The sequence below is a fragment of the Aquila chrysaetos genome, chromosome 23 (assembly GCF_900496995.4).
Source record: "Aquila chrysaetos chrysaetos chromosome 23, bAquChr1.4, whole genome shotgun sequence".
NCBI lineage: Eukaryota > Metazoa > Chordata > Aves > Accipitriformes > Accipitridae > Aquila > Aquila chrysaetos.
The window spans coordinates 4,821,267-4,880,115 of record NC_044026.1 but is presented as its reverse complement, the minus strand read 5'-3'; the positions used below and the strand labels follow the sequence as shown (position 1 = coordinate 4,880,115).

The following is a 58,849-nucleotide window of genomic DNA, read 5'->3' as shown; positions in this document are numbered from 1 at the left end:
ATGGAGCCCGATCGCAGCTGCCTGTCTCGTACGGAGAGAAATTCTGGCGTGGCATCTGGCATGGGCTTTCCTTCCAAAAACGCTCCCTCGGGAGTTTTCCAGTTTATCCAGAGGTGGCTGTATCTAATATGCAGCGGATAAGTGGAATATAGTACCCTTCTATCCAGCAGCAGACACCATGCCCATAATCCGTACCTAGGTGGAAGAAAGCATAAAGCAAGAGTTAAAATAGAAATAAGGAGTTTGGAAGAAAAGAAGCTTCTAAGAAAGTAATGAGCTGTACCCATCCAGCTGTGTTATCTGCAGGGAAATGATGTATTTTTGAATTGGAAGGAGATGTGTATGTGTAAGAAGGAGGAAAAAATGATTGAAAACACATGTGAATGGAAAGGATTTTCACCAAACTCTCCCCCAATCTGAAAAGAAAGCTGTCCATTATAATAATTGCAATGTAAGCCCCAGAACTATGCTGCAATGTGAGGCCAGATCCCTCCCTGGAGGGCTTGCAGGCAGAGATGAATATAAAAAGAAGGCACAGGAGTTCAGGGGTAGGTCAATGCAATGATTTCAGTTTTTAAGCAACTAGTACAGGATTTTCTAGAAAGGGCTGAAAATCTATTTCCCTTAAGCGGTTGGAGTTGAACTGTGAAAGCCAAGGGCTCTTAAAACCCCAGCTGCTTTCAAAAATGTTTGTGGTTATCGATATCTAATCCTGTCCTGCTTCCCAACCTTGGGCTGCCTTTGAAGTATCGCTACCGAGAGCTGTTCTGCCCTCCTCCTCTGCCCCAGCCTGCTCCCTAAGCAGGCTCCAAAATGGAAGAAGGGTGAATCACATGCTTACAACAAACCTTTTATTTCTACGTGTTGTTGACCAGTATTAGCAGTACCTTCCTCAAAAGAGCTGGGGATGATAACAAGGTGACGCTTAATTGAGATCCCTCAAATAAGAAGCCACTGGCTTTACGCTCCCTCCCAAAGACCTTTGTCCTTGGGGAGAGCACGTAGACCCAGATGCTCCATTGTAGTGCCTGGGCTTAGATGGGCTGCCAGTGAGTCTGACTTCTCCTGGGGTTAAATGGTTCATCCCTTCAAATACTATTTTACCGGTAATGCCAGTGGGTCATTCATGCAGAGAATCATTAAAAGGGGAACACTTTTTCCTCTCTCCTTCTTTGTGTGGTAACGCTAAGTGTGGTCCCCTGCGGCCCCCCCCAAATCCATTTCTCTTTCTGGAGCATCCGGAGTGCATGACTTCATCTGCTTGATTATCTCGAGCCTTGGGAACGCTGGCTTTGTCTCCGAAACCACCAGAATGTGCTGAGCAAACACCGCTCCTAGTCAGGCTGCATCAGGGCCGGCGGTTAAAGCCTCCTATGCAAGAAAACTTCCTAGGAGCTGCTTTTCGATGAGATCATCTTTAATGATATGGGGTTGTCTTATTTGGTGAACTGGATTGAACACGAGGGCAGCATTACGGCCAAATAAAAGAGCTGTTGTTTCCGAATGTTTTTGTAGCTTTCTAGGATTGCGTTTTTGCACAAAAGTGGGCATTCATTCTTCGTTACGTTGCAGTTTCATCTTTCATACTGACAGCGTGTCTTCTGTCATTAGAAGCGGTTCCAGTAAATTCTGCGACGGAGTTTTAAAACGTTATTGGGGAGGAAGTGTTTTTTCTCCGAGAGGGATGAGGAGCTGCATATCTGATGATGCAAACTTCTCCTTAAGCAGATCTACGTTGTTCACTCAAGTCTGGCTGGCTATAGACTGTTGCTGTTCTTGTGCATCGAGCAGCTAGAGTAAGCTGAAGTAGTGGAAAGGGAAGGATTGCTAACAGGCATTTAATGGTGCCCAGTCCACGAAAACTCCTGGGATGTGAGTGCAGGAGCTCTCCGTGCAACATCTCCAGCTTGTTGAAGGGGATATTTGCTGCCACAGCTGTTCTGACGTGCTGTCTGCTGAAAGAAACAACAGGAAATTAGGATGGGTTAGGTATTACTGGGATACTAAGGAGAGGTATTATGTTTCTGATAATATCTAGGCTATGCAAATGCAATCTTTACGGTCTGCAAATATCTCTTCCTGCACCTCCACAAGGAAGAGAAGTTTTTACACCTTGCTCAAAACTTCACAGAAGGTCAAGCTGCAGCGTTACGTTGTCAGAAGTGATCCAACAGAGAGGGGGGGTGGTGTGTGGAAAAAAACACAGATAACCTGTGTACCCTGACCCCCAGCCTGCGAGAGGGAGGCACATATTAACATCTTGAATTTCCTCCTTAAATATTCCAGAAGCGTGGGCCTGCCACTGTTTGTACACGGCAGAGGCAAATAATGCAGATGGCAATTACAGCTGCTGTTCAAATCTTAGTCAAGCATGTGCTTATTAGTCTGAACAGTGTCAAGGTCCCAGGTTTCTCCCTGTCAGGCAGTCCAACCCCTGCAGGTTTAGGAGCTGCCAGTGCATGGGAGGACATTTGCTGGTTTCTGTCGCTGTTCTTGTGATGTGTGTGAAGTTGCGCGTTACCCTGGTGTTACGGTGATTGCTTCCAGCACGGCTTTTTGGGGGGAATAAATCAGTCTGGTCAAATTAGGAAGTGATCCAAGGTCTTGCTCGTAACCCACGTTAAGTAGAACAAAGCTTTTACTTTATCCTAATTTAGAAGAGGTATAACTCTCCTTGGCATGAAGCCCTCTATACTCCCTCCTAGTCCAATAGGCAAGCGTCAAAGAAGTTGTTATAGCTCAGCCAGAAATGCTTAAACCTGTTCTAGAAGAGAAGTTATTCTCATAGAGCTGAGAGGATGAACTCGTCCCGAGCTGAAACCAGCTTCCAGGATATTTTCAGGTGGAAGCTTTGAATGTTCAGCCTAGAGAGTGGCTGGGTTTTGGTGGTTTCTGTTGGGATTGGTGTTCAAGCCAGTGCTAATGCACGAGTTTTGCATGGCCTAGCAAATGGAAGATGTAGCTCTATCACAGAAGATGAAATTCAAGTATTTTCCATTGAGACAGCAGCTAGAGAAGGTTACACAGGACAGCTGCTGCCTCTGAACATTTTAGAATCATTAAATCCAAGAAATTCGTATCTGAGAATTTTTCAAGAGCTGGAGAGAGGAGCTCTGTTGACCTCTATATGTTGCTTTTTAGTCAGTAAGTGGAAAAAAGCATATTGTTAACATGCTCTGAAAATGGAGTGCTGGTGGTAAGTATAGGTCTGTCAGCTTGACATTGGTCCAAGGCAAAATAATGGAACAACTGAACAGGACTCCTTTAATAACAAATTAAGGGAGGGCTACCTCGTTAATGTCTATCTACCTGAGCCTAAGGAAAACGGACCTTGTCAAATCAGCTTGATGTATTTTACTTTACCAAGATTACAAACTTGCCTGATAAAAGGTGCGGTAGTCTTCTGAGCGGGCCTCCTTCACATCTTGGTCCAGAGACAAAATGAGCAATGTCCAACAGAAAATGGTTTTGACGCTGACAGACCTCCAAATGGAGATGGATGGAGGGAATCATCGCTGAGCCGGTGTGTGCATAGAGGGGTTCCTCGGGGATCGTTTGCTGGCCTTTCGCTATTTAACACTTGTATCAGTAGCTTGCTAGAAAACATATAATCATTACTGATAATGTTTGCAGATGTGCGTGCAGACTGGAGACTGCTGAGGTGATGAATAAGTCAGCTCACTGGCAGAGCCACCTGCATTATTTGATAAACTGGGAGAATGTCAGAAGCGCTCATTTCTTATTTGCCCAGTACAGGGGCTTGTATTTAGAGCTCAGGACAGCAGGTCTTGCGGGGGCCCGGGGTGTCGGTCCTGCGGAGCCGCGACTGAGAGGCCCCGACGGATGGAAAAGGGAGTTTAAATCCTGATGCTCTGCCAGGGTGCGGGGTTTGATGAGGCACCGTTGTGGATGTGGAAGGAAACATCAGAAAACTAATCTCGGTATTGGTAAAAGGAAGCGGGTTGTTTACAAAGGCACTGTACGTTGGATAAAGTCCACTTTTGTGCAGAGGGCTAGCACAGATGATACAAAGGCTTAGAATGAGATTTTCATCTCGGGCTGCCTTTCAGCGCAGCGATGGAGTTTACCCTTTGAGCCTCTGTATGTAATTGTGCTACATAAGGATTTAAATTCTGTATTTACTGTTTTCCTGGCAAACATTTAGGTAAATGTTGCATTAAGTAGACATTTATTTTTAATAACATTGACATTTATCTTGCTTTTCTCCTGACATTTTTAGCATCTTCACAGATATCTGCATAGCTATTTCTGTTCTAAAATTTGCACTAATTAATTGCTTTTCTGTGTATTTATGGGAGCAGCTATCAGCAAAGAGAAAGGGAGGCACTGCAGTTACACATCGTTTGATTAAAGATAAATTGAAATAATTAAAGATGTGGTATTTAACGTAGGAGCTTTAGGGCTGAAAACCAACATCCTGATACCTGCTGAGAAATACCTTACTCCACAAATAATCTCTGTTCTAGTAACTTCTGCCCTGACTAAGGCTAGCATTGGAATGTGGCCCACAGTAATTACTGTTTTGAGACAAAGGGGACGCTTTCTCTTCACCCAGAAATAAATCACTTTGATTGCTCTTCTCCTATGGCAGAGCACTGCATGTATAATTTAAGATGTACAACGCAGCAGTGGAGCCTTTTAGAACTGGATCATCCCAGCAGTCAGCAGCGAGAAAGCTAATGCAAGTGATGGGTGAGCAGATAAACGCCAACAATTTCGGGAGCTGGCTCATGTCAGGGATGCTCCACGGTACTTGCGCAGCTGAGACCGCCGTACATCTTTCAGGCACCGGTATCGATCCTTCCAGAGGTGAGACCCAGCTTGCCCAGGTGTGGCTGAGCTGCAGGAACGTCTCCGGATTGCTCTTTGGGGGATTGCCTGAGCGCTGAGCGGAGCTGCAGTCGTGTCGAGCAAACCAGTCCGTCGTGTCAAGTGCTAATAACGGGAATTAAGTCATTCTGTGAGCACGTATTGGAAGTATAAACAAGCGTAATTAGTTCGGTGTCTCTTAACAGGCCGGTATGTGATGACTCTGGAGAGCTTTGGAAAAGCTTTTGGAGAGAGAGGCAAGGGAGAGCATCCCCTTGGAGAGCGTATTTGCTGGAAGCACGGGGCTTTCTCGTAGCCGTGCGTGGAGCCGCTCCATGCGCAGCTGGCGGTGGCCCCACGAATGCGGGGTGGGTTGTTGAGTTATTACCCAGCCGCTTGGGAAGCGTTTCTAAAACCAGGTCTTTTTTATTACTTGGCGAGCACTCAAAACATACAGTCTAAGGCAGAAATTGCTGATGTGCTTGTATGAATTTCCTTTCGATGGTTGTCTCTTCCTTCTTTAGTCTGGGGTCTGAGATACTTTGGGAAGTCTGGGATCTTCCTCCCTCTCTTCCCTGACTCCAGCTCCCCCCCAGGCTGCACAGTCAGCCTCAGTCTCTCTGTCTCTCATCCTGCTCTGAAGTCTTTAAACCTTTAACCAACACCGCAGCTAAACAGCCCTTTCTCACGGTGCTGCGAAATCACGTCTCGCTCTGCGCGCCCCGAGTTCCAGAACCGGAGGCATGGCAAGAACCGGAGGAACCGGCAGCCACCCGCTTCTTCCAGGGCTTTCCACCCGAGCGGGCGCTTGTCGGCACTCGGTGTCGTCCCTGCTCTGGCTGCGGGGAGAGGAGGACAGTGAGCGCCGAGGTTCTGGTGTCACGGAGCATCTGGTGAGGTGGCATCAGCCAAAGTTGGTGAACCTGGGCTTGATACCGTGTTTTCTCTTCTGGCTCAGCTGAAGGGCTGACTTGGGAAGTTTAGGGAAACGCGTTAAGTAGGCACCCAGCACTTGCCACAGACAAGATTGCTTCGTTGTCTCCCCTGTGTTCGTTTGGAAAAGCAAATATATGTATGTAGTTTGCATGTCTGATGCAACTAGAAGAGCCAGAAAAAGACCAAAAAAGCAGGTGGTTCTGTTTCATTTCTGGAGCCATTCTACTTCTGTGTAAAATCAGCATTGTGATTGAGGCATTCTTATTATAATTTTGCAGATACGTGTTTGTAAGGTGAGGCATTGCCATGTGGCATTCTTACACCACCACCACCCCTTTATTTCCTTCTTCATAAAATTGTATGCTTTCAGCTCTGAAGTAAATTAAAGTTTTGGATTGACAGGTCCAGACGTAGATGCTGTCTGTTCATAAAGCAGGCACTGTACAGTAGCAGAATTAAACTGCCAGTTTAATTTCACTTGAGCACCTCTGATCTGATCCGAAGAAACCTTCATGCCAGCGGAGAAAGTTAGCAATTGTGTTTGCAGTATGAGCATGAACTTTTATGATGCAGAAGTTATGCAGCTGACCGAAGTGAACCGACTGGTGGTATTGCTGCTCTTCCATCCCTGTCCTCACTTACTGGTTATAAACCCCTGCCTCTTTACCCCCGTTCAAAGCAGGTTTCCTGCTTTCTGGATCTGCTGGGCTTCAGTAACATGTTTGCTGAGAAAAATTCCTGTTGCCTAATCTTAAACCTTATGCATTTTTATGCATTTTCTTGTTATTTGCATTTTAAAAAAAAGGGGGGGGGGTAAGCTTGGATCCTAACAGAGAGGCTATTTAAGCGGTGAGTGCAACTTGGAGGCTAAACCAAACCTTTCCCTTTTGAATCACTCCATGGGTGGTGCTGCTTCTGTACAAGTACAAGGTGTCCTTAGTATGTTTGTAATTCAGAATTATTTCCAGCAATATGAGTGCAGATGGAGCCAATAATTGGTGCTTATTTCTAGGCTCTTTCTATCTTCTCATGGGGGGAAAAAGTCTTTCTGATGCCCTTTTGAAGCTGAGCATGATGCAAAAATCAGGCAGACCTTTCATCTTCCTCTCTCCTGATGCTCACCATCTTCTCTGTTGAAACACGGGGACAGTGGCATGTGTGTAGCGTATGGATCGAGACTCCTGCGCGGAGACAGTCCACAGCCATCCCTTCTGTGCAGGACCCCGAGAAGGGGCTCATCCCAGCCCCAGCCTGCGGAAGGAGCAGTTTCCACGCGGGTCTGTGCCCGGCCCTACCGCAGGGCTGGATCCCCATCTCACACCAGTCCCAGACGGGAGCTGGTGCGGGCTCTGCCCCTTCCACGGGGACAACGTGCAGTGCCGGGACGAACAGCCCTCGCCCGCGCCTGTTGCTATCAAAACCCCAGGGAGGTTTCTTTTCCAGAAGCCTAATGCGAGGTGTTTTCAATCTTTTCTAATTGAGTTTTACTCCGAAACTAAATGCCATTTGAAAATCAATGTTCCTCTGTACGCGGCTCTTCTCGCTCAGCTCTTTCACAATGATGGAGGCATGGAGCTGAATTACAAGCCCTGCAACAGCTGGGTAACAACTGGCAACAAGGCATATTCGCAGGGGGCCAAAACTTGGTCTAGCCTAGGGTGGGTAGGGAAAACCATCTCCTGTAAGGAAATCTGGCAGCTCAAACAGACCGGCACGGTTTCTCTGCCCCCCATCCCGACCGCGGTTAGGCACCGGGCCAGCACGCCGGTGGGACTCTCTCCGCACCCATCCTCTCTCTGCCAGGCACAATCTGTCCCTCCGTGTCGGCCGCTGGAAATGCACGTAGGGGTTATTGAACAAAGGTCTGCCTGTGCAGCTGGTGAAGTGAGAAGCGCTTGCTCTCGGATGGAAACGACAACGGCTTTTTTTTTTTTTTTTTTTTTAAACCAAATCCTTTATTTAAGTAGGTTAGATGGTAACTGTGCACTGTCTTCAGTGTCATTTAAAACCAAATTAATGGAGTGCACTTGTAAGCCAAGGCATAGGGAGGCAAGTAAATCCTTCCCAAGTCTCAGGGGAGTTGCTTTTTCCCTGCAGCATGTGAGAAGGACTCACGTGTGCTTAAAATGTCATGTATCAGTTACAGAGCCCACGCTGCTGTTCAGATGACACCGCTGGTAAGCACACAGTTTTCTTCCCTCTCATCATCATCCCCCATTTTATTTTAATAGGAACCGGGCTACACCAGCAGCATAACAATTGGTTTCACAGGGGTTTCTCCTCATCTGAGGATGATTAGAAAAAAGCTGGGGTTGGATTGACACATGGGAAATCACTAGACTGAGGCTGGAGTGCATAGAGAGTCTGGCCTAACCCATCTGCATTCAAAGCTAATGCTACTCTTGCTTTTTAGGATTAATATCTGGCAGAAATTCAGGCTGGGTGCAGCAATGCAGCTGGAGGGGCAGGGAGAGGTTTGCTGCTCCGTTAGGCACCATCGGCGGCTGTCGGGTCGCTGGAGAAGCCGGCGAGTTGCTCCAGATAACCGCCTGGGTGGGGGATTTTTGAGTAACTGCTGCTGGGATTGCCCTCAACCCAAAAGCCTGTTGAAGTCAGTGGTAGTCTGCTGAACAGTGATTTCTGCTCGTTGGCATAAAGTCTAAAAGTCTGGACAGAAAAAGCTATCTGTTTCCAGTTCTCCTTGAGCAGATGTTTCTGCCCAGGATAAGTCCCGTCTAGGGGTGGGGATGAATGGAAAATTAGTTACAGGGAGTTCCAAGGGAAGGCGAAAATAAAAGCAATTTCATTACAAAGTGTTTATGTTGCAGAAATAACTAAAGAGGTTTGAGCAATAGTGATTTTAGGATGTAAAATAGAGAAATGAAATATTTTATGCATGGAAAAGATTTTTGGTAGATTCTGAGTACTGGATTTTATGCTGGAGTAAATTTGTACCATTAGTTCTGTCCAGAAAAATGAGATTTTTGTAATGGAAACAGTAGCCAGACATTGTCTTGTAGAGATGCATGATGAAAGAGGGGCTTTCTCTCACCCTGCATTTACACCCAGAAAATTTTGGGTTTTCCTGTTAGTGCCTCGACCAAAACCCCAAACATTTTTAATGCATACTGTGAATGCTGCTTTGCACTCTACTGCACAGAGTAGGGGCAGCTGACTGAAATAGACTGATGGGGAAAGCATAAAAATTATTGTACAAAGAGAGATTGTTTAGATATCTTTATTTAGCAAGTGAAGTACGTTGCCAATAGGAAGGAGAAAAATGGAGACTCAGCTGTGTTTACAAAGGCAACAGAAATTTTCCTGATGTGAGGCCAAATTTGATATGAGCTATTAAGTTTGCTTGATTTTTGCAGGGCTAATTCTGAATAGGATTTGAATGTCATGTTTCTGAGCAAGGGCATAAACAACTTACTTTCAGTTCATGTTAGCTTTGCATCCATGCTTCTAAAAACTGATGCTTGGTCTGGTACTCTCAGACCTGTAACATGGCTGAGATTGCAGCAGGACCTGAAACGTGTTGTGCCCTGAGCACTCTATGCTTTTGGGAAGAGCTGGGACCCTTGTGGCACCAAAACAGGCTCTTGATTCTAGTGCCAAGTGCATTGTTTTGATCTTGTATTTTTTGTCCTACTCTTCTTCCATCCCGGCAAACGTTTCCCCTGTGGCCCTGATCCAACAAGCCGTTTAACTGCGTGCAGGTGCAAGCACGTGATGGGACCTACTAGCACGTCTCACTGTGTGCTAAACTGCATTTTCAATGAAAAACAAACTGCAAGACAGCCTCTGCCAGCCCCAGCCTTTGTTAGTGCCGAGTACGAACATCTTTCCGGAGCACCAAGCTCAGGGTGGCAAACCAGGAATCACCAAATTAGCTACAAGTCCCAGCATTGCTCTCTCTGACCTCCAAAGATGGGTACAGCTGCTGGGAATTACCTGCGGCACTTTGGCTTTATCCGTGAGAGCGGTTTTGCTGGGTGCTTGATGTGGCGGCTGGGCAGCACGGCAGGCTGTTCTGGGTCTCGTCGCTCCAGGAACGCAGTTGTCTGAGCACAGGTTGGCTGGTCACGCAAGGCCACCCGCAACACTTGCACCATCAGTGATCCACGTTGTGCAAGTTGTCGGTGGCGGGCGCAGGTGGTAGTGTCCTGGAGATTGCCATCCATGAGACGCTAGAGGAGGGTGAACGTTTTTCCACAGGGTTTCCTATAAATCACGTTTTTTCCTGTTACCTAGGCACGGCTGTTAGCTGGTGGCTTCGATACCTGCAAACCTATGTGAGATGTCAAATCTATTTCTGCCTCCATACTGCCTGAGATAAGTGCCAGGCATGAGTGCCAGTACATGAGCGTCCTTTCTCATCCCACTAGGCCACTCATGCTCCTGACCCATCGACCATTAGCTTGAGAGTCTTGCTCCTTGGCCCATTTACTGCTGCCGACGTAGGTGAGAAGTAGCTCTGAAGGGTCTCCTGTATCTCACGCCTGCTCTAATCGCTACCCTTTCCCCTTAACAGGAGCCCTTGGCCTTCTCTTTCCCTACTGATTCCTTTCTTCATAATTTCACCTTTCCTATTATGCCCCCGTTTCTCCTTAATCCAGTTTTTCTGCCAGGAAGAATTTTTTCAACTTCAAATGCTTTTTTTTTGATTCCTTGCTGTACTCAAATTGCAGCACCTCAAAGTGAGCCCTGCCCCTCCCCATCACCTTCTTAGCAGAGCCAGGTTGTAAGAGTGTACCATTACTTTACTTCCTTCCACTCCGTTGTTGAAGAACACATTTAGTAGGTATTGTTCAGGTTTTGGGGCTAGTGAACCCTCCCACTGATTCTGTTGAGCAAAAGAGAAAAATTGAAGGCTAGAAATTTTCTTGACCTGCCCAAGCATGTGTCCTGGGACCCATTTGGCTGAAACTCTTGCATGTATGACTGCCCACTGAAGAGCTCGGTTGTTGTGGCAATACCGTGTTGAATTGGCCATGTCCCAGGAGGGACTTACTTGATGCTACTTAAGTGGAAATGTCAACAAGCTTGCAAGTATGAAGTTATGACCAGAATCTGCTCATAAGCAAGGACTGGTAGACTTCTATCCACCTTAAGAAAATGATGGATTTGTCTGAGTATCATATCTTCTGGTTTGCACAGCCAAGAAGCATCAGTCCCATGGAGTTATTTATGGTGTCTACCTCACATCAATGATATTTTCCTCCTTTGGAGCACTGTGAGCAATCATTGGGTACAGCCAAGTTTGTGAGATTTGGGTGGGAGTTTTATTTCAAAAGACTTCTACATAACATCTAAATAAGGTTTGATTTGAACCCTGAGGAGGAAAATACAACAAATGGACATAATCCAATTCCCACTGACTTAGAGAGAAAAACATCTACTGACATCCCTTGACAAATGGACTTGACTGAGGCTTAACCAAGGACACTAAGCCATGGGCCCAGATGAAGAAGTTCCCAGAGAAGTCTTTTTGCAGCCTGTCCTTTCCTTTGGCAGCCCCAAGCTCATGGCAGCTCTAAGCTTTGTTCCTCTCCCAACCCAAACCCTAACCCTAGGCATGGGCTAAGCCCTTTTACAGGGACCACAAGCTATAGCAGAAATCAAGAAGCTATCAGGGAGAAATATTTTTGCAGCCTCCCTTTTCAGCCACAACCCGGCTGGAGTTTGAGGATTTTCCCTCTCCTAACCCTAACCCTAAACACTGGCCTTGGCTGGACTATCACCAAGCAGCACAAGCCACACCAATGATGAAGTTTTCAGAGGCAAAATCCTAATGAAGCCAGTCCCTCCTTTTGAGGGAGTTCCTTGGCAGCTCCACATCATGTGGGGCTCTAGGCTTCGACATTGTCCCGAACCTAACCCTAAACCCTGTGTGTGAGCTGAGCATTTGCCAAAGAGACCAAGCCATGGCCAAGATAAAGAAGTTGTGAGGGGAGAAAGCTCTTTGCAGCCTCTCCTTTCCTTTGGCAGTGCAGTAACAACCCCATGCCAGCTGCAGCTATAGGACCTGTAAGTGTCCTCGCTGTAACCCTAAACTGAGGTGTGGGCTGCTCTGTAGATAAGAACACTTAGCCATGGCTGAGATGAAAAATTTAGCGTGGGGGTAAGTTTTTTGCTGTTCGTTCCAGCCTTTTCCAAACCCTTTGCAGACTTGTGCCAGCTGGAGCTCTAGGCTTTGTCCCTCTTCCATCTCTAGCCCTAAAGCCTGAGCACAGCTGATCCTTTGCCAGGCACCCAAAGCGATGGTCGAGATGAAAAAGCGATCAGAGGAGAAATCTTTCTGTGGCCCGCACTCCCCTTCAGAAGCCCCTGACCAGTGCCATCCTAACTGGAGCTTTAGGCTTTGCCCCTTTCCCAATGCTAAACCCAACTCTAACACCATGCATGGGATGAACCCTTTGCCGAGGACCCAAAGACCAAATCAAGCAGTTGCCAAAGGAATGATCTTTTAGGAGACTGCTACTTCTCTTGGCAGCCTGTAGGAAACGCAACATCAACTGAAGCTTCAGGGCTTCTTTCCCTCCTAAAGCAAAATCCTGACCTTGAGTTAACTATAGCTAAGGACAACCAGCCATGGTCCCGGTGAAGATGTCAGAGGAACAATCTTTCAGGTAACCCATACCTTAACCCTAAGTGTGGAATGAGCCCTGGGCCAAGACCCCCACCCACCATTTAAATAAAAATGTTGTTGGGGAGAACTATTTTTGCTGCCTCCTCCTTACTTTGGAAGCCCCTTGGCAGCCCCATGCTAAGCGGAGCTCCTCTCCCAACTCTTTCCCTGTTTCTGTCCCAACCCTAACCCTACCCCAGACTCTTACCTTAGCTCATTTACAGCCAAAGGCCTGCAGCCATGGCCCAGAGGAAAAAGTTGTCAGGGGATACATTTTTTTTCAGCCTACACATTGCTTTGGCAGTCTAATGCCAACTGGAGCTTTAGGCTTTGTCCCGTTCCCAACCATTAATGTTACTGTAACCTGAATTTTAACTTTAACCCTATCCCTAAACCAGACTATTCAAGGGATAACTGGGCTGTTCCAGTGCTGAGATGTTGACAATCTCTAGCCTTCCTTCTAGCTGTAGTGACTCACTTTTACTCTCTAAGGCCTGTGTTCCTTTTGACTCTTTTTTTAGTGCCACAGCTAGGCACAGCACAATTAAAGATTATTAACAGTGCCATGTGTTGCTAGTGTTCTTGTGAGCACTGTTAAGGGTTCTTCCTCTCTAATTAAAAAAAAAAAAAATCCTCTGCCAAGTAGCACTGTTGTATCTGTGATTAATTAGGGGGGGGATGGAAGACCAGATTACGTCCTTGTGAAATGGGTGCATTTGTCCACTAACCTACATGGACTGGGACGGCGGTGTGATGAAGTGGTGATAATATGGACTCTGGTCACCAAGTATCTTCCTGCCTGTTCTGGTGCAGATGAAGCACCGTTCCTCCCCTCCCAAAGACTCTCCCCTGGCACCCAGCTGGGCAGAACAGAAGGATCAAACCGGTTCCTTGTTCTTTTGCATCCAGCTCTTGCTGTTCCTGCCAACGGAGTTGAGAGGAAGACCGTGTGTTTATTTTCAGGTAGTGTCTCCCACCCGTCAGCTGGAGCAAGCCATGGATCCCCACCATCTGAATCCTGCAAGCAATTTCCCTTTCCTCCTCTTCAACTTTGTGCGCCCATGCTGGAAAGTAACTTCGTAATAATAATAATAAAATAAAAGGCTTCCCATATTAGGAGAGATTATTTTCTGTAGCTCCTGGTACAACGTATTCCAGTATTCTTGAGTCACAGGAGTCCAACTGGGGTGTCTAGATCTCCTCTGTTGTGCTTTAATGCTGGGAAGTCTGGGGCATCCACCCCCAGGGCACGTACAGAAACCTCAGCACCCATCTGCCCCAGAACTATAGCCACCGTGTCCACATGGGAGAGCTCACAGCATGGGACACTAGCGGGTCATTCTTACACACACCAAAATCACCCCCGTGCCCATAGGTAACTGGGTTGTGGAGGAGTTTGGGCCTTTTTGAGGTGGAGCGTGCTGGTAGGCAGGTACTGTCAGCCCCAGCAGGTCTGCTTAGGAGTTGTCATCCCTGCCAGCTCGTGAGACTTCTGCTTTCCTCCACGCTGTCCTCTGCAACCAGAGAGCTCCTCTCCCATGCAAGCAAATCACAAAATCTTATGCTGCAAGCATAATATGCAAGCAATGTCATAAATTCCCAGGCTCAAGCTCTGGGGTCGTGAGGGGATACCTATCCTCCTGAATAAAAAGACCCAGGGAGATGGTGTTGGGCAGTCAGATGGAGAAAGCAAGCAGTAAGAGAAATATTTTCCATCAGGAAAAAGAACGAGCCATGCGCCTGAAAAATGGAACAGTGGATGTTAACGGATCCTCACCCTGTGGTGTGCCCGCTGGTGATTAGTATTTCAGATGGCCCCAAATAAGGGTTATCTGCTGTAGCTTCTCAGATCTGTAGCAAAGCAAGGAAACCTGCTTTTCGAGATAGCCCAGCTGTACCTAAAGTTGTGAGTCCCTAATCTGAACCACAACTCAAAAGTTTTAGGATCGAATTTAGATAAGTGCAATGGAAATCAAGGTAAACCTGTGGCACGTGCAATTGCTTTTTCAGAAGCTTGAGGGTGTGAGGCCAGGAAGGGGGAGGATGACTCTGAAAGTTGGAGGGAAAATGGAAAGAGTCACTGATAGGAAAGAAAATTGCTGTATTAAGGATTTGCATAGGTGAATACCAGGTCAAGTGCTGATGAATGGTAACTGCCCAAGCCTCACTCATGGGTTATTGTGGGGTGGAAAGTAATAGACTACACTGAGCATCCTCATTCAGCAGGGAGAGCCCTGCTGTGCTTTCACGTGATGCACAAGGGCTTACTTAAATGGTTCTGGCAGTGCTTTCACTCCATCTGTAACAATTAAATCAGGACAGCCCTCTGGCATGGATGTGGCTACACCGATGGGACCTGATTCCCACACGTCTAGCAGAGAAGGCCACATGGATGTGAACAACTCCAAGCCGATACAGCCACGACCCGCACAGGAGTTTGTACTTTTGTGATGACGCTGGCAGTAAATCACAACTCTCGACCCAAAGGTAGAGTAAATCACTAAAAAAACCCAAACCAATCCACGTGTCATAATTTAAAAAAGAAAAGACAAGCTTTGTCTCATTGCATGTTCATCATTCCAGCTCCTTGAAGCCAAGAGCCAGAGGGACACGTGGATCCGCAGGTAGCAGAAGAGGGAAAAGGCAGGGTGAGCTAAGGCTGGAAGAGCTGCCCTCGGCACAGCACCCCGAAGCCGTCCCGTGCCGTGCCCACCGCGGGGCTGTTGCCGCACGGTTTAACAGGCAGCGCAAAAGGAGCAGGGTCTAAGGGAGGGTTTGACGAGGCTGGAGTTGCCGAAGGGCTCTCCAGCTGTAGGAGACGGTGCTGAGGGGAGGAATGAATGGTGGAGCGGGCGCAAGGGTAAAGCAGTTGGCAAGGTACTGGAAAGCAGTAAATCTTCAGCCCTGGCACATATCTGACCATTTCATTTGCTCGCTAGGTCAATGACGGAAGGCTTATTCATCAAACTGTTGTATCCTGAAATGTGCTGCATTTTAGTAGAAATAACACTTTGGAGCAAGATATATTATTTATTCCCAATCATTTCACCACAGCCAGAACACTTTTTCATGTGATTTAAGTGAATTAACAAGTAGGCTGTGATCTGATGAAGCACTGAATTCTGCAGCGGTGCTACAGGACGGAGTTCCCCTGTCCCTGGGGATGGGGCTGTGCCACCAGATCAGAGCTTGAAAGAAGCAGCTAGGGGAAAAAAAAAAAATAAAAAGAGCTAAAAAGAGCATTTTTTTAATGGGTGTTGAGGTGGTATGAATGGGCAGGCTGGGGTGAGGGCTTCAGCTGGTCTTGCCACGATGTCGTCAAACCTGAGTCAACGGTCATGCAGAGCAGAGAGGAAAAAATGAGGAAGCAGCAGAAATAACAGTTTGCCAACAGTTGTTGTGATGTATTTTGGTTAACAGCATTCGCAAAAACTTGCGAAAGATCACAACCTGCTCACAGGACCAAATTAAGCTGAGGAACATTTTTTCTAGAACAGAAAAGAGGCTGAGTATATTGGATTATGTATCCACCCCAAGCAACGTGCCCATTCTCAGTACAGAAATCAGGTGCATGTCCAGAGGTCCTGTTGTCCTGCTGCATTACATTTAATTGTTAGGAAGCTTCTGAAGTGCGGTTTCAGCAGGAGGCATGAAGGATTTTATGACCACCGCTCACGCAACAAGCTGAAAACGTGCTTTTACATGATGGTCCTCTCTGGTCATAGTGTTTGGGGTGACATTCAGAAGCCCAAGGAAATCTCGTGAGCCTGGGAAAAGGCTGGCTGCATGGAGGTAGATTTTATTCTTCCAGCCGTAAGTGACCATCGCTTCCCATGGTTTCTCTGAGTGGGGTTTGCGTTCGGTGTCGGGGCAGAGCCTTGTTGCACGCCCTGTTCCCCAGCTCGAGGTCCCTTTGCGATGCCTGAGGGGGATGCATGGGATGAAATGCATTTACTAAGTGTTATAAACGCTCGTGACAAATTGGAGGAGCCAATTTGTATTAAATAAAAGATCAAATTTATTAGCAAGCGATAAAAGAGCAAAACAGCGCTGGGCGGCCGGGGAGACAGTGCTCCGCCACAAGCTCGCACCCAAACAGGGGAAGAGCCTCTTTATTTATACAGTCTTTTTAGTCCCTGATACGTGAAGGCTGGCTGGTATCTTCGGTATCTTGTGCCATCAGGTGTTAAGTGGTCGTAATTTGCCTTTAGGTGGTTGTTGGGATGAAGGCCGAAGTCTTCCTCAGCTGTTCTTTAGGTGACTCAAGTCCCATTCATGCTCTGTAAACGTCTCTCTACATATGCTAATCATCGGTACTCATGGTCTTAGATAAGTGAAGAATATTCCTTCCTCCATATGCGATTTCATGAACAAAGTTAACCCGTTCATTACACTAAGCCTTTCTCGAAAAGTACAGCGGGAGGAAGAAGAGGGCCCCCTCCCCTCAGAAAGCACCAGCATTAACGCAGGATGTGGTAGATACGGGTTAGCCTCCTCCTCTCTCCCTCGGTGCGTCTCACACACCTTCCTGTTGAAGCTGCTCCACTTCGCTTCAGTAGTCACTTGGCGAGAGAAAAAAAGAGCAAACATAAGGCAATTGCAATAATAATAATAATGGTGATGATGATTATGATGATGATGATTATGATGATGATTTACTGTTGACAGCTGCATGGATCACGTTGGGATCTGACCACTTTTCTGATCAGTTTTGCCTCTTGCACCTCTGAGAGGGCAGGAGATTTGCTGGCCCTGCTCTCCCCAGGTGAGGCAGAAGGACACCGAGGAAGCGAATCTGGATCAGCGGAGGTGCAGCCTGCTGTCCCTGCAGGACCCTTCTTCTTCCTCTCCATCAGAACTGGGGACGAAGGGTTACAGCCTGTTCAGCTCTGCCTGGGAGAGACCGCAGCTGATGCTCAGAAATCGGGGTGAATAATTCCTTTTGCACAAAATAAATTTCAAATGCAGGGAAATGACCAGAAGGAAAGAATATGCAAAGGTGTTCAAAATTATTAGTATTTGCAGATGCAGAATTTGCCTAAGCAGGAAGGTAAATGGCTGGGGCAAGGCGGAGGCTGAGCTGGGAAAGCGAATGTTTTTCCAGCTTTGCACATTGCCACTCTGGATTTAAGGAGGCAGGAGATGGGGAAGAACTGGCAGTAGTGACTGTCATGTCCAAAAAGGAAAACCAAAAGAAACCTCCTACAAAAGCTAAATCTTGATCCCCGTCTCCCCTTCACCCCTGCTCTCAGATCACTAACCGTCAGTCGCAGCTACTCCAGGCTCAAAGCGGAAAATGCTGAACTAGGGCAATTCTTCCTCCTCCGGGAGATTTATTAAACTAACGCCTTTATTATTCAAAATATTTGAACAAGTGGTAGCACGGTTACCTCCCTCTTTTGGAGGTCTGCTGACGCTGGCCGTAACACAGAAGAACAAAGCGGAGACTTTTGCTCAGCACACCATTTCTCCTCTCTGCCGTTCCCCCCCCGCGCGAAGTGACCCCTGATGAAGGGCAGGCGGAGGCCTGAGCTTTAGAACAGATTATTTTGTTCACCCTTGGAATTGAAAGCAAACACTCCTGAGTCTCCTTTGATGCCAGCTGACCTGAATCAAAGCTCGCAGACCCCTAGCTGATAATGTTTACCAGATGCGGCAGCGAAGAAGAGTTTCCAATCTAACTTCTCGCTTGCTAGGCATCCATACCGAAAATTAAGTGCATGGGTAGGAGTATGGCATCTGACTGCTGTGACGGAAAGCTTGCAGAAAAGAAAAAAGCAAATAGAAGATGAAGCTATGATCTTTCTGCATAGCCCAATACATTCAGATGCTTGACTAACAGCTTGTAATAGTCCGGGTAAGTGCAAAAGACCCCGTTACAGGTTCTGCACCTCTGGGGTTTGCTTGCAGCTGGCTCTGTACTAACATAGTTTGCCATTTGGGGGAGCGGGGGGAGTCCTGTGCGGCACATTAGCAGAAAGGCAGAGCCGAGTGAAGGGAAAGAGCAGCAAAAGCAACGTTCGTGGGTTTTGCTGACAGAAGCAGAAGAAAATGGAAAGTGTCACCTGAGGGACTCTCAGTGGTGGATAAAGGCACAGGCAGGGCTTGAAAGCGCTGGGGACACAGATACCTCTGTCATCTGCCGCAGACAGAGCGAGAGAGACGGTGACAGCTACCCGATCACCCCGTGTCGAATAAAATAATGATGCGATGCAGATATTACTTCATAACCTGCAATCATTGTCTCGGAGAGTCCAGTTCTGCCTGCAGCTCTGTGATGACAAAGCAGAGGTGCCTCGGTACGGAGGGGGAGGACTGAAGTTGTCTTAGGAGAAAAGCAAAGGCACACGAACGCCCGACTTCCAGAAGCGCAGTCTGTTACGCGAGCACTTCAGCTGAGCCTATTGAGAAGGGGAGAAGGAAGGGGGGGTAAAATATATGCATTCATATTTCAGAGGCCCAGCTGCCCAAAGCAAACCCAGACAAAAGGCACTGTTGTCCCTTTGCTGGAAATAGCAGCAAGATCAGGCATTTGGGGCAGCAGGAGAGAGCTAAGCATCGCACAGTGAGACACATCCACCCTTGCAAGGGCCGTAATGCTGTACGTACAGCTTCATATAAGATACGGAAAAATACTAAACAAAAGAAAAAAAATCCAGACCCCACAACTCGCCATGTGTCTTTGCACCGTGGGGTTGTGCCCATACCCCCAGGACGCGGCAGCTTGCCAGCCAAGCAGTCGCATCAATTCTCCCGGGCTCCTGGGAACGTGCCGGCCATCCTGGGGGACGGACCCCCCTTTCAGAAACCGCTTTACAAAGCAGCAGCGGGCTGGGGGCAGGGAAAGCAGCCAAAAGATGTAAGGCTCTGCCGAAATCCTCCGAGCGAACAGGGGAGCTTTTGGGGAGCTGCTCGTGTGAAACAAAGGCTGGCGAGTGCGGCCCCGAGAACTGCGGGGTTCAGGGCAGTGACAGGAGACCTGGCAGGGCTGCGAGTCCTGCATCTGGGGAGGGGGAACATAGAACAGGGCTAGGTCTGAGTCCACAGGGATGTTGTCCCATCCTACTTCTCCTCTGGCCTTTTCTTTTTTTTGTGTGTGATTACTGATTAATTGCCATCCCCGAGAGACCGCGTTAGGATAGTTTGACCTGGGCTAAGACCTCTCGTCTATCTTTGGTTTTTAAAGAATTGGGGCATAACCACATCGTGTGGCCAGAGGGCTTCGTGCTGCCTGCCCTCCTTCACCCCAGGCTTTGCTGTCTTGGAAAAATCATTAGCTTGCTCTCAGCTCTGCGAGCCTCTCTGGGCACGACAGCCAGAAAGCCAAAGAGCACTGCACGGATTTGTGCGGAGGTCGAAGCGGCTTCTGCAGGTACCTGGTCTCTCCATCAACTGCCAGACCGGCATCAGCTGCGTTACAGCTGCCAGGGAGCTCCCGCGTCCCCCCCATCCCCGTGTGTCACTGACATACGGGGGCCGTAGCCTCTTCCCCGGCACTGGTCCCGGCTAATTTCTACAGCTTTCTCCCAAAGATGTTTTTCCCTCTGTTATTCTGCAGTCCCTTTGCCTGAGCAGGACCCTGACACTTCAGGATTCAAGGACACATAATTAAAAAGCATACGTGACCATGCCTATCGCATGCAGTTAACGCGTTCTTCGCAAGGAGCGAGCGGCAGAACCCATCTCTCCTCAGCAGGTCTCATCCCTTGCCTCCCGGGAGCCTGCCTTCTCCGCTGCCCACCTCCTCGCCGAGCTGATAAAACACCGGTGTGACGTCTGAGCCAAAACCCCATACAGGTCCGAGGTTCTGTTCTTCCGAGCTCCTTTGGGATGGGATGCAAGGTGCGAGCCGAAGGATGGAGTGAAAGGGACCCTCTGCAGTCAACCTACTGCCTGATCCCCAACGTGCAGGTGAGAGAGGAGGTCGAGGCTCTCCCTGTCTGATCCCGAATCCTGGGATGCAGCCTGCCTGGCCCGCCTATGCGTTACTGTAAGAATTTCAGTCTCAAGCTCACTATAAGCCTGGCCCAAATCCCCCCCACCCCTTCCCAGTCTGCCCAGTGCCTTTGGTTCGGTCTCAGACTGGAGTCTGAAGTGAGGCAAGGAAACTTTCCCAGCCAGGAAACTTGGGCTGGGGGCTGGCGCAGGTTTTAGGTTTGGGCAGCACACCCGCCTGGCCCCCGATCCGTGCCCGAGCGATGCCTGCGACCTTTCTTTCCCTTTTTCCTCCCAAAGCACCTCGGGGAGGTCACCCCGGCACAGAGCTGCCTCCCCAAACCAGGGGTGCTAAAGAGGACACGCATTTAAATATTATTTAGCATGTGGTTTGCATGCTGTCTAGCCTTTGCTTGAAGGAGTGGTGTATAGGAAGAGAACCGACAAGTCACGTTTTTTTAAAGTCCTTGAAGAGCTATAAACCTGACCGCTCAGAAGTAAACCGAATCGCTGATGAAAGGAAAAGCCATGTGTCGTTGCCACAGGTAAGCAGCCAGGCATCTGCTTTAAAAAGGAGTGTTTAAAGGCCCCCAGTGAGCACACCCTTGCTCAAGTTCCTATCAAAAGGAAATTCAGTCTCAGGAGGATTTTTTTTTTTTTTTACCCTGAGAAGTTTTCCAGCCATATGGTGTCTCAAAAATTCATGTCTGAATCATTTATTTTTAATAGGTAAATATCTTCCTTCTGTCTCTCCCTTATTCAGGCTTCCTTAGTGGGACCAGAATAAAATGCTAATTTTTTTTTTTTTTTTTTTTAATAGAGAAGGGCCTCCCTGTCTTGATCGCTTGGATTTGTGGAAGTTTTTCCTTGAAAAGTCTCCCCAGAAGGGGAAGGCTGCTGCACTTGTTCCATCTCGTGCGGCAGCTTGAGGAAGAGCCACTCCGCACTGCCTCGTATGCAGCACAGGGCTGCTGGCAAACCTCCCCGCCGAAGTGGGGGGAAGTTCCTCAGAAATTGCGTTTGTGCAATAATATACTTACGTTACAACATATGTGTCCAGCTCCTTTTATAAAGTTCAGCGTGGTTTTCTTTCTGCTGGCTGTATTGCAGCACCTTTGGAAAATACGCTCCATCACTTCGGCGGTCCTCTTGTTCTCCAAGTTCTCTGCAATCATCTCTTGCAAGCTGGAAATGAAACCGTGCTTTCTATCTCTCCTTTTATCTCATGGAAGCCAATAATACGGACGTGTGTGTGCCCGGATGGGTGTCATCGTTTTAAATGTGCCGCCTGTTTGGTTGCTATATACTCGGCAGCTGAGCAAGAAAAGCAGCAGCTCTCCTTCCCTCGCTCCTCTAACTGGGCTCTGCCATTTTAGTGCCAAAATATCCTCCCAACAGGGGACTGAAAGCAACGGTGGGAAGGTGCTCTGCATTCAACCTGGTGTACTCAATCTGGGATGCAAAAATATCTGAATTATGTGCTGTAATTGGGTTATTATCTGCAGCGATGAGATGTGCGCTAGCATAGGTAAGCAAGTAGATGCATCCAACTTTGGGAAAGATTTTAAATAGGCAGCTTAGGCAGTCCTCTTGATTTCTCTCAACATGAGGATTTTCTGCTTTACTGGTTTATTTTTGGACACATAGACTGCAGAAAAAGGAGTTTTGTTAATAGAGGCATGCAGTCTCATTTGTGAAAGTAACTTCAGAAGTACGAGAGAACATTGTGCTGTTATACTTAAATCTGTACATGTTTTGCTGACTTGGAAGTTGGTACCTCATTTCAAAGACTAACTGGCTAAGCCTGATTGGTGTCCTTTATCTTTTGATGTTTAAGAAGCTTTTCTTTCCAAAGTCTCCCTTTCTTTCAAGGCACTTCAATGAATCTCTTCTCTTGCCCACCTTCAGAACGGCACGTAGCATCCTTCTATTATTCTCCCTGATTTATCTTATGTATTCTCTTGACTAGAGGCAGATCATAAATTTGCCCTAATTTATGATCTGATGTTTTTCTTTTTCCTTCTCCTTCAATTCTGCCATTTTCTGAGACATTTCAACCTAATGAAATAATGTATCTACTGGGGTATGTTCATCCCTCTGAAAGTAAACTATGGTGGTCTACCACTGCAGTAAGGACATTAAATGCGTCAACTGGAAGCAAAATCAACTGATTCCTCGCTGACATTTCATCAAGCATCTGGACCTTTTTTTTTTTTTTTCCTTAAACTACTACTACTTACATGTTCAAATGCAAAAAAGTGTGTTTAAAAATAAAGTGGAGGGTCAAACTCTGACCTTGTCTTCTGTGGGAACTGCATGGATGTGGTGCTTAAGACCATGTTCTGGTCAGAATTCCACAGTAGACAGAAGAGCATTTTTATTTTGTTTTGGCTTTTTTGGGGGCAGCAATAGCTACAGGGTAAAAGACCCACTTATGTCTTGTTTGGAGGCTTTAAAACAAACCATAGTCTTCAGTGACAGTTCTGGGACTTGTATAACACTTCATTTTTGTATTTCTTTTCTTCTAGCTTTTTGTCACCAAAGGTGTTTGCAGGAAAAGAGGATTATTATTATTAATTTTAAAGAGGTCATCTGCTCCTGCTTCATCTCTCTCTCTCCTGGAATCATTATTTTCTGTTTGTCATATCAAAATTGTTGCTGTGGAAGTGTTTATCATCTCAAAAATAGAAGAACATGACATCATGCAGGAAAATAACAGCGGGAGCTGAGGAACTTTTAAAGGTGCCCTGATTTTTATTTTTCACTTTCTTACACTCTGATTTGAACTGTGTTTCCCTGAATAAATTAATTTGGCAGGCAATAGGCCTCCTCCCTACCATGTCCCTTTCTAGCATGTATGACTTCCCAGAGCTTTCATGTTTCAATATGAGATGATCAGCAATGGCTCAAGATTTAAACTTCCAAATCAGGGTTAACCATGAAAATGCAACTAGATCCTCAGCCACAGATTCCCTGGCAAAATGCTCCATTGATTGTGACCCCTGCCAAGTTGGGATAAAGATTAATGAATTCCATGCTCCTGATGGTCCTTTGTAGGACCCAGGGCACATCATGTCTTCCCTTGATGCTCAGTTTAGCTGTGGGAAATAGGGAAGCTTTGGACAAGAAGCCATGCTTGGTGTTTCTCCTCCTTCTGGAGGTCAGCGACTGGCTACAGCGGGAGGGGAGAAGGTGGACAAGAGGCAAAGCTTCTCTGTGTTAGGACCAAGCAACCTCGTGAGTGGTGGGATCATCTCTGTGGTCCTCAGACTCAGAACTGAGATGATCGCCAGGTTAGAAATAAGAATCAAATCAAGAACCAATGGCGATTTTGCCTCCTGAGGTAACACAGGGTGCAGTCCACCCTGGAAGATCATCTGCACTTTTCTCCCAGATGGACTTCTTACTCTGGCATGGTCCTAGGACATTAGGACCCTTTTTGCTACCTTTCTGTGGTTCTTTGAGGTGCTGTTGTGTGCTTTATTTCTGCACCAAAGATCTTGAGTTTGTCATGGATTAATGAAGTCTTTTGTGGCAAAGCAAAGAAGGGGTGTGGATCCTTCCATTATATGGTTGCCTGTGACTGCCAAAGACTGGATTTAATGACTCAGCAGGCTTCTTCTTCCAGTTGCATTACTGATACTAGTTGTTCAGGCTGAGCTCGTAGGAGAATCTGGACTATTGCCCTGGCAATGTTTTACTTGCATTCAGGCCTGGGTTGGGAGTAGGACTCTTGTAATGAGCTCTGAAAGTCATGAGTTCCCCAGAGGAAGGAGCTGAGGGGAGCAGTCTACTACCTGAAGTCCGCAGCCTTCACTAATTTGAAGCCTCTTGACTTCAAATCCCGTACTCTTCTTCTGAATTTGCTTTTTCAGAGAAAGGCTTTCTCATTCTCCATGCAGCAATGGAGTCTCTTTGCATATCACAGTCCTAAACTTGCCTGAGGCCTCTGGGTGCTTTAATCATGAAATAGTAGTTCAAGAACCAACAGGACAGACTTTTGGCAGCCACGGCAATCCTGCAGACCCAGTCCCCTCCTTATTCTGCGTACCAGTTTGCTGCAGAAGTTGGCTGAACTTGTGGGACGACTCCTTCACGCCTGTTTCTCTTCTGGAGTTTTGGAGGCCTCTGCTCAGTTCTTATCTCCGCTTCCTTGCTCCTGCTCCTCTGATTGTCACGTCTCCCATCAGGTGGGATCATGCAGTCTCTCAGACAGTGGACGTGTAGAGGCTTTGGGAGTAGCATCCTCACTCCACAATCGTTTAATGAATCCGCACGGCTGCGTTACCATCCCGGAGGAGGCATCACCCTGGCGCGAATGATCAGGGTACGCGCAGGGGCTGAGGCAGAGGTACCCGAGCTGCTCCTCAAGGCTTCGTCGTGGATTCCCATGACCAAAGGGTCCGAATGCAGCGTGAACTATGACAGACGTACCTCCTGCACTACCCCCCCAGCGCCTCTGAGCATCTCGGTGGCTTTTCTGAAATGGAGACCACAGGGGACCGTGGTGCAGGCTTCTCACGGGAGCTCCATGGAGGGTCTAGGGGAGATGGAAAGATCCACGCCGGTCCCATGGTAATGAGCCCTGCTTGGCTTCTGGAATGAGTTATAAGCAAGGAAGACACCCCTGCCTACCAAACAAGAGAAGAAAAGGTGAGGCAAAATGTTGCCACAGCAATTTTGGAGGCCTGCCTTAGAGAAATCTTGGTAGAACAAGCAGCAACTACATGCACACAGGGTAATTGGAAATAGAAGATTTAGAAAATAGTAATTATTATGTGGAGATAAGGAGATGCCAGTAGATGTGATTTAACAATGGGAATTTTATCCTCATCTTTTTACTTAATAGAAAAGCTGATTACATTCTCTTACATATGAAAAATAAAACAACTGAAAAGGAGGGAATGGTGAATTGTTAGCTGCTTATTTAAAAACACAGGAGCTGCAAAGAGTTATTCCAAAGGCATTTTCTTCGTCTTGCTCACTAACTCGTAAGTCAAGTGGAAGAGCTAATGAATTTGAGACATTCTGAAACGTGCAAGTGCGCTTCCCCACATCTCCTGTAATTGATCACTCTACAGGGAGGCGATTAATTTATCAAAATTAGAAATTCTTGATAGGGCTGTTTCACAGTTCCTCTACCTTTAGAGAGGAAAACAAAACAATGAATTAAACTAAAGAGAGAATTTCTCCAAAACAGTGACTCCCCAGCCAAATAAGATCGAACCTATTGTGATCATGGATTTATCTGGGGCTTGGTGAGGAAGTTGGTGAGCTCAGAAGGTAAGCGGCATACATAGGCACCAGTGCCCAGAAACCGTATGAGCTCTCAATCTGGAGCACGGCTAAATTATCGGTGCCAGGTCTCAACATTTCCCCCTAAGCCGTTCAGCAACACTTGGAAGCACCAGCTTACCTTTGTTGGCTCACTGATTAACTCCTGAGGTGCAGTTTCACCAAACGCGTGGCCGCAGGTGTTGGCCATCTGACCAGCTGTCCCCCTTTGCAGGTTGGTGTCACCCTCAGGAGCTGCTGGTGGTCATGGTCCCTGCTGGGAGACGTGACTCTTCTCCACGGCCCCCGCAGAGTGGAAGCCAGCAGGCCTGAGGCTACCGAGGATGGCTGCAGGGCTCTGCCACTTCACAAGCACCAGCAGCCATTAGGTGCACATCATACACTTACAAAACCTGATGTCTTCATGGGTGCTTGTCTGGAGCTCAGCACCATGGGACCCTGGGTTCAGGGCTTTTGAGTGCTCCTGCAATGCAAATATTAGGTAATAATTCATAAAAGTAAGAATAGGAAAATAAACTCAACAAAAGCTTGATTCAAACTCTGTTGAAATCAGTGAGGCCTTTCTTTTGAGCCCGTTAGGAGTTCGATTTAGCTCTCGAGAAAAATTATTCTTTCCCACGAAAGAAACACTAAAAGTATGTTTGTTGTTCCTGTGTTCAAGTATGGGAGTATTCCACGTTTTCTCTGCATAATGAAGAATTACAGACTTAAGAATAGATCCTACGCACTAGGCGTTATCGGAGAGATAATGAAACCCAGATGACATTTCAGGAAGAGCTTTGAAATTCTTTTTCCTTAGATAAGCTATCATCTGCTCTGTAAGCAAAATTGTTGTGACTATTTTTTTTTCCTTTGGTTTTCATTAACACAACCATTTGCATAAAAAACAAGATTCGTATTTCTGAAAAGTCATATTCTCCTGCTGCTTGTGTCCCCCCCACCCCGCCCCGAAGTTTTCATTCTCCGTTAGCCACCTGATAAATCACTTCCACTAAACTCAATTATGGTATCACCAACACGGCTTTATCGCTTTGGGTGATAAGGAATAAGCAGCAAGCACAGCCACAAAACCTGCAGGAATACAGATTATGTTTCCATGTCATTTGCTCCATTAACAGCTTGTATGGCTTGTTTGAAAAAAAGGAACAAAAAGAAGACATGATAGAAAGAGATTATATTCTTTGCGTACCTCAGATGCTTACAGCCGAGGTAATGCATAGATTATGAGCCTCAGGTAGGGCCTTCTGAGACCAATGGAAGGACTTTCATCAGCTTCAGTGAGTTTCAGATAGAACTACGTATTTGGAGTGAAGCAGAGTACCACGATGTAACCAACACTGACAAAAATTGGAAAGAAATGAAAAAAAGCAAGTGAGAAGAGAAAAAAGGCTGTAGGCATTTTTGCTGACTTGGATATGAAGGTTCACAGCAGACTCCATTGAAGCCGAAACAGATCCATATCTAAATGGAAATAAGGAAACCACTACATCTGAATGAGATTTTGCTGATCCTGTCTAATTAACCTGGTAAATGTTCAGGTACTTTAGTAATTAAATGTTAACTTTAGAAGCTAAATTGCTTCTAAATAAGCTGCTGGGACTTACCTTTGGCATGGAGATCAACAGTCGTCTTGTCTTCTGCACTACAAAAGCCTGGAGCATCATTATGACAGCCACCATTACAGTCCAAGCCACCACCAGAAACAGATTTGAAGAGACCCATATTTAACTATAGTCAAGAAGACCTGTGGAAAAAAAAAAATATTCAAGAATTTTAACCAGCAAAATTTCATCTAATATTTAAATCATTAAGTAAGTGTTACGATCAACCTGTGCTGTAAAATAAAATGCACTGTGGGAAAGTCAGTGGACGAAACTGCGGTGATAATGACAGGTTACTGAGAAAGGCTAATGTCTGGTTAATAATCACCATCCAAAACATGTTTAAATATTTCTAAAACAGAGGCAAATTGCAGCTTGGAAAATAAAGGGAGTACCTGTAAGACAGGAGAGTCTGTCTCGGGAAGGCTGCGAGAGTGGTTATGAATAACCTCCTCGACGTGACTTCCCAGGGCGACAAGAAGAGGGGCATCAAACAGAAGCAGGCGCGTTGCCGTGCCTCTGTGCAGGACACACGAGACCCCTTCTGGGGGGAGATGCCCCGTTATGTGGTCCACGCTGCGCGGAGGGTGAGGAGATACTGGGGAGAGCCCACAGGAGGACGGTCAGGGTGACCCTCAGCCTGGAGACCAAGCCTTCCCCGGTGTGACTGCAGGTAGACAGGCTGGCTTTCTTACCGAGGAGGAAGCTGAGCGGTGACTTACGTTCTTATACACAGAAAAAATCTACCTGATAAGGGAATGGTGGGGTGGCGTAAAGTTGCAGGCAAGCGGATAACGCGATCCGGTGGGTAGAAACTGGAGTCAGACGAATTCAACCTTGACGCAAGATGTAATGTCCTACTGCGAAAGTTAATGGGATGTCGGAGCGCCTGAACAGGGGAGGAGGTGGGCTCCATTCACGACTACGCTGGGCACCTCTGTCAGTATACGATAACACACGCCCTTTACGAAATGCTCCTCTCCCGAAATCAACTGCGCGTAATCTGTACGAAGCCACGGAGGGACGAGTAGGCGAGAGGGAGCAAGCTACGGGAGATCCGGTGCAGAGGCGAAACTGGGGCGGAGGAGATTCTGGCACAGACACGTGGATATTATTGGCACTGCTGTGGAGGGCTGTACAGATGAAAATACGACGGTGGCCCTGTTTGTTGTCCCCTTGCTCCACGGAGAGGCTGGGGAGTGCTGGCACGTGCTGCTAAGGCCATCAGCGCAACGAACCTCCCCGCATCCAGGCTTCGTGCAATTGCCCGAGGGGCTCTGGGGCGATATTTTTGTCCTGTCAGTGTACAACTACTAGATATGTATTTCAGATAAAGGCAGAAAGAAGAAATTTAACTCCGGCTGGGCGCAATAAATCCAAACAGGACAGATCACAGCACACCAAGGCAATCACGTGGTGCTGGGAGACGGTATCGAGACCGCTTTTTACATTTTATTGAGCCCATTACCAGATACGGAATTAGACCAGAAGAACCCTTTGGGTAACATCTGCCGGTGTCCACCACACCAAGCACGGACCGGCTGCTAGCCTGGTGTCCCACGGAGCCCAGGACTCGCTGCTGGCTGCCCACCCCTGGCAGCAGCACAGCCTCCTCGGCTGCTGGAAGCCGGGTTTTCCTCGGCTGCTGGAAGCCGGGTTTTCCTCGTCCCTCCGAGCAGGAGACGGCCAACGCGGTGCGGCGGCACGGAGGGGATCAGCGAGGGCTTCCCTGGCCGCCGGCTGCCTGAACGCTGAGTAGAAAGGAAAAGCTGTTGGTTGAGGACTGAGCTCCTCCGGCTTCCTGCTGAGCCTGGCTGCAGCCCTTTAATTAGGGGAAGCTAATTACATTTGACAGAGGAAAAGAGGCTGTCAGGTAGTATGGGAGAAATTCTTTTTGATTCAGCAGAAAACATTTTAACCTGAGGTGTCCCGTAGGCAGTAGGCACAGATAGGAAGCCGGTGCGCCCGAGAGCGGGATGCATTCTCTTTTCAGCAGCGTTTCCCCTTCGCCGGGGACGTGTCCTATTTGGACAGTGGCCGAAAGCCAGGAGATAAAAAGCTGCTGAGGCTGAGGTTTCCTACCAGCCGGCACCGCTCCACCTCCCTGCCGCATCGGAGGGGCGGCAGCGGCCGGTGGGGTGGGGGCTGCCGGGGCACGTTTAGGCTGGTGTTGGACCTGAAGAAGGCTTAGGATGTGCAAAAACCTCTTGACTTATTTGCTTATCAAAGGATTTAGGCTGAGCTTTCTAGAAGCTGGCACGGGCTGAGCCCAGCCCAGCCCCGCTGACATCCAGGAGGAACTGGCTCCTTGGTTCCCAGACGTCTTTGAAAATCCCAAACCTCCTCTCCCCTCCTGCCCCTGGGGGGGCTGGGACCGGCTCGGGGTGCTTGCCTGTGACTTATTTTATAATGTAGTCAAATAATCGTGATATCACCGAACTTAACTTAAACTCGCTAAACTCCAACGGCTAGCGTAATGCGGAGTTTGAAGAGCTGGCGATCGCAAATGGTTAACTAACGAGTGTTTACAGCACCTCATGATAGTTGCTGGCGCTAAGACAAGGGCAGTAAAAAGTGGATTAGATGAAGATAAATGTGAGACACAGGCAGAAACAAGTACTCCAGCAGATGTGTGTGGAAATTAATGGGGTGGTGATAATAACAAATTCTGATTCACCACACAGTAAACGTGTCTCCAACGGGGCATGCAGGAGACAGAAGCCTAAATGGGGTGACATCTCTGCATTGCCAATGCATTGGACAGACACTGAGCAGCTCAAAAAAGATAGCTGGGAAAGTTGAGTTTGTTTTGTCCCCTGCATTCTTCCCCCCCCCAAAATTTTATTTTCTGGATCTGTGACCCAGTCTCTTGACAAATAAATCCGCAGGTCTACCAGGGTAAGATATCTCCCAACTCGAGCATAAGGCTGGTCGTCAGGAGATCTGGGTCACGTTCCAACTGCTGCCGCAGATATCCTGTCTGACGCGGGGCGGGGGGTCACTGCCCACCCCACATGTCTGCGCATCTACCGAACTGGGATGTGAAAGCTCCCACACAGCTCAATACTCCGCCAGATGTGTTGTTGAACTTCGTGTGTTTATGTTTGTGAAGAGGACATAGGATGAAAGGCATTACAGAAATGCAAGATATGATTTGTTATGATTTAAAAGCCATTCTGGTTTAGCAGTGCTACTTTCAAATATTTGCACCCTGCAGGCATTTCCAGATAAGGACTCAAGCCCAGCTTTTTTTCTTTTCCGGTCCCGTTTGTTAAAGACGCAGAATGGTTTCCAAACCCTTTGGAAACGGGTCTTTGAGCTTGGCCCTGTGACCACAGGGACCAGGCTGTGGCTCCACAGACAAGAAGGCATGAAAATCAGTCCCTGCTCTCGCCTCTCTCCCCTCCCCGTACCTACGGATGCTCTTCTTCCCCCAGCTTCATCCCGCACATCCATCCTTGCGGATGCGTGCAATGAAGGTAGCGCAAACCCGGCCAGGGCTTCAGCTGGGTCCATTCCCTGGTGCCTGGGAGGAACTGGGAGAGAGGGAACGAGTGGCAGGGGACGTCGAGGGGAGACGGCTGGTTTGTGGTTCCCATGCTAGAAGCATAAGCTGCGTGCCAGGAGTGCAGTGTCAGCGTGTAGGTCTGCAACGCAATTTTCTTGGCAGGGAAATCGTTCAGAAGAGTCCCGTTTCTCCGTCCTCTGCATCGCAGTTTCGCTGCTGCCTGAATTGTGCAGATAAAACTGGGTAGCAGCTCCGTCCACCGAGGCCTTGGGAAGCTCCAGCTTAACAATAGCAAATGGAGGTTTTGCTTTGTTTGCTTTGCTTTGAGGGAGGGTTGTGGTTTTTTTAGCTGGGGTTATTTTGGTGAAGCTGTTCACAGAGCAGTGCTGTAAACACATTTCCCAGCACAGTGGAGGTTGGGGAGATGAATTCAGCTCGCAAAGGACCTGACCGGCCAAGCCGGGACTGCCCCGATGCTGATTTTGCCACCGTGCGCGGAGCTCGGGCTGGAGCAGGGGAGGGAGGGGAGGAGGACGGGAGGCCCGGAGCTGCCCTCACCACGGGGGTAACTGGCAGAAGGACCCACCTCGTCACTGGTACCTGGTATTTCTGCCCAGGGGCCTGGAGTGAGACGTTGGGTGAGGGTGAGAATAAATCCTGTGATCCTCCCTGAGCACCTGCTAAAATCCAGTAATTTGAAAAAGCGGGGAGTACTGAAGACAAAGAAAATGGAATTCATAGATTTCCGTCTTCTATCCTAAAATAAATGTGACATTTTCTACTCCCGGCGAAGGCAGCAAGTGCCGCCCTGCTCAAAGGACGTTTTTCCCTGCTGAAGGCTCCGGCCGCGTGTGACGGCACTGCTCGGATACTCTGTCCCCTGCCCCTCCTTCCCGGCCTCCCCCGTGTTCGGCCACATCAGCCCTGGGCTCCCTTGCCTCGGGCTCGGGCGGCGAGGGGTCGGCAAAAGCCCCAAAAAGCAGCGAGCGGGGACCTGCCAGCTCCAGATTACCGACGACGTAGCCCAGCCAAACGCGTCTAATTTCCCAATCACCGCTTCTTGCGCACATGACCTGTTAAAAGGATTAAATTAAAAGAATTCCCAGAGCTAATCTAGTGATGATATGATGAGAGACAGGAGCTCAAGCATATCCCAGAGGTGGCTGATCGAGTTTCTTAGGATGCATTATTTATGGGGCCATCTGCTTTAGACAAGTATTGAAGTCTGAAGGAGAGGAGGATTTTGATGGAATGCACTCATTTAACTGGGATGGGGGGTTCTGTGGGTTTTATTCCCCCCCAAAAAATACCGCTGTCGTTATTTATGGAATAAAGCTGGCAGCAGGGTACCTGCGTGCCGATGCCTTCAACAAAACGCTGCTCAGCTCTGAGAGCTCGCGCGTGTCCTCACAGAAGGGGCCATTCATAGCGTGGTCCATTAGCATAAGGGAGAGGGGTACAAATGCGTTCCAGTCTGAGTTACTGGTACTGTGAAATACAGGCATATAAACAGAGCCATGGCTGGAATGTGAGGAGGCAGGGGGAGCAGCCAAAAGAGGCAGAGTCCACAGGAGAACAGGAAGAATTTCCCCAAAATAGCTGATTTAGTTACTGTATAGGTCAGTAACTGCAGGATTTGTTTACCGCTATTATAGGCAACACAAAGCAAAATCGCAAATGTAAAAAAAAGAAACTGTCTCTCTTTCTGATTTGGGCTGACGTGCTATTTAAATAATATGGGTCAGGAAAACTGAAATAAAATATCTTCATGAACAGGATTTGTGTTCCTTCCCTTCCTGTCCATCTCCTGTGGTGCTAAAAGCAGCCACCTTCTTCTGACATTTCCCCATCAGAGTTGCATCATCAGATTTCTAAATATTGAAGCTTCCTCGGGCTAATGTCTAAGCCTTTCTTAGTGATCAGGAATGAAATTCCTCTCAAAGCTTTGGTTCGGAAGGCTCTAGTAAACCTTTATGTAGAAATTTGCTGGAAGCTACCTGTCAGTTTGCTGCCCATTTTCCAGTAATTCAGACTAATGACTCGTCAACCCCCCCCCCTTTTTTTTTTTTCTTCCTCCTTTTGCATCTGTCTAGAAGTAGCTTTCTGCTCCAGTTACCGGCTTAATAACACAAGGCTATCTACTGAGGCGAAATTCTCACCCAGTCTTACTTGATTTGTCTCATGACTGTTTTTATAATCCTTATTTTGTTAGTAAAAAAAAAAAAAAAAATCTGAGCAACTGGTTGTAGCATTCAAAGATTTGTACCTCTGAATTGAGGTATTGCTTAAGAGCTGTTCTCCTGGACACTGGACCTAAGCAGGAAAGTTTTGATTAGGAAAAACGCAGACATACAGTCACGGACTATAGGAAAGGCGGCTGTGTACAAAATCAGAAATCCTTTTATGCAAGAGTTTTCGCTTAGCTGAAGTATCAGTTTCTGTAGGTTTCTCCCGGAGTTGCTACCTATCAGTGTTTTATCCGGGCAGGCAGGGAATTAGGTTTCTGTCTGATAGGCGACTTGTTCTATCATCCACATACCAAACGTTCAGGCTGGGGAACGCAGCCCGCGGAAAGAGCCGGGATGGAGCCATACGCCGGCATTGTCCTCGCTCGCTCCCTTCGCTGCCGTGTCTGTCCCATGTAGCTGCCCCCCCGCGAGCCGTCCCGCCGCCCCCCCCCGGCCGTGGCACCCCGAGGTGCCGCCGGGCTCTTCTGGCCGTGGGACGGTGCCGTGGGACGCGGGAGCAGCGAAGCTCTCCCACGAGTGGCCTTCAGCCGCACCAGCGTAACCAGTTACCCATGAAAGCCTACGGCAAAGGGCTGGGTGCCCTCAGCACCCCCCGCTCTGTGGCGCCTGGGCAACAAGGGTCAGGGTGCTGCGAGCCGGGTAAATCCAGCAGAGGAGGGAGTTGGACGAAGCCCCGGCTGTGGGGCCACGGAGGAGGGTGTCTCTCGCGTGCTGCCATAAGGTACCACGAGGACAACTCCTTGGTACGTGCTCCCGTCTCTGAATACCCAGCCGGGTGCGCGCAGACAGAAACCTGCATGAAGATTAGCGCTCGGGGACACAGAGGGACGCGCGCTATCTTCTTGCTGCAAAAGTCGGAGTTTGGCAAGGTGATAAAAAGCAACCAAGCCACTGGAGTCCCTTTTCATTCCCATTGCTGTAAGACTGACACCAGTGGCAGATTTGTCTCTCCTCCTTCCAGCCCAAAAGCCTCCTGAGGACTGGATTTCTCTCCTGAAACTGCTCTGGTTGGCAGCCCTTCCCCTACTGCAGGGAAATGACTCACAAGGGACAAGACCTTTGGGCAGGACAGAGGGCCAGGGATTTTAAAGCCCTTGCAGGACAAAATACCGGAGGGGCTGGCATCAAGTGGCTTTTAAGCAGGTATCGCTGCAGAGGCTTCTTCATTTTCCAGCAAGCCAGGCAGAAGAGTCACGAGAGCTTCTTAAGGAATACCTACGAGCAAGAGGCGTCGTGCCTCCCTGTGTTTGTACAGCCCTTAGCACGAAGCATCTGGCTGCTGCCAGCACACGATTAAATCAGGGATGAATCCAGTCTGCCTGGTTTCACCGTCCTTCGCCGCCGCCACGGCCACACCGCCACGCAACGCTTCCTAAGTCACCTCTTGTGCTCGGGATAACGCTCTGCCGGGCGGCTGGAACGATCTCGCCCCTCGCTGCCGTTCGAAGGAGAGCCCCTTCGCCCCAGTTCAGCTGCCCATTTCCACGTCCCCCCCGGTCCCGTGTCATACGCTTGTTGGGCACGTCACTGCTCTTGGCTCCCGAAGCCAGCTAGGAGAGCAGCCCACCTCCGTTGCTGCTGGGTTAGTCTTCTGCTGGATTATTCTTCTGCCGGCTTAGTGAGCTAAACTGGCCGGGTGAAGAGACGTGCCCTTGGAGCCACGGTGGTGTAAGCAGTGAGAGCAGCTCCTGGAAGGGATGAAGGGAGAAGAGAGGGTGTCCATGGTGGTGAGACGTCAGGGTGGCTCAGTCTCATCTAACTTGGTCCTCATCCCTGCCTGGTCCCCTCCTGCCCGCTGGGCTGTGGCTCAGTCAGTCAGTGACAGGGTGGATCGGGAGATCAGGTGAAATCACGGGGAGGTTGTTTCTCTTTTTTCCCTTGGGATCCGTGCAGCCAAGGCCAATTCCCTGATCTGGATCGCTGTATGGCTTTATGGAGAGCTCTATGGGCAGGCACAACAGTGTGGGGAAAGGCAGGGCAGGGTTTGCTTAGCCCATATCTGCTATTAAAAAATGTTCATCGGAGACTCGGGGACCAGACCTGAACCTAAATTTTAGGTTTCTAAGAGGGCATCTCGTTGAGTAAGCGCTGATGTTTCCTGTGGAGTCAGCAAAGGAAAAAAAAAACCTTTTGGAGTTTTCCAGGTCCTGTTCCTTTAGGTTTAAATGCTTAGGCTACGTGGACTGGGTTTTGCACAGTAAACAACAAGCCACAGCAGTGGTATTTTTGAGATCTGCATGATCATGTTACTCCCAAGAGGCAGCAGTAAATACAGCCTCACTTCTCAGTACTCCTACATGAATGTGGACGTGTGGCTGGTTGCCTGTAGGTGAACCCTGTGTGGAGTATCTGGGACCATACGGACTGCATACAGCTGCTTCGCCACTGTACGTCCAGATATGTGCCATGGCTATGAATATTCACCCTCATATGGCCAGATACCCCGAGGTACGATCCAAAGGGTACATCCATTTCCACTGAACGCCTGGATATGTATCTTGTCTTAGTTGTTCTGGTGCCTACAATACATAATGTGCCTCCAAAATACAGCCGTAACTGCCTCAAAAGTTTCTTTAAACTGATTGTGATTTCCCTGGGCCATTTGCAGCATTACTGGGATGTCCCACTGAAAACCAGAGCTTTTCAATACGCAGATGCCACACTCGTCGTCTGTCCCTGACTAGTTCGATTCAGAGAAATTATTTTGGTATTACTGATGTCCATCCTGTCAATTCCTCCTGGATGCCCCGTAACAAGAGGTAAAAACCACTGCGCCTGGAGTAAAACATAGTTTTGCTGCTGCAGCCTTGCGAGGTTTTGAGCACGGCTGGCATTTACCTGGGGGACGGGTCTTTACAAATTCCTGCAGTAAAACGAGCCTGCCGGTCGTGACTTGTCCCTCTGGCCCTCCTGCTGACCCTAGGTGTGCCATCCCTCCACGCACCTCCTGGATGCTGGGTCTCAGCTCTGCTGCACCGATCCATACCAATTCCAGCACCTGCAAGAAATTAAAGAGCACTAAAATACTCCCCGGAGCCGGTCGCTCATCCTACGGCGGACACAAAAACCCGAATTCCTTTCACATGAGAACATGGGTACATCTGCTTGCAATCATCTTTCTCCAGGCAGCCGGCCTGATTAAGCAGAAATGTGATTCTCCACACTTGGTCCAAGGAGCGCTCAGCAGACGCCTGCAGCCGAGGGGCTGGGATTCGGGAGAAGCAGAATAAACGCGCCTTTCACGCCCGGCATCCCCGGCAGTCCCGCGGCTCCCGCGCTCGCAGCCTTGGTCGCTTCTTGCCCTGCTTGCGGGAGGCAAGACATGCTGAAATAAAGAGAAACTTGTTCTGTGGCAGGAAAGGTCATTTCTTCTGGCCAGGCATTTGGGAAGGAGACAGGAAGCGTATTATTTTAAAGGTAAACTGATAAAATATTTGTTTGCTGGAGGAAGGGGAGGAATGTCAAAAACATGTCAGTGTTCTTTAGAAAAAATTATTGTGGCGTCTTACTCCTGCCCTGACAACAACTGTGGGGTGTCGTAAATAAATGTTTTAGTCTTCAGCGGTCTGTAGTCTCATGCAGGGTATTTTCCTTGCTGGAAGGATGCTTTTTGTCCGTCTGTGCTCCCGTGTGTGTGCACACTGGGGTGTGAATACACACTCCACAGCAGAGGAGATGGCTGAAAATACTAGAAGTGAGTGGATGTAGAGGGATATTAGCAGTCTCTTTGGTAATGCTATTGTTTGTTTCTTAATATTTTCTTTATTGCAGCTGACCAATGAGGAAACAACTAAAAATCACTACTTTAATGAAAGCTGCTGTTTGTAGCACCGATGCCTTATGGTTTACGTACTTTTGTAGATTTGTCAGATTCCATTTCAAAACTTGCCTTCCGTGCTGCTGCGCAAGAGGACTGAAGAAGTAATTTATAGGTGCAGTTAAGAATGCCATGTTTGGGGAATAAAGGGAAAGTATTTATTTTTTACAAAAGCAAGCTTGCAGACTGAGTAGCTTAGCTTCACTGTGATTCCCGAAAGCAAGCTGAAGGCAGCGGCCACACTCTACTTTTAATCCTCAAACCTGATCATCAGTTAATATGTTTGTAACGGCTCGGTTGCTCCCCCTCCCAAGGCTGGTTTTTACCAGCTCATAGTCCCGATATAACCTGAGGACTTAAACCAGGTCTGCGGAAGGCGTACTCTGCCAGCGTGGCGATGCAGTCGTGGCCGCAGGGCACGCGTGTCCCAGCCCAGCTGCTGCATCCCTCCGGCTGGACTGATTAAAAGGGTCAGAAGTGACGATTCACCACGTCCCCGCTAACGAACGCGGCCGTGCAGGGAAAGGCTGGGCAGGGGGACCTGGGGAGAGGCAGCCTGCTTTGCGGTTGCTGTTTGGAGGCACGCGGTTAAATCAGGCACCAACTTCTCCTAAATTCTTTGAACTGAACTCTTGCCAAGACCTGCCAAGGTCTTGTTTTAGGCCAAGCTATATTCTTGGCCTCAAACAAATGCCTAAGAGAGAGGAGAGCTCTCCTGAACAAGTCTGACTCTGGGCATTTTAGGAATCTAGCTGGTTTAAGGAAGCTTTTAATGTAAGAGCAGGGTGGAAGAACATTGTCCCCTAACAAGTGCAGGGAACGGTGATGGACAGACAGTGTTTTAAAAAAATTTTCCATGCAGGGGTCTATTCACTTGTCCGCATGTTTGACTGTTGCAGTTTATTCACCTGCATTCACGTACAAGTGCAGAATTTTAAGGGGACAGTAGGATGACCTGTGCTAGGGCATGAAGATACAAAGGGAAACATCTGTCATTAAAAAACAATAGGGAAAAACATTTATTTAGCGCAGGCTGGAATACAGAAATGTTTGCATGCTGTGTTTGGCTTGACTTACTATAGGCAAGAATTAATGATGTACAGAAGGGTTGTCTGAAAGAAGCTGTGCGGGGTCTGATATTTTCTGGGGCTTCTCTCCTGAATGTTCATTTGGATGTTGCAACACACTGACACTGTAATAAATCCGTGCGGGTATTATTTAGAGGTCTTATGCTCAATATCTTTTTTCTAATACTGCTTCATTCCCCGTGAATGCTAATGCGGATATATGGAGACGAGCAGCTCTCTGCTGATAGACATAGATGGGATGCCTTTAAGGCTGTGTCAACAGCTTCTGAAAATATTGATTGCCAAGTGTGGTTACTGAGAAAAGATGCTAAAGCCTTTGGAACTGAACAGTTAACAGAGCGTGGATCAAACCTGGATTTTCACTTATAGGAAGGATAAGCCCTTATGTCAGTCCATCCCCATGGCAGTCAGCCAGTCTGACGGTTGGGTCTCGGTGTAGCAATGGGAAAATGCACATCTTTCTTTGTTACTCTGCTTTGTGAGGGCTGTGCTTGCACAGAATATTCTTACCACTCGCCACGCAGCTTTCACCCTCAGCAGGAGGCACAAATCTTTAACTTATGAGAGTAAATGTAATTTGTCAAGGTCTTGCAGAATTGGGTCCCGCTCTTGCCCCTTGGTCTTTCCGATCTGTTACGCTACCACCCTTTGCCTGCTCTGCTGCTCACCTGCAGCCCCTCTGCTCCTCGTAGCATTGTCATCAGCCGTCGTCCTTTTTCAGATATCGCCTGAAACCACTGCCGTGCAATTGATGGGAAAACGATAACGGTTAGGTTGAAGGAAAGTTGGCTTTGGCTGACATTTTTGTGTAAATATGGAGCAATCAATTTCATGGGTGATTTGTAAATGTACAAACTCTACGCTACCGCCTGTCTTTTCCTTCCTTTCGCATCTGAGAGAGATGCATTGATTTTAAGGCTAGAAGGCATCACTCTGGGCTGACCACCTACATAATTCAGATCCTCTGACATCCCTGTGTAAACTCATGTTTCAGGATCAAGAAGAGTACTTGTGACAGGGACTGTCTTTTAGCAAGAACCACCCTCCCTCCCTCATTGATTAAGAAAGATCCACATAGTCCAAGACAATCCTTCTGAAGTTGTTCCAGTCTTGTCCAAGAAAAATGTCTTATACCTTCCACGTGCTTGTTAACACCCATCTGAGAAGATAGATAGATAGATATTCCCTCACAAGTCAGACTCTGAGCCCATTACACATCCAATTAGGTTATAAGAACTCCAGAAGGGAGGCTGCTCTGCTACCTGCACAGGCATTGCCGGTGCACAGAATTCAAATATTGGTAAAAAAAAATATACATGTTTCATAACTGTAATTGTTCTTGTCACAAACTCAGCCTCAGATCGTTTTGGATAATTCATTCCTGAAGCTGCTCACATAGTCTGGGGAGGGAAGAGGCAGATATATTTTTTCCAATATATTGCTATGTGGAGAATGTGCTTAGATCTTTGAATAATATTCCTGGTTTGTATTGTTTATTTACATATAAGAGTTTAGTTCTCTGTGTGAGAACTTACTTATTTTTAAATGAAAGTATGTGATGTTTAAGTGAAAAGCAGAGATGAATATGGGAGAGAAACCTCTGATGAAATAAGAAGAGGTGGAATTTGTCCATAATGAAACCAAAATGAAGGTGTTCTGTCAGCCTTTGTTTTACTTTTTGCTTCTTTTTTTAGCCTAGCCCCGAGTTGTCTGTGCGCTCACAGGGAAATCAATCTGTGCCTTGGGCAGCAAGATCTCTCCATGGCTAGGGGAGACTGATGGATTGTTTCACATATTGAGACTGTAGGTTTGATGGGAACTGTATAGGAATGGTGACAGTAGTGGAGATTTGAGGGTTTTGGCTTCTTTAGTAAAATATATACCTTACAACATATGCTCCTGTTTTTCAGATAAAAAGTCTTCTCTCTGCTATGCATTCCTCCTTTCTTTCTGCTGTGCATTTCTCTTCTCTTTCTTCTGTGTATTTCTCTCCTTCCTCTCTAAACATTTCAGTATGGCTTGTTTTAAGTAAAAAATAAATTAATACATCATGTAAGATTAGTACTATGGAAAAGCTTTTCCATAGGCATATTTACTGGCTTTGTAATGATTCAGTGATTTGGTTATATTGGGCTTTTTTTTTTTTTTTCCCTGAAATTGTAACACTGTTTCTCATTAAATGGCCAACCCAAATGCCATGACAAAAATTTCCTATGAAATGATCAAGGGTAAAGTGTTGATTTTACGAAACCCAAGGACAAGTGTTGCATTTGAATCAACAGGACCAGGATTCTTCTTGTCCTGGTGCCTAAAATTAGCTCAGCAGCAGGCCAGGCTAGGTCTCTGAAAAATGTGCTCCCACATCAGGTACTGTATGCTTCAAAGCGTGACTGATCTGGGCTCCCCCAGTTTTCTCTTCATTGAAGAAAAAGGCAGCAAGCCTCCTAGCTGCTCCTGTCTCCTCCCTGCTGCCCGGGGAAGCGGTGGAGTCACCATCCCTGGAGGTATTTAAAAGATGGTAGATGTGGTGCTTAGGGACATGGTTTAGTGGTGGACTTGGCAGTGTTAGATTTATAGTTGGACTCGATGATCTTAAGGGTCTTTTCCAACCTAAATGATTCTATGATCTTATCACCTCTGATTAACAAGTGATTACCAACAGCAAAGTTATATTGTGTGTTACATACTGTCCCTGTGTCTGCATTAATCAACGTGAAAAATAAAAGTTTAAATGACCATCTTTAAGAAGACGTTCCTAACCGAGTTATTACTTGAGTGAAAAGAAACAGTCTAATACCACTGCACGGCCTCTCCTGATCTATCATGTACTCATTACTGTGCTCGTGCCATTTCTCTAAGGTACAAGAAGTCCTCGAAGGTTTGTCTGCGTGTTTACTCACTCCGGTATGGCTAACCTGGACACACAGGGGAGAGAAAGAGATCAGTGTCACCAGAGCATCACTGTGTAATTACCCTGCTCAGGTCCTCCCGAGCTCCAAATAATGTTCAGCTAATATGTGTTTGTTAGACTTACAGCCTCTGCATCGCTACTAATTACCAGGTGAAAGCATCTTTCCATTGTGGCCATTAGGTGGTAACATTACCTAATAGAAAAGCAGTCACTGTCCTTTGCTTAGAAGAGTACTACAGATCTGCAGTGCAGGGTGTGAAGAGATGTTAAACCACGAAAATGTTCTTTAAAGCAAAAATCACTGCAGTTGTCCTTGGAAAAAAAAACAAGGAGTTGGCCACAAGGGTTTATAGTGGCAGATTTTGAGAAAGGCGGAGGCAAAAGACTTTTGTGTTGGTTTTGGTAGAAGTAAGCGATTAAATCGCTCACCCCACCTTGAAGAACTACAGCCTCAGAATTCCTATTTCTGAAGCAGATTAGCTTTCTGGTTAAAGTGTATATCTGGTCTGGCCCAGAACGGGGCTGTCTTATCCACCAGGACATTTCTGACGGAGAGCAAACCACATGGTGGAGACGGATGGCAGCGTATCACCTCCTCCGTGCCACAGCCATCCCCCGTGGCAAGAGCTCCAGGGCGTAAAAGCAATTATGTCAACGCCAAGAGGAGCTAGCAGGGACTTCAGAAGCCTGTCTACATCCACAAACGCGGGCAGGTTCTCCTGCTTGGGTGAAGGAGACCCCGCTTGAGTTCAGAAGCTGTGCAGCCCTAATTAGCGTGGACAGAACTAATGGGCCTGCGGTGAGCTGGGTCAGGCCCCGTGCCGGGCTTCGGGATCGGAGCCCGGCGGCGTTCCCCTCCGGCACCCACCGAACACAGCCCCGGGAGAGCAAAGGGCCGGGGATGGAACGCCTGCCTTTCCAAGGGAGCCGCGTTTCTGTACGACGGCGTTTTGCGAGACCCAGGCAGCAGATGGATTTAATCTTTCTGAGATAAACGGGATTCCATAGGGCTCTTATGATTAAAAATACAGATGTGCATGAATACGGGCAGGACAGACGCCTAAATGATCGCAACGGGCAAAAAAAATCTCCCCTTAAATTTCCATACCCCGCAGCCGTGGTACTGCCAGGTTGGCACACGCGCCCTTCGAAGCCTCCGGCATCCGAGCACAGCCGGGTGCAGTGGGGCTTCGTACGGGAAGATTAAAGATGTCACGATCTCTTACTCAGCAGCAGCAGCACGGAGAGACTACAGAAAGTGCATTCTCCTGGAAACAAACCGAACCGTAAATCAGAAAGGTAATCTAACATCAGATGAACAGAGGCGCGGGCTTGTTCACAGGCAGGGCACTGGTGAAACTGGAAAGCACAGCTATAAAGCAGAGCCAGCAAGAGCGGCCACAAAGCAGATCAAGAGAGGTGTAAGGTCACACGTGATAATGTCAGGAAGACAAGTGAGGTTTCTGCTCTGATAACCTGAGAACCGTGCTCCGAGCTGGGGCGCGCTGCCTGTTATTAAGGCTCCCAAAGGCTCGCGTTCGACCCGAGGAGAGAGCAATCGCCTGCCCTCCGCCGCGGATGACTTTGCCCTATTTCGACCATTCGGGCAGACGTTTTGCGTGCCGGGGGGCCTGCCTCAGGCAGGCTGGCGGTGCTGCTGAAGATTTCAGCCCGTGTGGTTCCTACCTGCCTGAGAAGGCAGGCAGGGGGTCGCAGGTTGGTTTGTTTATGCTAAAAATGCCTGGCGGGCTTCAGGTGATGTTCTGGCTCCCGTGCTCTGAAACAGGGGCTTCAAACGGAGCGAGGGGTGGCAGCAGCTCTCTGGGATGCGCCCCTTTGCCTTCCCCGTGAAAACGAGCCCGCTTTGTCCCATTTGAAATTAAAAATAATAAAAAAAAAAAATAGTTTTAAAGCACATGCTCGGTAGGCGTGCGCTGCGTCCCTGCAGGTCTCTGAGGCTTACGTCCACGCTGGTGAGGTCGCAGCGGAGACGCGTAGGGCTTGCCCTGCCTCCCACGCTGTCGTGCATCGCTGCTGGGACTGAGGCACAGGGGAGGAAACCTTGGGTCGAGCTAACCTGTCACTGCCTCAAAGCCCTTTGCTCCTCAGCCAAAAAACTCGTTCTGCTCGTAAACTTCCCCGCAGAGGCAGAAATCCGCTCTGGAGCATGCCCAAATTTAACGGGCATCAGAATCATCGCTAAAGGGTCACGAAGACACCGATTTGACATGAAAGGGAGCAGTTTTAGGCATTGGTGAAGGCTCAAATGCAAGCCGGGAAGAGGAACCGATCTGAGTGGGGTGCTCGGGCGGGATGGGATCGGCGTGCGTTCAGATCGCGCCTCTCTCTGCAGTGACAGCGCTTTCCGAGCATCGACTGAGCCCGACCCCCAGCTATTCCGCAGGGTGCGGTAGACCTAATACCTTCCTCCAGCAAAAGGGAGAAGTTCTGTTCCACCATTTTCACCCCAGTCCCACTTCTGGCCATACTCTCCCTTCTTCCTCGGCACCAGCTCTTGCAAACCACCTACTTGAGCCGTCGCAGCTCACTAGTCTTGAAGAAAACTAGCCCAGCAAGAGTAAACCTGACTATGGGTCTGCTGTTTTAGCACATTGAATTGACTCCTAAAAGTACTAGAGCCAGTGCAGGTACGAGAGGGGAGGACCAGGTAGCAGCGGGCAGAGAGGCTTCCTTCTCTTGGTGGTAGCAAGCCACCACATTGACTTAAGCTCTTCAGGGTAAGGCAGCTGCCTTGGGAAGAACAACCGGGTTCCCAGCTGTCCTCCAGTTTGTGCTGGATTCATCACAAGGTACTGAACCATGCGTTGGAAAGGCTGGCTCCTCTGGTGATACTCTTTACAAAGGAAGAGACTCACGTACGCTGTTTTGACGAGGGAGTTTAGGGCTGCGGGTGGAGAGGGGAGGAATATTCCTCCAGCTGTGATGAAGGTGCCCAAGTGTTTGAAGGTGGCTGGGCTTGCAAGAAACTCCTCTTCTCGCAGCTTGCCCTGGTCTTGCATTTGCTGACGTGATGGTGGTGTGTCCCCAAAACAGCTTTCTGGTGAAGCGCAAGGGAGGAAATCATGCTCTCGTGATGAGGATTTGCTCGGGGGCTTGGGAAGATGGGGAAACCGTGACAGCCAGGACAGGGCAGCTGGCGGTGGTATGGGACGTTCTTCAGGGAAGGGCTTGGTCACCGTGAACAGCGCGTGGTCACTGATGAGATGATGCAGCACAAGGTCAGAGAGCATTTTTTATTATGTGAGTAACACCCACCCCATGAGTGAGCCCAGAGTTTTGGGGAAAGAACCGGAACGCGTACAAACCATTAAGACAGCAATAATGTGTAGGAAGAGGGATGCTAAAACCAAATTGCTAAATTTAAGATTTTATGACTTTGCATTTACTAATCTTTGAACAGTTGCAGCCTGTTTCTTGGGTGGTTTTTTTTTTTTTTTTCTTTTTTTTAAAGAGTGTGCATGCATTCTGGTTGTGAATAATAAAATAAGGGGATGAAAATAAGTAAAAAATAGCTCAGAAATAAGAGTCCAGAAAAAATGTTCTGAAGCATAAAAAGAAGAGTCCCGAGAGACAGCAGTAAAAGAAAGAGTGATTCGAATGAAATCAGGCTGTGGTAAAAAGACATGTAATGTAATGTACTACAGTCCCTCTCCATCTCCCTTCCTGTTAGATCGGACTCGCAGACTTGCTATATACTTACAGGTTTATCCTAAAAATATACTGGAGGCAGTGAAAGAGAAAAAGGAGAAGGATTTCTTAGAGAGAGAATTTTTTTTATCCCTCCGCAGAAAGGAAGCAGCTGTGATCAGATAATGTTGCCGAACTAATCTGCTTCTCACTGTGCTTATCACGAGAGCAATAAGGTTAATTCTGTAGCGAGGGCAGCAAAGCACTGTCAGTTAGTGAAGGGAGGAGGACGGACAGACCAACAGACACCATTTCTTATCTGACAGGGTGAGCCAGAAGCTCACCAGCAGTAGCCAAGCACAGGGGGAAAAAAAGGAAAGACTGTATTTTAAGCTATCTTCTATGGAAAACATAAACACTAATATTAATTAATGACATGGACCGAAGCAATGGTGCGACCAGATGAGACGCAGTGGGTGAAATGTGTCCCAAACCACGTGTCAAGGCCAACGAGACTCATAGCCAGCAACAAATAAACTTTCCTTAAAGCAAAGGTGTTTGTCCTGCGACTTGGGGCTGGTCCTGTCACTATCAGGAGGACTCTGGAGCAGTGGGAGAAATAGTATGAAACTCAAAATGTTTTGGAAAGAACTGACCAACGACTCAAATGTTCTTCCTTCTGTTTGGAAGGAAAACATGACTCCTGCAGTTTTCTTGGAACAGGCTGCAGAAAGCAATCTGGAGTGCCAAGTGCCTCTGTCCTAAGGCTAGCGACCAGGCCTATATGGCTGGGAAATTTTGTAAAATCCTCATAAACAGAAAATAATATTTTTTTCGGTGTCGGGAACACTGTTCAATGCTGCCCTGTTCTTGATCAAATGGGTCATTTTAGCAGATCATCAAAATCTTCATGGTGCTTCTTTGCAAAAGACAAAGTGTCATCTCCTGCAATCCTTGGCCAATTTCCAACTCATCTATTTGCCTACTAAGTTAGTAAGCTCATGCCAGGTCCCAGTATTTTACCTTAAGTCTTGTTATATTTGGTGGGTTTTTTCCCTTGAAAATCCAGCTTTGGGAGTCCTGTGATTATATGAGCATTTAATCTACACTACATTTAAAAACATTATTGTGTTGAAATGCTTGAAAACATGAAGCTTAATAAAAGAAGGAAAGAAACCAAGATCAACCTTTTTAACACCCTTTTTTTTTGCTTTGAATTTCTGAATATCCTTGAATGGTCATTACTAATGCTCTCTCTTACGTTTTAATGAACACAACACAGTTCTCCCAACAGCTCCTGTGATGAGATGCGAAAGCAGAGGTGTCACTCTGCTATTCAGAAATCTCTCTGTACTTAATTTTAGGCAAAATGTACAATAATAATAAAGGCATTCAGACACAAATTCAGCGATGCTTTGGGGCTGAGATTTTTTCCCCGGTTTAGTTCAGATCCGTTAAACAGCCACACACACCTACACCACTTTAGGTAGTTATAGAAACCACCGGGCTTAAAACCACAACACGTAAACTTGGAGGTGACACAGGGGAAACGGGGTCACCTGAGCAGTTTGGTGAAACAGGCAGCGAGTTGCAGAACTGTTTAACAAAATTGGCTAGAATCTTATCTGCTTACCCCCAAAAACGTACACAAAGTCCTGCAGGCTCCGAAGACAACACTGGCCGGCAGTAAGGCTCGGCGATCGGGATTTCTCCGGCTCCATCGAGCTCCTTGCCTGGCTCCTGCCCGTTGTTTCTCAAGGTCAGGCTCAGAGTGGCTTTCTTTTGGATTGCTCCCAGATTTCTGCCTCAACACGCAGGCTCGCAACACCGTAGCCTAGCCCCATGCTGGGGAAGGGGCGAAACCCGCCAGCTCCATCCCGCTATCCTGGCGCGGGCATCCCTCCGATGAGCGTTCCTCATTACGCTACGGGGCTTGACGGAGTTTTACACGGTGCGTGAAAGGGGCCCTGCTCACCGCTCCTCCTCCCCGAGCAGTCTGGGGAACAGTCCTGCTGATGACGTTAATTAACATCTTTCAACAAATTTTCGACACCGGGAGTCCACCACTGTCACCAGTGGTGATGAAAGGCAGTTAACCGAATGACGTCATTAGCGCAGACTCTCTTACCCAGAGCCCTCGGGGATGCTGCGGGGCCGTGCTGGCAGAGAGCTCCCAGCACTGGCGTGCCCGTGGAAGCAAACCAAGCCCTAAGACAAGCCTTAAACTCCTCCGTGCTGTTTTAGAGAGGGTGATGCCACTGCTGATAGAGAGAGACCAGGAAAACAGCGCGGTATCAGTTGCGCACACAGCGGCTGTGTTTTTACATGGCAAATAGCAGAAAGGGGTACCACAGGCATATCAATAAACATGGATACTCATTTGAAGGTAAATACTTCCAATAAAGGTGCAGTAGTCACAAGCTCAGCAGAAAAAAACCGTGTCTTAATACAACACCAGGGCAACGCTGCCTTAGTCCTTAAAACAACCTAGAATGAAAATAAAGATTGCTACTGGGAAAATACCCGTCACCTTTCACCGCTGCCTTTGAAAATAAGTGGTGTTATATTTTTACACAACTTTTTTACTTTATGTCAAAAATTTCTGTGCCTTGAACTGAGAAACTGACCTCTTCTGGGAAGATACTGCACTCAGTTTAACCCTAAGCATTATATTCTTCTGTCAATCACTTCTTCCACCACTAGAGCAACAATTTTCTACAATAACCTTGCACTTGAGTCAATCCATTCTCTGGGTTTCACCAGACAGCATTTTATCTCAGCGGTTTCTTGAGTCATTATGATATATTTGGTATACAGAGGAGGTTTTGTGCTTTATATTCCCTTGGCCCAGAGGCACCTGAAGTCCTGCAGAGGCCCAACTCCCACGCAAGGCTCGTTACAAACCAACCAGCTGAACAAAACACCCTTTGCCATTACCAGTAGAGCAGCAGACCATAAATATTCATGAGTTATCGCCCTGGTTTTATAAATTACCTACACCATGGCTGTTTCATGTAGCCTTACATATGTGCTCTTCGCTTCTGTCCCTTCTAGCTATATTCTGCAACTAGCTATCCAAAAACCTCGGGTGGTTTTAGTGAAGAGGCTGGCAACGTTAAGCTGATGAAAGAGTGCGTTGATTCAGCAGAAGGGGCGTTTGCTCCAACGCACGGCGTTAAGTCCGCTGCCACTTGAAACATGGGGCTGTAGGGAAAAAAACCCAAAACACTCAAAAGCGGCGACAGAAAGGACAAACTAATTTTGGTTCCCAGTTGCATGGGAGTTGAGCTGGGACACCGGTCTCCTATGCGAGTGCTTCCATCACAGGGGTCTGGGAGCTGCTGCTCCCTCCCGCTCTGCCCCTCCGAGCCACTTCGGCTGGAGCGACCACGTTGATTTTTCAAGCTGTTGGTGCTGCCGCTTCAGCTGGGATGAGGAGAGAGGCCTGAGCGTGAGCTGGGGGATGGAGGGAGGCAGGGGAAGGGCTTTGGGTGCAGCTCCAAGCACGGTTTTCACAAGGGGAGAGATGCGCGGGGCGATGGGGACGGGCACCTGAAGCGACGGTTCAGGCTGGGGAACCCGTGCCGCTGCCGCTTCTGCGTTTTATGATGCGCGGGAAAGCCAGCCCCAGGGTCTCGTCCCGCTCCCACAATTAGCTGCGCCTGAAATAGCACTGGCGGGCTCCTCATCTCATCACGGGGAGCTCATCACCACCGCACAGCTCCCTCGCCGTACACACGCGTATACGTATACACAGACGCGTATCCGATATACGTATTTACATACAACTACGATACATACACCGCGTGTGCACATACCGATCTGCAACCAATTTGGAAACAATCCTTGGATCAGGGAGCCGAGGCCCCGGCGCTTGCCAGATTTTTCACAAGCGGGTTACAGCGAGAGCCCGGCTCTTCTTCATCCCCCCTTAAATCCCCGGCGCGCTCCCGGCTGGACCCTGGCACAGCTTCAGCAGGAGGCGAGACGCCCGTAAAGCGTCGTGGGTCTCTGCCGCGAGGGAGGAGAGAGGTTTGTGTCCGAGGACGGGCAAGGATTTCGCTAGGCTTCATCTGGGGTGTTTCTGGCATTTGCAGGGGAAGGAGCTGAGAGAAGCTGAATTCACCGAGGGAAGCTGAAGTCCGAATTAGGAAAAGGCAGCGTAAGTTTAGGCACCGTTACAGTTACGGTCCTGCTGAGCAAGGACTTTCAGTTTGTGAGTTCGGCTTTTGGTCCCTGAGGTCTTATTATAAGCTAAACCTGTCTATATGTAGAAAAAGAAAGCCGAATTATTTTTTAAAGCTGAGTGGTTAAAATGCATTGCGGTTTTCTGTGGACTTGAGGGGTGGGAGGGAGGGAGAGGGAGAAAAAAACCTGAACTAAGCCACCTTTGGTCAATTCTGATTTTGTTTTCCCACCAAGACAAGCTCTTGCTTTTCGTCTGCTGTTACAGGCAACTGACAAACGGGCTTTACGTGTAGAGAAATGTTAAATGATGTGCTATAGCTATTTATTTTTTTTTAATTCCCCTGTAAGAAAAGCCTGCGTGAGTTGCTGAAAGGTCTTTGCCAGTTGCACCGGATTATGCGTAACCACCAAAAAAAAAAAAAAAAAAAAAAGGGCTGCTGGGAACTGGCAAACTGTGCCATGCCAAACAAAAGCCCGGATGCCTCGTCCTGCTGAAACTCATCTCGCTCCACCTTCGAATGCAAAGGGCACGCGACCACGGGAGCCCACGGCTGCCGATACCGGGAGCGCTCCCTGCCCCTCCCCATGGCGTCGGGCCAGGTCGGACCGCTCCGGCTCCGGCTCCATCATCTCCATCTTCCTCCCGCCTAGGTGGGTCGCCGCCATGCCGCTGCCGTGCCCCCGCGGGGCCCTGCCTGGGGCTGCCTTCCTCCTCCTCATCTTCCTCCCGCTGCTCTGCACAGCCCCCGGTGAGTGAGCGCGGGCTGGGGCGCGGGGAGGGAAATCCTAACCCAAAATGTCCCGGGGAGTGGGAAAAAGCCTTCCCCTGGCCTCCCGCGTGGGTGAACGCTTTCGGTCCCTCCAAAAGTTGTGCAAGTTGAACGTCTTTTTTTTTTTTTTTTTTTTTTAAAAGAGCTTGTTTTCCAGTGAATAAAGCGTTTGGGAGCAGCTGAGTACTCGCAGGTCTCCTGTTGCACTGCCCAGCCCTGGGCTAAATTAAAGCCTTGGATCCCTTCTGGGAAAGGGCTTCAGCAGGGCGACAGCTTTGATGTGCTTCGGGACTTTTCTGCAAGGAAAAATTTTGCAGCATTGGCTGTTAGCATGCCCCTCGCTCCCTGTGACAAGGGTTTTCCAGGATTATCGTGCCACCCTGGACGCTGTGTCACGGTACTGGGACCAGCTGCGGTCTTCTGCTGAAAAATATAATAATTTAATTGGTGAAGAAGGCCAGTAGTGGGGTGCCCTGGCCAAGAAGAGCTGGGGAGAGCACACTGGAGTGTCAGAAGCTTCCCTGCAGCATCTGTTGCGCTCGAGCATGGAAACAGGAGCAAAGGGAGGCATTGGGAGAAACTTGCTGTTGAGCTGGAACTGTGGCAAAAATACTTCCAGTATTTTTTGAGATACGATCTTTTTTTGGTTGTTATTTCCTTCCTAGTAAATGTATGTGTTTTATTTTTACTTGTCTAGATGTTTCAAGGGGAAATAAGCTTAAACTGATGCTTCAGAAACGCGAAGGTAAGTAAAGAGACAGCAAAGTGCTTTCCCTTATTTTTCCTTTAAGGCAGTTGCTATCGGTCAAAGCGTTGTCCCTCTACCTCCGGCTCCGAGCAGGCAGGCAGAGGAGCAGCGTACGACACCCGGTTCAAAGCTGGCAGCTCACAGCCGCTCTCGCTACGTACCGTACCAAAACCTCCGCGCATACGGAGCCTGTGCCTGCGTGTCCGTTTGGGACTCGGAATTGGCAAGGCTGGAGGCTCTACTTAGCGCAGCCCCCTCCGAAAACCAAGGTTCCCAGCCTCAGGCAGCATGCCTATGTTTTGCTCTGCACAGCGTATAGCAGCGTATACCTTTTCCAGCGCGTGCACGGCATTTATCTGGTTTATTCTGGGAAGTCACAAGCTTTTCCAAGGAATTATAATGCATGGAAAGACTGCTGGCTCAGGTGCAGAGAAGAAAACGCGCAAAGCGGGCTTGCTCGCCATGCTTTGACTTGTTCCCTTTGTTCTCTTGGCCCCTTCTTGGAAGACCGCTTTCTACGCAGTCCAGCAGCAGTCCACTTGTTTGTTCAGGTCCCCTGGTGAGAGGGACCACCCAGGAGAAGGCTTTTGGAGCGTGCAGACAACATGGCCTAGACCGGGAAGAGCTGCAAAGCCTTGAATTGGTGATGGAGGGAGCACGCAGCCCCTTAATTCCAGCCTCGCTCCCCTTTTCCAGTTGCGCGCTAAAGCGAGCAGGCTAAGCACGCAGTACTGGCTCCCTCGCTGGCAGCGTCCCACGTGTGAGGCTCGTTCACACGGCATTTATTCAGCTGTCCCGCTTCCCAGTAATAACACCCAGCTCCAGCGCACGGTGAGTTATCAGTTTCCAGCTCATCACTGCAGGGCAGCCTGCGGTTTCCCACTCTTCCCGCGACAACACATCCATCACTTTTACCTCTCGACTCTCCTGCCCGCTGCAGTCCTTTGCCTCCCCCGCGAGTCTGCCCGGCTCCTGCTTCGATGGTTTTCACATCTCCGCCCGACTTACCTGTCTGCTCCAACCTCTTCCCTCGCATCCCCCAAAAATACCCATCCGCACCCAGGTTCTTGGTCTCTCCCTCATTGCAATGAACCCTCTGAAGCCAAGACATTCCTCCTTGTTTCACGGGAAGAACAAATATCCTACCACGTTTTATCATTTCTATGCATGGCAGGGGGGCTAGCCAGTCCTCACATCCATACCTTTCCGAGGTACACCTCCCTTCACCAGCTTGTTACTGGTGTTTCTCCAGCTTCTTCACGCTTTTTAACTCCACCTCTCACCTTCATTCCCATTTCTGCAACAGCAGCACGCAGAGGCCGGTCTCCTGTTCTCTCCACAAAGCACAAACGCATTGTGTCTATGCTCCTTGAGGTTGGGTTTATTTATTTAAATACCTCACTTAGCTTCTGTCCTTGAGCTCAGAAGAGCTTTTCGAAAATCCAAGAGAATGAGGGCAGCTGAGAAATCCTATTACATCAACGATTCCTGGGTTTATTACTGTTACTGCTGCTACATGCGTCGCGCTGCCAAGCACAAAGGTGATGGCATAATACGAGAAGCATTTTCTTACTTGCTGCAAGCCGTATGCTTCAGGCCGACTAAAAATTTCCTGGCATGCCTTTTTTTCTGGGGGGGCGGGGGGGAATTAATTTCAGCCCCTGTTGCCACGAAGCCCGAGGTGTCAGTGAAAGAAGCGGTGGCCAAGGAGTTCCTAAGCAGCCTGAGACGGCAGAGGCGTCAGCTCTGGGACAGAAGCCAGCCCGACGTACAGCAGTGGTACCAGCAGTTCCTCTACCTGGGATTCGACGAGGCGGTGAGCATAAGGCTTTCTAGGGTTGGTAAAGCTTTAGAATAAGCGGCTGCGAGCATGGATGCACAGCCACGGGGGCACCCGGGGAGAAGCTGCCCGGCTTCTGTTCACAGATACTGCCATTTCTTTTTTTTAAAGTAGCAAATGTTGCACAGAAATATAAGCTTCGTTATTTGTTAAGAGATTCCTGCGTTGTTAATTGAAAAAAAGCGACATCAAAATCTTGCGTGGAGCTCTTGCCTGCTGCTGAACTTAAGCTTAATGAATTGCAACCAAAGTTTGCTTTGAGAAATAGGTGGCCAGACCCAAAGCAATCAATCGTATTTCAGGAAATTAATTTGGCAGCCTCAACCTAATCAATTTGTTTTTTAACATGGTGAGAAATCCACACCACGCTGGCCGTGACTGGCATTCCTCAATGAAACTGCACTAACGTTACCCACCAAATGCAGGCGTGCGCCTCCGCGGCGTGGGCAGCTCCTGACCATCGCGAGCGCTGGCAGCTGTGCCTCCACTCTGAATGTGAAAGGAAAACCATTCAATAACACGCAGCCAACCTCCCTTCAAATGAGGAGGATACAAATTAACTGTTTTAAAAAAAAATAAATGTAAGAACACTGGAGTGGAATCAGGAGTTCCCAGCTCTGCTAAACAGATGCTGAAATAGGCGAAATAGGGTGAAAAATGTGCATTTAGTTGCAGTCCCACATGTAGAATAATTTCTACGTTTAATAACAGGTAAAAATAGTTATAGATGTTGAATTCTTGGCTTCTGTCAGCTGCGTGAATACATTTAATGAGATTGCATTGGCACAGGCAAACTGGAGTACATTTTGGACCTTCATGCTATGTGGATTGCTTAGAAGATGAATGCACTCATTTTCAAAGCTGGAACAATTAGAAAAATAATCCTTTGCTTGGACTGAAATAATGAAGGATTTTTTTTGTATCCTCCTGGACATTATGCAGATAAAAGTGACTTTTTAACAGCATGGCTATATCCCCCCTCCCCCAATAGGAATAGGAAAAATGGGAAAAGTGGTTTTATGCATCAGAAACTGAAGACTGGGGGCAAATACCAAGAAGTAAGTAATAAGGACAAACCATGCACATAAGATGAATTCTCCTCCGAGTTCCTGTGTGCAATTCAAAAACTGAAATGAGGTCTGTTGTGGCTTACAATGAATCCACTTAGTAGGTTTTCTTGGGTATTAAGACACAGTTTTAACAATGAAATAACTGTTTGTTCCAGCAAAGGACTTGGGCCATACTTACCCATTGTGTATTTTGCAAAACTTTTTTTTCAAATCTCAGCCAAAAATATTTCCAAAGAGTCATTCAGATGGAAAGGCTTTGGCTTGGCAAGTATTTGATATCCTTGCACACAGTTTTTCCTCTGCTGTTGTGAGCAGAATTGAACTGCTTCTTGCGCTTCCATAGCTAGAAGGCTGCACTGTACCTTCGTTTTTACCCATGCAAAATGGGAGCAAAAGATCACAGGCATAAAACAAAAGCCTGTTGCACCCACTTTGCAGTCAGGGACATCGTAACTAAAGGCACGGGGCAATGGAGAACCAAACCTTTAAAGTGCAAGACAGTGACGTGTTTTTATAGTCCACCACTGAAAAGGTAACAGAAATGTTAAAGGTGCTCAGTGCATGTTTCAGTCGCAGGCGCTCTCGGTTTAAGCACCTGACAGTAGGCAGAGCGGGTAGGTCCCAGGTGGGGCTGGGCAGGACAATTCCTGCACTCCGGACCCCGATAATCCCATAGAAGAAGTAGGTACAAGTCACAAAACCCCTCAGATCTAAAGATCTCGTTTTGACAAATACGCAAAGGATCTGAATTTCTGAAAGAGAACCTCTTGCACCACTTCTGTTTCACTTTCTTCATTGTAAAGCTCCAGGGTTGGAAAGCAAGTATTTTCTTTTTTTTGGCAGAAATTTGAAGATGACATCTCCTACTGGACAAGCTTAGGGCGTGCTCGTAATGAATACTATGGTGGATACTACCAACACCACTACGATGAAGATTCCCCAATTGGCCCACGAAATCCACACACCTTCAGGCATGGAGCCGGTGTCAACTACGATGATTACTAATGCCATTTATCTTACTATAGCTGGTGCCTATAGGGCTGCATTGGGCAAGGCTGAGTCCTCCCTCGGTCAGAATGACCCTGCTTTCCTTCTATTCATGTAAAATAGCAAGAGTAAAGGAACTGCCAGACTTCGAAGCAAGCAACACGAGGGTTTTTTTAATTATCATTACTTAGTAGTACACTATATATAAAGTGCTATAGAAATAAAGCTTTTTTGATAAAATAAACAGGTTGCCATTATTTAGTAGAGTTTGTAACAGCAAGTTTCATTCCAACTGTATTACTACAGATTCCTTTTCAAAGGGCTTTTCCATTTGCTCTCCTATAATCAATCGCAAAATTACATTTTATCATCTAGTTTGGCATATAGAATACATAATATAAGCCAATACATTTCAGATGTGCCTGCTCATTCAGGTTTGTGTCAACAAATAAATCCTATTATTCTTGGGGAGAAAAGAAAAAAAACCATTCCTCTCAACTGAAGTGCTGCCTTGTCGCCTCCTCTGCTATTTCCGTACCTACCGCGCACTGCCCTCCAGACCTGTGTGACGTGGCACTTCTAGTGCCTGTTGGGGCAAGGACACAGATGTTCACAAAAGCTAAATTCAGTGCAGAGTTGCTCACCTCCCTGCAAAGCCTGTGAAAGGAAAGGATTCTCCAGGGAAAGGGCTCCGTGCAGCAACCTGCCGTCAGAAGTAATCGCCCAGACGCAGAGCATCTAACCTGAATGGCTGCAACCCCTCCCGGGCACGATAACCCAAAGGTTATCTTTGATGAATACTCCCCTTTGTGGCCTTTCCACTTAGCTGCAAGCTTTCAGTCTGGCTCAAAACAGGGAGTAAAATAACAAACTAAGCTATTTAAAATGAAGTTAGTATCAGATAGTATCCAACGCAGTCCCCGGACATAATATCCTACCGTGAAGTTCCCTCTATCCCCAATTCAAACTGGAATCTAGACACATCAACATGTATCAGAGACTAGGCATTTGTTAACGGAGTGGATTAAAGGGGGGGTTGGTTGGTGGGGTTGCGTGTGTTAAGAACCCCAAAATACAACCAACTTTTCTACCACAGCAACATCAGCCATGTCGCTGCTTCTCTCCCGTTATTGTAAAGTTCTCAGGCAGACCGAAGCCTGGGAGGGAGATTTCAGCTGTCCGGGGCTTCGGGAGGAGCTTAGTGGGGGAAAGCCCTGCTGGAGCTTGACAAGCACAGAGGACGGGGAAGGGGCTGCTCCATGACTTCTGGAGCTGAAGAATCGGGATAAAAAGAGAGATGAAATGGATACTGCAAACTCTAGCAGTCAGAGAAAACAGCATGGACGCTTTAGCTGTCTGTCACCTAAAGCTTACAAAAAATTTCCAAAGCGTGGATCATGGTAACACCATTCTTTACACTTCACTTCTTTCTTAACTCTGAGTGTATTTCCTAATCTTTCACTTAAAGCCCCGCTGCGTGATGGACTGGTGTCCAGGAGAGGCAGCCCAGCACTATCCCGCTCCCTGCAGCAACACTTCCAGGTTTTTGCCGAGGGAGCCAAATTGAACAAACATGCTAGTCGCTTCTCCTCTGCACGCACAGATACGCGCTAGCCTAACGGGCTCCAAAAACTCAGCTTTCCCCTAGGTTTTGGAGCGTTTGCTCTTAGCGGAATCCTTGCCAGTTTAATTGGTTTAAACTGGCGTATTTCCTTGGTAGAAGACCCTTTATTCCAAATACAGAATAATCATATTCTGAGTCAAGCACACGCTCTTTTGCACAGTTGGAAAACACCTATTCCTAGAAGAATACTTTCATTTTGTGTCCTATCAAAAAAATGCACCGAATTTGGCAATGTTTGAACATGCTGATAATTTCCATCATTTCCCAGAATATAAAACAACTGGGAATTCAGACCTGCTGAATAAGGAAGAATTAAAAAAAATGCTGTAAATAAATACCATCCCTCCCTAGGCCATGGTAAACTGTGTCTATTCCTGCAGGCTGACTCAGTCCAGCAGCTTTCTGTGCCTTGCAGACTCACAACAAAGACTACAATCTCTCTCTTTTGGATGGTCTTAAGAGAAAAAAAAGAAAGAAATCTTTTCCATTACTTTGTGCTGCACGCTGAAGTTTCCCACCACGTACTGGGTCTGGCTGGGATAGAGTTAAGTTTCTTCATAACCTGTATGGTGCTGTGGTTTAGATTTGAGACTAAACCAGTGTTGATAACCCAACATATAAATAATATTTTAGTTACTGCTGAGCAGTGCCTGCACAGCATCAAGGCCTTCTTGTTTCCCACGTCGGCCCCCAGCAGGTAGGCTAAGGTGGCGAGAGCTTGGGAGGGGACACAGCTGGGACAGCTGACCCAAACCGACCAATTCCATACCATATAACGTCTTGCTCGGCAATAAAAGCTGGGAAGAGGAACAAGGGGGTGGGGGTTTTTCTTCTAGGGTAGCCATTGCTCAGAGTGGCCAGGCATCAGTCTGCTGGTCAGCACCCTTTGCATCACCTTTTTTTTCACCCCCTTCTTTCCTTCACTTATTAAACCACCCTTAACTCTCAAGTTTGCTCACTTTTGCTCTTCCTATTTTCTCCCCTTGTCCCACTGGGGTGGGGGGAGTGAGCGGCTGCGAGTACTTAGCTGCGGGCTGGGGTCAACCCACCACAAAGCAATAGCTCTGAGGGGAGGGCACCCTCCTGCTCGCAGAGGGGTCCACCTGATTTGAAATGCAGCAGTTGCAATGATGCAAAAGTAGAATCATAGAATCATTTAGGTGGGAAAAGACCTTCAAGATCATCGAGTCCAACCATCAAGTACATGCAATAAGCTACAAAGAATGCAAGCAGGTATGAGCCATCACAGGTTTGAGCAAAAGGAGGAAAACTTAAAAAGAAAATTGTTAAATACGGACAGAGTGCTTCAAAGTTAACTACATTAACAAAGTTAATTTCCTTTGACTATCCCCTGTCCCAAAACACAGACAAAACTGCACGCCCCCTCCCAGCCTTTCTATTCTGCTGTGCAGACAGCACAGACCGCTTCACATCATCATCATCATCATGCCCAGCCATCCTGGCATTGACATCACATAACCTCTCCTGCAAGACAGAAGAGCAGCCATTGTTCATTGTGGCTCCTGGCAGAACAAGAACAGTTTGGCCACGGGCCAGCGCTTCATGTTTCAAGACCCGCTGCTGCCACATCCCCGTTTGCAGGTGTCAGCCAGGCAAGTCCAGCAGTCGGACCAATAGGGCAGTCCTGCCTCCTCTGCTGATAATACCTGCCAGGTAACCCTTCTGTCAAAGCATGTCTTCCATACTACTGCCGTGCCCCCCCCCAGACACTCTCGTATACACCCCCAAGTCTCGACAAATTTTTCTCTCCAAATCCAGTGTCTTCAGCAGCAGCCTTAAATACATATTTTCTTTTTTTTGGGGGGGCCTTCATTCCCTTTAAGTTCCTTCTTGTAACACAAACACATTGGGGATGGGGGATTGGGCACTTTTATCCCAGGACTGTTTCCCAGGTGGAAGATGGAGGTTTCCTTGCTCAAAACAGCTTTCTCTGCAATGGGTTGGACAGAGCCCAGATGGCTCTGCTTGACTTTGATAGCACTTAAGGCCACCCACAGTTCCCTGTGGCTTCATGTTTTGGACCTTCCAGCTGCTTCAGCTGTGGCATGGACCAAGGCATTCAGAGGATCCCCCTCCTTGCTGAAGAGCACATCAAACTAGGGAAAATATAGTACAAATGAACCAGCTGTTGGTTGTTCCAGGCTGTAAATGGCAACAAAGTGGACAAAAAGTTGTTGCCATGTTTGCTATTATGGAATAGGCAAGTGAGAGAAGGAAAGGGACTGGGAAAATAAATAGAGAACCAGAGTCTGTGATCCAAGCACAGGGAAATGTTCACAGCAGAGCAATTATGGATTTGTGCTGGCTACATTCCCACTGATTTCAGGAAGGGCACGTATGGATGTTAGGTCTAGCAACGTTGAGTACATACTTCCCTTGCAATTAACAAAGCATCTTCTTCCTATGGACAGATCTTCTCCGATCAGCCTCTAACCACCTTCAAGGACTTCTTGGCCTCAAGTAGCATTAAACTTAATACTAATAAGACTGGGGACTAGCTCAATCCATCACACTGATCAAAGCCCTGCTTTGCCCTCTGTAGCCTGTTCTCCAAGGCTAACGAATTTATGCAATTGTGTTTGTCTTCCCCCTCCTCCTTGCCTCTTTCTCTCAACTTTGAAACTAAATTCCAACCCTATCTGATGAAAGTGAAAGTTTTTAAAAATATATTACATTTCTAAAAAATTATTGAAAAAATAGATGACAGAGACATTTGTAAATGCCCAGAGGGCACTGAGCTCACTGGCTACTAAACCTGCCGGAGTCTATATAGCTTAAGAGAAGCTGCAAACACCCTAGACACAGGAAGACTGTCAGATCATGATCTCCCCACATAGCAAAGAATCTAAATTAAAGATAGACATGAGGCTTCTCTAGACTATACCTTCACGGAACTACTTAAATTAGGTCTGCAAGCCCCACTGTAGCTTGTCTGTAGACCAGCAATGTGGTTTACAATGCTTCTGAGCAGCCTACACATAGAAATAAAGCAAAAGTACATCATGTTTAAAAAAAAATAAAATTTAGAACAAAATACAAAACAAAAAAATTACAATGCATTGTGTTCAGGCATGAAAATGAGAACATGTCTCAGCTTCATTTACTCCTCCCAAGCCCTATGTTTGCAAGCTTTCAGTGCTGTATTCCACTGC

The 58,849-nt window shown here is 47.7% G+C and overlaps 1 protein-coding gene across 5 annotated transcripts; it reads left to right on the top strand.

Annotated features, from left to right (window-relative positions):
- Positions 1-36,183: 36,183 nt before the first annotated feature.
- Positions 36,184-54,296, top strand: ECRG4 (ECRG4 augurin precursor). Of its 5 annotated transcripts, XM_029998883.2 has the most exons (6): positions 36,184-36,402; positions 48,547-48,611; positions 49,289-49,386; positions 50,105-50,152; positions 51,814-51,971; positions 53,909-54,296. In XM_029998883.2, the coding sequence occupies exons 3-6, from the start codon at positions 49,302-49,304 to the stop codon at positions 54,068-54,070; spliced, it is 453 nt and encodes a 150-aa protein (XP_029854743.1). In that variant the 5' UTR covers positions 36,184-36,402; positions 48,547-48,611; positions 49,289-49,301; the 3' UTR covers positions 54,071-54,296. The 5 variants fall into 5 exon arrangements, with proteins under 5 accessions (XP_029854743.1, XP_029854746.1, XP_029854742.1 ...); XM_029998886.2 differs by lacking the exon at positions 48,547-48,611 and having other exon boundaries at positions 36,187-36,402; XM_029998882.2 differs by lacking the exon at positions 36,184-36,402 and having other exon boundaries at positions 48,398-48,611.
- The last annotated feature ends 4,553 nt before the right edge of the window (positions 54,297-58,849 follow it).

Bases quoted from the DNA above. Each gene is read 5' to 3' on its own strand.
- ECRG4 (XM_029998883.2), top strand. From the start codon at position 49,302: ATGCCGCTGCCGTGCCCCCGCGGGGCCCTGCCTGGGGCTGCCTTCCTC. The intron at 49,387-50,104 runs GTGAGTGAGCGC...TTACTTGTCTAG, and splicing joins GCTGCTCTGCACAGCCCCCG to ATGTTTCAAGGGGAAATAAG. The intron at 50,153-51,813 runs GTAAGTAAAGAG...AATTAATTTCAG, and splicing joins GATGCTTCAGAAACGCGAAG to CCCCTGTTGCCACGAAGCCC.